Here is a 56,090-nt window from a genome sequence, read left to right as displayed (position 1 = left end):
AATTTTTTTGGTTTTGAATACCATATATCCCGTGGCCCCCAACTAGATTATGATTGTGGGTGGGTAAGGTGTATAGGTCGGATTTTTTTATTAATTTGGTATTTAAAATTGGTCAAGGTTTAATTAAACGACGTGGACCTCTAATTGGAGGCCACTGTCATATTCCATTATAAAACCTACGTTAATGAAAAATGGCATGGATGAGTCATTTTAACCTGCGATGACATAAACAAGTCAAACTATTGATGAGTGGCATAAATGAGCCATTTCCTATAGTTTGATGGCATAAATGAGCCATTTCCTATAGTTTGATAGCAGCATAACGCCCATTTCTATAACATTAAAAGATAAATGAGCTAAACTATTGACGAGTGACATAAATGAGCCATTTCCGATAGTTGGATGGCATATTTGAGCCTTTTCCGTCCATAAAATGGACTCTTTCTCTGGCAAAAATGTAAAGAGAGAAGTAAACAGAAAATAACTTTTTAAAGATTACTTGAGATTTATGTGTAATGCTAACTGAAAAAAAATGACATTTTGTGGTACATTTTGCTACCTCTGGGAGACCAAACACCTATGACCTTGCTGCACACATCCACTGAATCATTTTGACTGCGCATTAACTGTTTCTCTATTTTTTCCTTTATCAAACCAACCCAACCAAGATAAAGTTTACGCCTTCAAACTAAAACTTAATGCAAGTGGTAGTCATTAGACTTCCATATTCTTGTTACAATCTAGCTAATAGTAAAAAATGCTTAAGCAGTTTGAGAGAAACATATTTTTGGAAAGATAAAATAAGCATAATAAATAAGGAGCATAGCCCAATAAGTAGAATGCATCACCAGTCTCATTAGATCTACAGGTTCATTGTGGTTCAAAAACAAGAAGCTAGAAGCTAGCTTTAAATACTCGTTTATTGGGTGAAAATCATTTACACCCCCCAACTTTTATCAAACTCCCCCCTCAACTTTGAACAATAGTCATTCTCCCCCCTTTATTCTAATTGAATTTTTTAAATTCCTATTTTACCCTTACATTATCAACTTTTGACTTCTTTTTTTTACTTTTTAAAATCAAGATATTCTTCATTTTTTTTAATCTATGTAACAAATTTCCTATAAAAAATAAATTTTATCTTAAGAGAAATATTAATTGAGTATATAAGATAATAATGTCTTTTAATGAAATAAATTAAGCGAATAAAAACAATAAATTTTATTAATAACAATCAAAGCACTAATATCTAGTTATACAACTAAAAATAACGCAGCTTTATAAATATATTTTAATGCAACTAATAAAATATATATATATATATATATATATATATATATATATATAAATAGAGACAAATTCTTAAAAATTGTTTATTTATATTTTAAATTATAATTTAAGAAATATTCCATTAATTACAACAAAAACTTGTTTATTTTTATGGACTATAGAGAATAAGAGAGACGTTAAATTTAATTATACATAGACATGCTTGTACATACATATATTTAATGCATATGTAGAAATAATTTATAAATATTACTACTATCTTGTGGTAATAAAATTTCCGTATATTGAGATAACAATTATAAAAAATAGCATTAGATTTCGTGAGAAATTCATAAAAGTATTATTCCACTTACTATGTTAATGAACTTAAATAAATTTATAAATACCTAAGTTAAAAAAAAAATATATATTACATATAATATATAAATGGAGGATCGAAAATAACAAGGACGAAATAGTCATTGCATATGATAAAAGGGAGAGAATGACTATTGTTCAAAGTTGAGGGGGGAGTTTGATTTTTAAAACAAAGTTGGGGGGTGAAAACATTTTCACCCCTTTTTTATTAAAAAAAAAGAAAGAAGAAGCTGTAAATACTCTTTTACTAATAATAATGTTCAGAGAGCATACCTCGGGAGCAGGGCGACCATAATCTACGGGATCTCTTCCAGTGATGGCTTCCAGAAGCACAACGCCAAAGCTGTACACATCGCTCTTTTCATTCAGGAGACCACTATTTGCATACTCGGGAGCGACGTATCTGTTATGAGGAAATGGGCCAAACAAAAGAGATGAGTACAGTGATGACTAAAAAGGGTACTGCCTCTGTCCCAATTTATGTGTTGATGTTTGACTGTGCACGGAATTTAAGAATGAAAAGAAGACTTTTAAAGCTTGTGGTCTAAGACAAACCATAAACATTTGTGAGGCTATAAATATTCTCATTAAGGGCAACATGGGAAATTTAAAATCAAATTGCAACTAAATATAGAAAGGTGTCTTTTTTTATGACAAGAAAACCCGCAGCCGCTACTCTTCGGCTGCGCACAAGGCAAACCCCTCTCCTGTGCAATAGCCCGCAAACCACACAAGAGAGATAACCCGCACTAGGCAAGCCCCTGTGCGACGAGCTCGACCCAGAGCGAGTATTAGACTAACCATTGTTACCTTTCTGTAGACAGAACACGGGGTGTAAAAAGAAGATAGCTCATCCAAGATAGCTCTATAAATGCACTTACCCGAAGGTGCCCATAACTCTGGTCGTAATGTGACTTTTCCCTGCACCGAGCAACTTGGCCAGGCCAAAATCAGAAATTTTTGCATTAAAGTCATCATCTATCAATATGTTGCTTGACTTGATATCACGATGCACCACTTTGGGCTCAATTGCCTCGTGTAAATATGCAAGACTACAAGTATAAAAAGCATATATAAGAGAACAGAAAAAAAGGTATGAGACAAGTAAATGAAAAGTTGAAAATAGGAGAAAACTCACGCTTTGGCAGTTCCAAGGAGAATCTTCATTCGGGCTTCCCATGTAAGGTACCCATGCTGTTGCATAGCTCCATGTAGCCATTGCTCTAAATTTCCATTGTTTACACACTCATAAACCAGTAACCTAAATATAACAAGGATCAGTATACAAAGTAGCGTCTGAAGTAAGTTTTGACGTTGCAGAAAGCAGATTCTTATTTATTTTACTTTTTTATTTTATTTATGATCCAACTGATAATATTGAAAAATTATCTCCATTTATTCTTAGCAACGTGAAGAGAAGTGTACCAGAAGCCTTTCTCCTTTCAGTTTGTACTAAAGAAGAGTAAACCTAACTAGCAAATGCCAAATCTGGCATATTTGCCAAAACAAAAGAATATAATCCGACATCAGCAGCGAGAGAGGATGGCGGAATATCGGTTTTCCTTTTCCATAATATCACATGAAAAACTGATCCCTTTTTTATTTCCTAAACTAGGAGATGAGTGAATATCACGTTTCAACCAAAAAGTGTAGTTACACTGCTAAATAGTACTCCCTCCTTCCCAATTTATGTGAAGGTGTTTGACTGGGCATGGAGTTAAAGAAATAAAGGAAGACTTTTGAAACTTGTGGTCTAAAATAAGCCATAGATATTTGTGTGAGATTGTTACTAAATATAGAAATGTGTCATTCTTTTTGGGACTGACTAAAAGGAAAAGTGTGTCACATGAATGGGGACGGAGGGAGTAAGTTATTGCTGCCTATCTGATGTAATGAAGAGAAACAAAAGAGATTAAAAAATGTGTACCTGTGGGTTCCTTCAATACAGTAGCCCAAAAGTCTAACCAAATTCTTATGTCGGACATGACCAATGGCGTCAACTTCCACTTGAAATTCTTTTTCTGCTTGTCCTCTATATACGGAAGACCCCATATGTCAAATAATATATATATATATATATAGAAACTGACATAAATAGCCGCCCACCAAAGTAATAGCCAGCAAATGTACAATACACATAAAATTTACAGTTTTGGTACAAAATAGTTTATATTTTTTGTATATTTGGCTAGCGAATGAAATTGTCTTTGGCAAACTCGCCAAATGTGTAACTTCCCTTATATATATATATATATACACACATACGTGTGTGTGTATATATATATATATATATACACACACATATATACATACATACATATGCAAGTGAGACCACTAACTAATGAAGGAATAAGATAAGCCTATCGAAACTTACAAATTATTAAATAGTTTTTAACAGCAACTTCAGTTCTGTTGATCAGCTGTCCCGATAAACAATGCCATAACCACCCTCTCCAATGATATTATCCTTAGAAAACTTGTTTGTTGCAGTTTCAAGGTCCCTCAGAGTAAACCAATGGCCCCACCCAAGGTGAGAAAACTCAGGCAGACCAGAGAGAGGGGACGGGACATTTGTTCCGGCGACTCTCTTTTCCCCCGAATCAAATGTTCCGTCTTTGTCTAAATAAGTAAATGAGTCTGATTGACTGTTAATGTCGAAATCTTTCATCTTGTCAATATTTGAATGCGACAAAAGCTTATCCGAATCTTTCTCACAGTACGTGTCCTGATATGCAAGGGGATTTTTATACTGGCTCCCATAGTTGCTTGCCGAATTTTGATCAACTCTTATTTCTTTGCACACAGAAGGAATTTTGCTTATGATAGGTAGTGTATTATCGTGAGACCTTCTCGATTTTTTACGAGAAAAACAAAATGGCAGCAGCAAAAGAATTACCACAATGAAAAGTCCAACAAAGATGGCTAATAAAACCCACACCTTGAGATGAAATATATGGGTTTTCTTAGACAGTTGGAAATTAAGGTCAGATGCCATTATTAATGAAACCTGCAAAATAGAAGATATGAAAATCAGAAAAGATAAGAAAAACATACAAACAAACAGCTCCAAAATGATCTAGCAATCATGTATTTTATATATCAACCAACCAATCAACAATGCCTCAATATCATGCATAGTTGGGATTTACTATATGAATCCTCTATATTAATTCTGCTCTATTCATTTATTCTAATACTAGAAAGCATTTCTTTTAAGGAAAATTGGGTTTTCCAAAACTAGAGGTTCTATTTTTTCAAAACTAGAGGTTCTATAAATATCATACTTATTCCTACACCAACAACCAAACTTATACCTGGACCTATTTAAAGTGTAACAACAACAACAACCAGTCCTTACTCACAACTAGTTTGCATTGACTTTCATGTATTTTACATAATACATTATAATATTTTTCATTTACAAATTTATTCGCCTAATGTATTTCTAGAATATCATTAAAGGCAGTAAAGCAGGGGATCACTCAATTTTTCACACACACTTGCAGAGGAAAAGGTTAAAAAAGATTTTCAACCTAACCCTTCTAATTATCCAATAACCATCAAACTTGTATAAAGTAAATGAGAGGAGGGAAAAAGATATCAATTAATCAACTATGTCTCAATCCCAAATTAGTTGAATCTTACGTGTATCCTCTGTATCTATTCCAGTATTAGAGAATTCATCATAGTTAGAGTATTTTTACATGTGAAAAAGAAAAAGAAAGATCCTCTTTACACTACCATCAATATTCCACAAAGGGTATGTAAGGATTATTATCATTGAAAAGCCAATAGACAGAATGCAGGCAAATTATATAGTTTTTTAAAATAGAAGGAATCAAAGGCAAAGATTCAAACTTTCAATACTAAATCAAGTGTTCAAGCTCAAAGAAACACATAAAATGTACAAAGATCCAATCTTTCAATGATAAAAAACAAAAAATGTTCAAAGTTTCAATCTTTACCTATATTTAGACTACCATGAATATACCACAAAGGGTATGTAAGAATTATTATAATTAAAAATCCAATAGACTAAATGCAGGCAAACTATATAACTAGTTCTTTAATATAGAAGGTATCAAACGCAAAGATTCAATCTTTCAATGCTAAAGCAAGTTTTCAAGCTCACAGAAACACATTAAATGTACAAAAGATTCAATCTTTCAAGTGTTCAAACTCACAGAAACACAAAGATTCAATCTGTCAATGCTAAATCAAGTGTTCAAACTCACAGAAACACACAAAACGTACAAAATATTCAATCTTTCAATGCTAAATAAGTGTTCAAACTCACAGAAACACACAAAATGTACAAAAGATTCAATCTTTCAATACTAAATCAAGTGTTCAAACTCACAGGAAACACATAAAATGTATAAAAGATTCAATCTTTCAATGCTAAATCAAGTGTTCAAACTCACATAAACACACAAAATATAAAAAAGATTCAATCTTTCAATGCTAAATCAAGTGTTCAAGATCACAGAGACACACAAAATATAAAACAGATTCAATCTTTCAATGCTAAATCAAGTGTTCAAGCTTACAGAAAGACAAAATCTGTACAAAAGATTCAATCTTTCAATCCCAAATCAAGAGTTCAAGCTCATAGAAACATATTAAATGTACAAAAGATTCAATCTTTCAATGCTAAATCAAGTGTTCAAGCTCACAGAAACACAAAAAATGTACAAAAGATTCAATCTTTCAATGCTAAATCAAGTGTTCAAGCTCACAGAAACACAAAAAATGTACAAAAGATTCAATCTTTCAATGCTAAATCAAGTGTTCAATCTCACATAATGATAAACATGCAAAAATTTACAAAAGATTCAATTTTTCAATGCTAAATCAAGTCTTCAAGCTCACATAAACACATAGCATGTACAAAATGCTAAATCAAGTGTTCAATCTCACAGAAACACATAAAATGTACAAAAGATTCAATCTTGCAATCCTAAATCAGTGTTCAATCTCACAAAAACACATAAAATGTACAAAAGATTCAATCTTTCAATCCTAAATCAAGTGTTGAATCTCACATATACACACAAAAATGTACAAAAGATTCAATTTTCAATGCTAAATTAAGTCTCCAAGCTCACATAAATACACAAAACATAAAAAAGATTCAATCTTTCAATGCTAAATAAGTGTTCAAACTCACAGAAACACACAAAATGTACAAAAGCTTCAATCTTTCAATACTAAATCAAGTGTTCAAACTCACAGGAAACACACAAAAAATGTACAAATTTCAATACTAAATCAAGTGTTCAAACACATAAACACACAAAGTATAAAAAAGATTCAATCTTTCAATGCTAAATCAAGTGTTCAAGCTCACAGGAAACACAAAAAAATGCACAAAAGACTCAATCTTTCAATGCTAAATCATGTGTTCAAGCTCACAGAAACACACAAAACATAAAAAGATTCAATCTTTCAATGCTAAATCAAGTGTTCAAGCTTACAGAAACACATAAAAATGTATAAAGATTCAATCTTTACCTATTTGCAATGAGATCCCAGAAGTAGAAATAAGCCACCAACAACACTACACACAAACAATGAAGAAAAATCCAAACCCCAGATCTCTTATACACCTAAAATACCCAAACCCCATTTAGAAAATAAAGCCATTTCAAATCAAATCATACCCAAGAATCCAAATTTCTAAAATTGAGATTGATGTACACAAATACAAAGAAAAAAGAGGGACACCCTTTTTAGAAATAGGAAAAATAGACCTTCCTTAATTAAAACATATGCCAAAAGGAAACCTTCCTTTGAAGTAAAATTTTCAAAGAAACATTGAAATCTTGAGAAGCAAAATGTGTGGGGTTATTATCAGTGTTTGGTAGTGCTTTGCAATACAGTAAAAATGAAGCATGAAAAAAAGAAAAGAAAATAAAAAAAATAAAAAGGTGAGTTTGGCTCAAATGATTTTGAAATTGAGTCTACTAATGAATGTGATTGATTATCAAGAATCTCTTTCAAATTAATAGTAGTACTACTGGAAGTAATTGTACCAGACTTGCAGTGTTCTGCAAATGCAGCTTCCTGTCTGTTGGGGATATATATTATTTTAATTATTATAATTATTATTATTATTTTAATGAATAATTGGCTAGTCAGTCAAACATAAGATATTATTTACAAAATAATTAAAGAAAGGGATAATTGCACTTTTGATCCCTTGTTTATTGAAAAACTCTGATTTCAGTCCTGGTAATAATTGGCTAAGCACATCTAAACTTTACTCTATCTATGATATTTTAGGTCATTTTTATTCTTTTCACGTCCGTTAAAAACAATAAGGCAATGATAGTTTGCACTAAGTTGTTCCTATTTATTAAATGTTTTATGGAAACAATTGACGACTTTAGTCCTGGATTCCTAAAATAACAATGATTTTGTAACAATTTTTTTGAGCTAAAGTGATTGTTAATTTTGTGCATTTAAAGAAGTAATTAGATAAAATGTGTATTTTTGGTCCCTTTATAAAACTATATTATAGATATGGACTAACAATATAAAAAGTAATTATAACATATCCATAATCAGAATGATTTAACACTTAAGGGATCAAAAGTGCAATCAATTAATTGAAAATTAAATATGCTTTAACCAAAATAATAAGGACCAAAATCAGTATTTACCGGTATTTGAGGGGCTCAAAGTGATGATTTCTCTATAAGGAAAGCAGGTTAGGTTAGTGGGTAATATAATTATAATTAGAGGTAATGAAGAGTGGGAGGGGACAGGCAATGATGCAATTTGAATGAAATTTATTGAGACAAATTATTATTAATTCTTAATATAGTAGCACACTGTCGACTGCATTATTAAAATTATTAATCAACTGTCAGTCTCTTTGATTTCTGTAAATTCATGAAAATTATGAATTTCCAGATTTGCATTTATTAAATGAAAAGATTGATTTAAAGGTGGGTTAGCAAGTCAAAAAGAAAAATAAGACTTTGGACGGTTTGTTGCATGTCTTTTTTATGTTTTCAAAATTATATGTTGACCAAATTAAGCTTGCCGGTGGCACTGGCAATCTATTGTATGTAAGTTTTCTTTACTCTCTCCAATCCTCTCTTTATATGTTGTTTACAAAGTTTTGACACGCTCTTTAAGCAAATAATTTATAGCATTATTTATAAGTGATAGTGAATTAAATTAATTTTATCATTTAAATGAGTAACTAATAACTATATCAATAAGCAGAGTGGTTAGAAAAAAGATTAATGCCTTCTCAGTTTTCTGTGGTGACAAATTTCTTGGAAACATTTTTGTTTTGCTAAAATGAGAAATAAAAAGATGGTAGGGAGTAATATATCGATACAAGTTTAAACTGATGAACATGCGCTCAAAACCACGGCTGGAATGCTCATATCTGATTAATTGATTTTAATCTGAATCTGATATAGAAGTTACTCTTGCTCTCGATTGACTTGAAAGAAAGAAATGATTTTGCCGACTCTGGAGCTTACCTTAATTAGCTTATACCTCTTTGCCAAATTGATTTCAAGGAAAGAAAGGATTCCGTTGATCCTAAAATTTACCCTATTATTAAGGAAAATAGGTTTTGGTATAGATATTAAGGTGAGTTATGACATAGCTAAGGCTTCTCAAGCGCATGAATATGTAATGAACCCTCCAAAAACTTGAACGAATTTGCAATTACTATCCCAATAAAATCTCATATTCACAAATGAATAATGAGTATTGTAGTGGTTGTTAATAGTACCCCGACCACACTAGCATAGAATCTGATATGCCTAATGGTCTATCTCTAATGAAAGATGCCAATGCCATAATCGTTGTGAAGATAAGCTTTTAGGTATTGATTCGGTAGGTGGGAGTCAGCAATTAAATGTACCATTCGTGCTGTGGGTCACCAATGTACATTCCTATGAACGTTGCAATATGCAACTATTATTAGTTTTCAGACAGAAACTAAATATTATTAGTATTAGAAGAGTTTATTACTACATTACTACATATCTTCGTTTGTTTAGTATACATGGTAGTTAGATAATCATTCTCAAATGAAGATAAAGTAAAACGAAGGATAGTCATATAGCGTTAACAAAGACGCGACGAATTTAGAATTTGAAGTTTATGATAGTTCTGGCGATTTCTCATTTGTCGTTTAGAGCCCACAACTTATTTATGTTATTGCATTCACACTTTATTAATATTTAATATTACGTAAAATTTTCAATATATGTCACGAGTTTTACCGAACTCGTATCATTTGCTCTGCATCCGTCCCTGAGCCTTAAGCTCTCAAAATCTTCTAATTTGCTTCGATATTTAGCTAGACTTGATTATCTGCCGCCTTGTTTCCTTTCTCTAATGATGCAATTATTTGAAAAATAAGGCAGTTGATAAAAGATGGCATTATCCCTAGTATATGTGTTGGAGAGAATTTTAAGAAGCAACAGATGTACTACCACATCCTGTTTTTCAAAGATGTACTATTTCTACAGTGTAAAATTGAGAATTTTCTTGCCAATAAGTCTTTCATGTGTTATTGTGTCTGTTTCATTACCGACAATGCAGGCAAATTAAAGTAGCCGCAAAAGTTGAACACCAATAACTATATGCGTTTGGTAGAGGCAAATAATTTTTAAGTAGCCTTATACCAAACCCTAGCTTACCCCCTTAAAATTATTTTATACTATCTTTTAGTTAAAATAATCTCAATAGAACAAATTATAATCCAATAACTATATGTTTAATGTCAAACAAGTTAGGAGTCCGATGTACAGATTATCACTCTAAATGTCGCTTCATTTGAGCATGTCACTACGCAATATTATAAAAAAGAAATTGTCTAAAACAATTTTGTTCTTTACTTTGTGTATTATATTGCCGTATAAGTCTCGAACAAGATTAAAAGTCTTTTAGAGATTATTGGTCATAAAGTAAACATGTTAACCTGAACAAAACTAAATCCTTGCTAATTTGTATTGCCTATATATTAGATTTTTTTTCCTTTCATAGTGATCCTTAAGTCTGCATGGAATTCAAGAGATTATAAATTTTTCGAGACAGTTTATGACACTTTTAGCACCTTCAATCATTATGGTTTCACACTTACAAATTGGTGCATCTGGAGTTCGATGAAGCACATGATTGAATCATCAAAATTGACTGTAATTTTCTCATCTAAATGTGCTTCTATTTAATATAACCGTTCTATCCTTGTAGTCTCATATAACCGCAATACATGTACCTCTTAACATATTATGTGTATTTTAATATTAAAATTTTCTATAATATATATTCTGAAATCGTGAATAAAACATACACCTTCTGTTTAGGTGTTGCATTCATCACCTATTATTCATGTGTAAAATATTCTTCATCAAGTCTCAAAGGAGGAGGGGAGAGGTGGATTTTGTTGACTAATGAAAGACAAGGGACCCAACAACTGAGCTATCAATAAACCTTATTTGATACATACCATTAGCATTGTTAATTTATAGTGTTAGCGTTATTAATTTGATTCTGTCCTGTTTCATTAGGAGCAGACCACATTTAAATACATAGACATAATTAAATAAACAATCATGTGCTCTTGCTACTTTCAAGATAGAACTATTAAGAACATAAGGAATCTTCAAATTCTCAAACTTACAACAATTGAATTTTGTTCTTTGTACCAGCAATTTTGAGTTCCCTCCAACATTTTGAATTTTGAAAGCAAAAGCATATGAGTAAAATAAACGTCACATAATCATGTGATTATATAATCAAAAGTCAAAACCATAATGAAAAAGATGAAATGATTAAGAGAATATCTTTCTACTTCGACCAAATCCAGATTGATCAAGATATTAATCTTCTTGGTTGGGACAATATTTATAGAACTAGAATGTGATATCCCTTTAATAGGATTTCTTCTTTCTTAGTATTTAATAGTATTAGTAGGCGTTTGGCCAACCCATGGTTTCAAACCAGCGTTTGAAAATACGTTTGGAACCATGGTTTGAAACCATGGTTTCAACTTTTTAAAATATAAAATTTAATCCATAAGTTTATATTGTAAAAAAAAACTCATAAGTTGGTAGATATTTTTAACAATTACCCCCATCAATCATTTACCAATCTCATTAACTTCCACTAACCTTTATTTATGTCTACCAACCTTTAATTTATGTGGGAAGATTATATTAAAGAATAGTTACATTACTATTCATGTTAAATTTTCGTTTTTATTGAACTAAAGTTTGATTAATTGATGTTGCATTTTTAGAAAAGGCCTTCTAATAAGTGTACTTAATTTTGTTATAAACTATGATTTGCTCATTTGGTAAGATTATATAAGAATTGAGAATGTTTTGATAGTTTTCACCATTTGTGGGGTTTTTATGTCTATAAGAAAAAATACAACTTAAAATGTTCAAATTGTATGTCCAAACAGGACCTTAGTATCCGAGTCAAACTTTGTGCACTTCAACTAGTCCACTCTATTTGTTATCTCCCCACCAAAGACGAGTACTAGATAATTCTTCCCCACTAAAACTTAGATAGAGAGACGGGAATGAGTAACTTGGGAACTTAGCATTTCTCTGTTGGAATTTAAATCTTGATTTCCCATGATTTTCAGCCACTTAGGCAGACCCAGAACTTTTAAGTTGTGGGTGCTCGATTGTCTTTAATTAATACTCATAATTACTACCTAAGAAAGAGTGCTCAGTCAATATAATTAAATGTTATTACTAATTTTCAGTATAAAAATATTATGCTTAAGTAAAAAACTATGTGCCTTGAGCATCCAGTGACCTTAAAGTAGGTCCACCTTTGACTTCATTGACCATTAGACTACACCCTTAAAGTAATATTTCAAGCAGTTTGAGAAGAGTAACCTTTTATCTAATTTATCTTGTTATTTGGTTGTTTCTTCCTTTATTATTGATTTATATACTTAAACATTATCCTGCTTGATCCCGAAGTGTGTTTTCTCTTTAATTTATGTAGAGACAGTTGAAGAACGAGAAAAGACACAAGTCTCAGAATATAATATGAAAAAATGGAGAGAAAAAAATACAAAACAAGAAACTTAGCAGAAGATTATTAGATTCACTTTTTTTTTTTTCTCGATGGGAATGCCGCCTTATTAATGGGGTCCCCTCAAGTCCAATAGCTCCTTCACGGGGAGAGATAACCCGCGCCCTAGACAAGTCCCGTGGTTGAGCTTCGACCAGCCAAATCCCTCTTTGTTGCAATAGCTCGCAAACCACACAGAGAACCCGAATTTTTTGCCGAGATGTTCAGTTAATATATGCACATAAATACGAAAATTTACCCTATATTTGCGAATTTTTGTCGAGGGTGTTCGGGTGAAATCCCTCGGTCACAGTAGGCCTGGGTGATTATTAGATTCACTTTATACTTTAAATTTTTTGGATTATGAATTTGTCAGTGAGGCAAAGATTTCCTTGTCTGATATAACTTGTTGGAATTATTCTTTTCGCTATGGAAATATCATTGGTATAATTAATTCAAGTTGTTTGTTGCTATCTAAATTAATGAGTTGGAATTTGGCATATCCTGTTGGAAGTTTGGAAAGCAAAATAACCAAAAATAGAAATTAAACAATTTCAATATAATAAACAACACATTAAATATAATAGGAGATCAGAGTGCATACCCATATAGGGGTCCCAGTGATCAGGCCGAGCGACTGTTTAACAAAAACACAAGTCTCCGTAAAGCCTGTAAGACCATGTATAGGAACTAACACATGAAGGACAAGAAAATTGGTAACCTAATGACAAAAAACCTAGTGATGAAATCCCGAGAGAAATTCCTTAGCAGGTAAGTTCTGACCCCCACGAAAGGCATTACAATCTGGACACTGTCTCGAAGAGGGGCTCGGTGAAGTGGACATGTTTGTCAAGATTTCAGAGATAAAAACTGCTTTGTTATTTCCTCCTTTCCGCTTTGTTATTTCCTCCTTTCTGCTTAACATTGATATACGAAATTACCCGATATTTAGTGCAACTTGAAGTAACAAGTACCCCACAAAATAGTCAACGTGCGCGTAAGCTGACTTAGGATACCTGCCATCATAGAAAAAAAACACATGCACACACTCATTAAGTTTGAACTCATTGCCATAAAAGAATAGCGAGTGCAACACACTTATAAGTCCTAAATTCGTAGCAGTTTCAACTGCAAACCAAATTTTACATCATAATCCCTGCATTATCTGCACATTTTAGTTATCACTGCCAATTTAAACTCTGGTCATTCTAAAGAACTGTCCAAATCGCACACAGAATGAACAAGTTCTCAACTTAGGATATTTGTCTAAGTTCTTGTGTTTTAGCAGTTTCAATTCCAGCAGTTTCATGTCACCAAAGGGGGAAAATGAGCAGAGGAACAACAAAAAAGAAAAAAAGGAACCACCATTGGCTCCAGAATAGGGATTTACCACTAAAAAGATTAACGCAATAACCGAAATTCGTTCACATGATCGTGTAATTCGACCTCAAAACAGCATAGTTGGACATACATACATGATGAAATAGCATATCAATAGTACTTCTTTGTCTCCATGCAACTAGTCTACACTCGAGAGTTTATAAATGAATCCAATGCACCATAAAATGCAAAAAAAAAGTGAATACAAGACAAATATAGTGTATAATTTACATGATAGAAAAAGGAAAAGGAAAGAAAAGAAATGCACAACAGAACAAATACGGTATGCACAACTCAGGCAAGGAGATCACAGTAAACGAACAGCTCTCCATGAATAGCATTCCTCTGATACTTCTTTACAGTGGCACCATATAGAAAATTGGATGGATCCGTCGACCTTACAGATTTACATGAAATCTTGTCCAGGCTTTAGATATAGCAATCTCCTTGACGGCGCTGGAGGAGCCAGTCCAGGGATATCCCTTATATCCTTGTTGTTAGGATGCACAACCTGAAAACACAAGAAAAGGAAAATTCATCTGTTAAACACAATATCTAGACGTACTCAAGCAAACATTCTGCTCATTTATCACCCGATATAAAAATTAAAGGAGTTGCAGTTTTGCTTAGAGTGGTAGATGTGTAGGTCACTTTTGGGAAAAGGCTGTATGAGTCTCTCTGCTCTATAAGCATAGTATTGTATCCCCATATTTGAGATTCGTGTAGATGAGGTTTTACTTATGGTGATGCTTTAGTGTCTGTTGCATGTAGGAGTGTCAAATGGGCAGGCTGCGCTGAATTTGGGCGGGTCAAAATGGACTGAGTTAATAAATTAGCAGGTCAAAACTAACTTCCGCTGAAATGCGCTAAAAAGCGGGTCAAAACCCAACCTGCTCAATTCTTACTAAGTTTTAATATCTCTGTTTATTCTTTTATAATTCTTTAAGTACCTAATAAAACTATTTATTTCTTTATTATGGCTATATATAACATATCAAACAAAGAATGGGCTACATATTTCGACAAGGTTTCTCATAGGTCAATTTGGGCTAACATATAGCAATTTTTAGATGAGCTAACAAATTAGACGGGTCAATTACCTACCCCCCCCCCCCCCCCAAAACCAAGGTCATGTTTTCATGGACTAATTTTGCCACACCTAGTCGCATGGATGCATAAAAGAGCTATTATCTACTATGCAAGTGTTGCTTGTAGGTGGCGATATCTTCAGGCTCTTAGTATGTTTTAGCCATTTTCTGCCTAAACTAATCCATGGTGTGAGAATACCTTGACAACAATTATGGCAATTACACCACAGACAATGAGGAAGAGGAAAAGCATGATGCATTTATCCGTGGCAACCTGAAAAAATTGGGAGCTAGATTAATTAACAAACAAGAAGATGAAATGAATACAAAACACTTTATGGCGTAAATATGGGGATTTTACAACATACCTGCCGTCCAATTTCCTTGACAAGCTGCGATGCTTTTTTGATGGAGAATTGTATAGTGTCGAGCTCATTGACAACACGACCCATTTGATCAGTCTACATAACAAAGAGACTACAAAAGATTAGATGGATGTTCTCTAAGAACAACCAAACAAAGGGGATGAATAATTGCAATGATACTCACTTGGCCTTTCAAGGTAGTAGCAGTTTGTGTTCCCACTTCAAGTGTTTGATGGACAACCTACAGATTAGAAATAAGCTTAAGATACGGATGGTAGATATGCTGAAACAGCGTCAAAATGAAATATGAACCTGTTTGGAGCGTTCAATGGCTTGATCAGTTTCATCCATTGTCTTATTTCCAGCACTGATTAGCTCCTGATTTGACATTGCTGCAAGAAAATCAAAATGAATGAGAAGACCAATACAACGAGTCCACAAGTTGCTTGGATGCATTCAATAGTATAAACTTCCACCTGAACAATGATCATCTATACAATCTAGGTAAATAAAAATGAATATACGACCCTTCCCTTCACTAAAGGCACTTAAGTGCCCCAAAAAGCACATAAACTTAATAGTATTTGCTTAATTGTAAGGACATGCTTTAAATTCGTTGACCATAATAATAATATATAATACTCCTTCCATCCCAATTTATGTGTAAGGCACGGAGTTTAAGAAGAAGAAAAGAAGACTTTTGAAACTTGTGGTCTAAAATAAGCCATAGATACTTGTATGGCTATAGATCATCTCATTAAGGGTAAAATAGGCATTTTGAAGTTAAATTGCTACTCCCTCCGTTGCAATTTGTTTGTCTTACTTTCCCGTTTAGTCTGATTAAAAAAGAATGTCACTTTCTATATTAGTAACTCTTTACACCCAACATTCTACATGGCATATTTAAGACCACAAGATTTAAAGGGCACTTTGGGACATCACACACATCTTTAGTTTAAGACAAAGTCTTCTTTATTTTCTTAAATTTCGTGGCGAGTCAACCTAAGACAAACAAATTGAAACAGAGGGAGTACTAACTATAAAAAGGCGTCTTTCTTTTTGTGACTGACTAAAAAGGAAAGAATGTCACGTAAATTAGGACAGAGGGAATACCAACTAAAGAATGATTTAGTATAAGACCAGATTATTGGCACTGTGGGTAACCATAAGCACTCTAGCAAATATTTGCATCATCTACTTTCAAACAAAATCAACATACTTATTACAAGTTAAATTTAATGAGTTATTGTTCCAACCTGATGCCATTTGGACATTTTCCTCTGCCGTTGGTTCACTTCCACCTGCTCCCATATCAAATAGTTCAACCCTCTTATTGCCTAGACTGCTCATATACCTGCATCCCAGAAAATTGAAAGAATGAGGTAACAAAAGATCACCCGTCAATTGTATCAAAGAATCTGAGCAAATTAGATAATGAAGGAGCCACATCAGGTTCTTAGGAACTCTTTTCTTGAGATTTATTTAACTTTTCATTGGCCACAATTTCTTTAAAATGTGGATTTATAGTACTTTCTGTATAATTTCAGTTGAGTTCTCCCACATCGATGGGATAAGTGGTCCTTGGTCTCCTCATATGGACTTGCGCAATCCTCCCCTCATGAGCTAGCTTTTGGGGTTGACTTAGGCCCACGATCCATTTCTTTGCATGGTATCAGAGCTAGGCCCATCCCAATTCATTGTTTCCGATGTTGGGCCCCCGTCTTATGTTGTCAAACTCCAGTTGGAAGAAATTTTCTTGGAGTCAATCCAATTGATGTCAAAAACAAAATCGAAAATTAGAAGGTTTTATTTATGTAGAAAAACCATACCATTCAATTTTTGTAGAGGGAGTAACTATATTGACTAGTAAAAGCTTATTGATGTATACTGGGATTCACATTGTGTAATTAACAGACAAAGCCATGCAAATCCAAAAATTCATTTCCAGCTTTGTGGACATATCCAACTTCCAAACATTCTAAGCGATATGTGAAACAGCACCGGAGTTGAGACCAGAGAGAGGAAAATTTTCTGGGAGCAGAAACCAGAGTAGAGAAAGAATAAATTGAAGGAAAGAACTCACGTTTTTCTCAAGGCCACATATGAGTTTAGCTCCTTGATCTGCAAAGTTAAGCAAATTTAGAGCAGTATTCCACAGAACTTGAGTGTGTAATATTAGTGCAGTGAATGGACCAAAGTGCCCAAAGTTATCCACATGTCTTGATCCCTTCGTAACAACCTTTTTATGGATATCCAACGTGGACTAGAGCAGTTTGTAATTAATAGAAAAACCACACAGAAAGACAATAACATGGTGGTTTTTGAAGAATGTGCTTATGTGCCTAAGGATCCGTTGGCTTTGTTTTATCCGGATCACAGACAGCTTGATGGTATACATGGAAGCAAAACATGAAAAGAAGGGAGTGAAAATGAAACTAAAGTTGCAATGCCTGTACAGGAAGTAGGAACTGTGCAAATCATCAAAGTCTCAATTCAATTTCATTAAGAAATGTAACATTGGATAAAGAAGAAAGAAAATTATGCCGATTAGAGACTTATTTCTCATCCAATAGCCTTAAATTAAACTAAACCATTGGGGTGCATGTGTTGCTTACCACTGCAGGCCCAAATGGGATTCCGATAAACCCCTTTTCTTAATAGTAAGAGATTCCAACTTACCATTGATTGCTTCTCATCGTTGAGTTGTTTGTTGACCTCAGGAGGGTTTCTAGTCTCCTCGTCTTTAATTTCACGATCAAACTCTTTAATTAACCTATAAGAAGAATGGGAAAGTAAAAGTATTAACAATCACCCCAACTGGAAAACTAGTTACCTACACGAGAGACAATTCATGAGTAATAACACAGTTATTTCTGATAAAAGTAAGCACTCTAACAACAATTAAAATAGAAATAAGAACTCGTAAACAGCAGTTTAAAATCAATGTAAATACTACTATTAATTCTTTTAGGTAGGTATTGAGGTCTTTTATTCGGCTTAGACATAAACCCAGTATTCTAATTGCTTGAATTCCTGATATACATTTGAAAGTATCAAACAGAAACACTCAAAGAATTTGAAAGGACCAAATATTTCATCATTAAAGGTGGGTAATTCCATCTATACAAGTATGAAGTTAGGTAAAAGATAAAAAGTGCTACCTTTTACACTCTCTCATCTTCCCAGTAAGTTCTTCCAACTGTTTACTCTGTCTGTTGGAATCTTTGATCTTATCCAGCTTTTGAAATCCATTTCTGAGGAAACACAGAAAAGGATATGCAAATAAGTGTACATGTCATGAAAAAGAAATTGTCAACGACCTGCATATGCATTGCCTGTTAGGAACAGAAATTTTGTAGGAAAGAGAACAACGCCATAAAACACTTCCTATTATAGAGACAGGAAGGAAGTTTCGATATAAATACTGAATTATATGCTGCAAAAGTACAACAACTATTACTACACCTTGTCATGCTAGTTGGGTCGACATCATGATTAAAACAAATGAGTTAACTGTTACTAAAATAAATATTTGCTGACGGGCAAAAAGAACAATCTTGCTAAGTTGATGTAGCACTATGAGCATTTATATAGATAGACAGACAGATGGAGAGGGAGAGATGAATACTACATCAAGTACGGAATGGACGTAATATTACAAATCTTATTCCAATCTCTCTCAATCTATTAGACTAAAGTATTTGTTTCAAGTACATCCACACACAAGGGTGTGGATTAGTGGTCGAACCGCCAAGGTCTCATATTCAAATCTAGGTGGAGTCGAAAAACACAAGGTGATCCAACATGCCTGAGCCTTGGTGGCAGTGTTACCCGGTACCTATACTGGTGGGAGATAGCAGGTACTTGGTCGAATAGATGAGAAAGCACAAGTTAGCCCAAACATCGTTATAAAAAAGTACATCCTTTTTTTTTAAGATGAAGGCGCTTTCCGCTCCGGGGGTAATTACCCGGCACGCACATAAGCACGTGTTGGGACAAGTAATTACCCGGCACGCACATAAGCACGTGTTGGGACAAAAAATTACATCCTTTAGTGCATTAAATAATGATCTAGAAAGTTTCAATTAGGCATGTATTCGTAGCCAAATAAATCTTTCAATATTTTACCATGTTTACCATAATGACATATCATCCTTCAATATTTTACTATTTTACCCATAAAGTTATGACAAGCACTACAATGGACATAGAAGAAAATAACACTTATGGGCAACACGGATGACATATGAAAGCGTTCAATTTGTGAATCATAATATCCTATAATGCGTTATTGGTCCAAAGTACAACACTTAGTAAACGGCCTAGTTTATCTATTAAGATGGTTCATTTAGAAATAGCCATCAAAGAACATATGATTATTTGACTAGCTAAAAACGGAAAAAGGGGCTCCGAAAGCAAGAGCAATAACTTGATAGTCATTGGTCAGCAAAAAGAGTTTAGGCTACTATAACCACTTAGCCGATTCGCTAACCAATAAAACTAATGACTCAGCAGATATCGAAATCATGATCAAAATTCATGACATGTTACAAGACATCTCCCCGAGGAGCTCCAACAACTACTAACTTAAATCTCTAATAGAAGCCCCGGTCTCATCCCAACGCCAAATCAATCAATTGACTAACCCTCACTGCCAAACTAGTCGGAATAAGATACACAAGATCCTCTATATCGTTATTAGACTATTTGTTTAGTGTAATCGTCAATTTATCTCGACACTTCTACTTTATCGAAGCCCTATGCTTTTGCACATACACGCAGGCAGAGTTCCACGCGCAACACCAAATCAATCAATTCACTAACCCTCAGTACCGAACTAGTCGGAATGACTTCTAATCATTATTAGACTATTTTTGTAGTGTAATCGTCAATTTATTGCAACACTTTTACTTTATCCAAGCTCTATGCTTTTGCATATGCACGTGGCGGAGTTCCACCCGCAACTTCAAATCAACCGCCAACCAAACCTCAATCACAAATTAGCTAGGTCGGCAATATAAATTCTCTATATCATAATTAGACTATTTTTTAGTCTAACCATTAACCTAACACAACCATCTTCCTTTATCCAGGTTATATGCGTTTGCATGTGCACATAGGTAGAGACCAAAATCGGGGAAGGAAAAAAAAATAACTATCCGTGTTTTTTGCAATGGCTGTTCCGCATATTAGACTATAAAGCAATAAAACTCAGAGCTTTTCCCACAAAGGAAGACAACCATATTTCTTATATTCAATAATATCTCAATTAACTGCTCTATACTACAGTACAAACCTTAAAAGATACCATTTTTATCTCTAATAAAAAATATAAAAAATAAAAACAGGTATAATAACTATGCCTCAATCCCAAACTTATCAAAATATGTCATATGTATCCTCTTTTTGATGAATTCATATGTATCCTCTATATCCTTTCCACTTCATCTGGGCCATTTTTATTCCAATTCTTATATCTAAACATATACATAATGCACGTCAACAAGGGAAAGCATCTGCAATTATTCATTATACTCAATAATATCTAAATTAACTGCTCTATACTACACTACAAACCCAAAAGATACAATTTTTATCTCTAAAACACGAATCAACAACTATAATAACTACGACTCAATCCCAAACTTATCAATATGTGCTATGTAAATACTCTATATCCAATTCATTTGCGGTCCTTTTTATTCCAATTCTTATATCTAAAACATACATAATGCACGCCGACAAGCAAAAAAAAAAACAGCAGATTATTCATTATATTGGAACGAGAAAGACGAGAGATACAAAAAAACTCAATTATATCTCAGCTAACTGCTCTACACTACAGTACAAACCTGAAAGATACAATTTTTTAATCTCTAGAACGAGAAACAACAGCTATAATAACGAAACTTATCACAATAGGCTATGTAAATGCTCTATATCCTTCCCGCTTCATTTGGTCCCTTTTTATTCCAATTTATATATCTAAACATACACAATGCGCATCAACAAGGTAAAAAAAATCCGCAATTATTCATTATATTGGAACGAAAAAAGACGAGAGAATTTACCTAGGTCTCGCAAATTGTCCCGAGTCTCTACTTATATTCAATAATATCTCATTAACTGCTCTATACTATAGTACAAAACCTGAAAGATACAATTTTCATCTCTAAAACAAGAAACAACAACTATAATAACTACGCCTCAATCCTAAACTAATCTGCTTCATTTGGGCACTTCTTATTCCAATTTTTATAGCTAAACATACATAATGCACATCAACAAGGTAAAAAAAACTGCAATTATTCATTATACTGGAGCAAAAAAAGACGAGAAAATTTACTCTAAGGCTCGGAAATTATCCCGAATCTCTAATTATATTCGATAATATCTCATTAACTGCTCTATAGTACAGTACAAACCTTAAAGATACAATTTTTATTCTCTAAAACAAGAAACAACAACTACAATAAGCTATATGAGTGCTCTCTATCCTTCCCGCTTCATTCGGGCCCTTTTTATTCCAATTCTTACATCTAAACATACATAATGCACATCAACAAGGTAAAAAAAACTGCAATTATTCATTATATCATAACGAAAAAGACGAGAAAATTTACGCTAAGGCTCGAAAATTGTCCCGAATCTCTCCATGGATCTGTTCCATTTGTGGATTCATTTGCAAGTCCAAATTAGCCATTTTTTCCCAATCAAAATTCCCTTTTGAGGAATTTGTCAACACCCAAACAAATTCCTCACTAGTAAATCAAAAAAGAAAAAATACCCAAGTCTCAAAATTGAATCTTTATCAAGAATTCACACCATTTTTCTCCAAAATAGAGAAAAACAAGAAAAGGGGTTGTTTTTAGAAAGAATTGAAAATGGAATTAGAAACTGAGGGGTGTAAAGTTGGTAAGGTTAAGATTTGATGGGGTGTTTTTAACATTTAGGGGAAAAGAATTTTGGATTTGGGATGGTTTAGGCTTTAGGGTTCTTGATGAAGAGAAAAAGGGAAAAGAGAGAGAAGGGAAAAAGGGGTTATTTTATGTTTGTGTTTGGTTAATGAGGAAAATAATGATGATGGGAATACAGGCTGCCAATGGCCACTTTTTTCTGTTCTTTTTCTTGTTAATGAACACATGACACCCTTGCATTAGTTTACAACATTTCTTTTCTTTCATTTCAGGTGCGGTTTGGTACACGGAGTAGTTTATTCCGGAATTGACTAATTTATCTCATTTAGAAGTGGGGTAAAATAATTCTAAGGTTAATGGGATAAGATGAATATTTCATCTTTAAGTTTGAGCTTTATTTTATACTTTGTTTGGTACCTTCTACCAAATATAATATAAAATTAATTCAAAATTTAGTGTTGGGATATTTCACCTTGTACCGTGTACCTAACGACCTTTATAATTATGGTGTTCGGGTTAGTAGACATTTTTGTGGTTTCGCACCTGGTGTTCGGTATTCACATTGGAGCCCGACTATATTCGGATGCGCGCCGCGTAGGGCCGCATTCGGGGGAAGCCTCCCTACTTAGGATTTTTTTCATACCCGAAATTCGAATCCAAGACGTCTGGTTAAGAGGGATCAGTCACATCCGTTGAACCATATCCTTTGGTGGTGGGCTATTAGACTTTTATTAATCTTACGGTGTTTATTAACTTTCATCAGCAAATTTATTATTTAAACTAGGAAAACTTTCATATACACCCTTCGATCATCTAGTTTAACATGGTCGAAGTATACACTATCTATAAACTTCGATTTTATAGATAGTGTATAGGTATGTATATTATATGTGTAGGTATGTATATTAATATGTATAGAGTATGTATAGCATATGTATATTTAGTATAAATTATACACTATCTATACATTGTATACATATTTTGTAAACTAGATGGCCAAATAGTATTTAGCTGTAATTTTTCTAAAAATATTCAATAATGTTATTTCTAGCAGCGAGAGCTGTGGTGAAGTATCTTCGTCCTTAATTAAGTCTCAGATTCAAACTTTAAGTATGAAGTTGCCTTAGTTCGAGAATGTATTACCCCCTATGAAATATCTCAGCGCGAATTCGATTCTCTCGCTGTCAGATTTTTTGGCATGAATTCAAATTTAATGTGTCCTAACATCAATGCCGAACCCCCCAATCAATCAAAAATATTTAAAAAGAGAGATAGAAATTAATAACTCCATATGGTGCCAAATAATATTATTTTCTTATTACTGGTAGTGCTTACAGCTAAATTGACAAGCATACCTACTCCTGTGGGCTTTTGGCCCGATTTTCGCAACTCTAGTACTCTCAGCTCAAATATCAAAATTTTATTCAAATTTGAACTCGTATTGTGCGTTTACAAGTTTTTATTATTATTATTGTTACATAAGAGTAGGGGAAGAAAATTACAAGTAGAAATTTAAATCTTCACTAATAAGATGAAAATTCAGGTAACTAACCAACTGAGCTATTAGGTCCGTGCATTTACTAGTGAAATATATGCAGCCTATACTTATTGGTTACAATTAAATTCAATATCTTATGTACAAAATATAAATACCAATATAAAATAATATACTTAAATTTTAATAAGTGTTAAATTTCAAATCCATAAATATGTTCAAAATCTATCAAATTTAAATGCACACATCACGTATTGTGTCTTATCACATAAACTACTTACCTACAGTAGTTGGTTTATTAGTCCAAAGTGGTGTAACAAAGAAATGAATTAACATTATATTAACTCCTACCTATCGCTTTCAAGAGACAAGAATCATTAGTCATTACCGTTAACAAATCCGCTATTGAAATATTTTTCTAACGATCACTTTCTTTTTAAAATTATTATTTCTTCCTTTCAAACTCTTCTAGTTCATTCTTTGGAATAACTTACCATAATCAAATAATGGTTACTACTTTTGTCAGAATTTGATATAACATGCTAAATAATAAAAGCAAAACAATGTGTATCATACTATATCAGAAAGGAAGCACGAGTTTTACATAAAAGGCATTGCTTACCATATAAAGGTTGACATGTACATATATGATTATTTTACTAGTTCAATTAACGATAAGCAATAAACACTAAAAATAATAAAGTGACATGCTATACTATTAATGGTCCTGATTCTTGAATTGCATATAATTAGGGGCGGCTCAATAAAATTGGTGGCCTAAAGCTAAATCTTAACAAGAGGTCTCAAGCATATTCAATCAAACTAACTCACGCACGTGCATCTCGTGCGCTACACGAGCATTTCGTGCACCGCACGTGCATCTTGTGTGCCGCATAGAGCATTCATCGTCGTGTAAGAAATCATGATTTCCTCGACCTTAGGAAACACTAGATATAAAGAAACAATACACGAGCTAGCCGTCCCGAGAGTTTAAAGGGATCTATTTTTTATCAGATGAGCGGTTGGTACTATGATCGTCCTGAAGACATCCCCCCACCCCCCACCCACCGACACACACACACACACACACACACACATATATATATATATATATATTCCAACTACAAAAATTAAATAAAGGTAAATCGAATGTGTTATTTCTTTTTTTTACTTTTGATGTTCAATCATCAAGCGAAAGAGGCCTTTATTCGTTCTTATCCACAAGATCAATCACTTAAACAATAAATAATTCCTACTAAAAGAAAATTAAATAAAAGGCAAATCGAATATTTTATTTATCTTTTAACTTTTGATATTCAATCAACGGGCCAACGAGACTTTTCTTTATTCTTATCGACGAGATCAGTCAAATGAACGATAAATATCATCAAATTTCAATTAAAAGAAAATTAAATAAAAAGTTAATCGAATGTGTTATTTCTTTTTTATTTTTGATATTGAATCGTAAAGCGAACCAAACTTCTCTTTATTTTTATCGACGAGATCAATCAAATAAACAATAAATAACATCAAATTCCAACTAAAAGAAAATTAAATAAAAGGTAAATCAAATGTGTCATTTCTTTTTTTCCTTGTGCTAATCAATCATCAAGCGAAAGAGGTTTTTCTTTGTTCTTATCGACGAGATCAATCGACTAAACAATAAATAACATCAATTTTCAACTAAAAGAAAATTAAATAAAAATCAATCGAATGCTTCATTTTTTTTTTTTACTTTTGATAATTAATCATCAAGCAAATGAGACTTTTCTTTATTCTTATCGACGAGATCAATCTAATAAACAATAAATAACATCAAATTACAGCTTAAGAAATTAAATAAAAGGTAAATCAAACGTGTTCTTTCATTTTTACTTTTGATAGTCAATCATCGAGCGGAAGAAACTTTTGCTTATTCCTATCGATGAGATCAATCAGTGTTTCTATGTGTAACACACTTATTTTAAAGAGCTCAACTATTATAATCTCATTCGTAGTTGACTTCTAAGCTACAATCAGTGACTATTGAATGATCTTACCTAATAAATCAAAAATGTATTTTATTTATGAGAAGAGTTTTAGTAGCGACCGGAATTTCCATCTCTAGAAGTCTAAAGAATTTGACAAATGTGGAGCTCATGAAATCCAGCATTGGTTCACCTTAATTTCTTCTTTTTGTCATTTTTGTTCCCGTTTTCAATCCTCTGATTTATTTGACGTCAAGGAAATATGAAGAATGTCACTCAATCAACAAATAAGAAATAGGTATATGACACTACTACTTACCGAAATCGTCCAGGAAGAAAATCGTCATCCGTTTTAGCACCGGAAAATGCATCCATTTCAGTGCCGAAAATGCAATTTGATCGAGAACTTGAGAGAATACTAAAGAAATGGTTCGGATAATACAAGACTCTGATATTTATAGTCGGAAGATAAACGGTTGGATGATAATTAAAGATGTTGTGGGGATAAATTTTAGAGATTGAGTTTGATTTCGTTTTATAAAGTATTAACCTCTTAACATTTCGTTTATTTTTTGTAATATTTAAGTAACTTTAACTTCATTTATTTTTAAATTCATAAATAAGATCACCTTGAATTTTGAATTTCGAATTTCAAATATACGATATTTTACTTTTGATTTATGAGTTTTTAAGAAGAAGTAAAAAGAACAAGAAATTGTCGTAGTAGTTAGCATTCATCTGTAACAAGTGTTCCCCTTACTTGAGTGACATGTTTAGCATGCACAAATTATTTTTATTTGTAACAATAACACCAAAAATGTGAATAATTGTGGCATCATCTTACCTAATAAATCAAAAGTGTATTTGATTTTTTATTTTTGAGAAGAGTTTTAATGGCGACAGGAATTTCCTTCTCTGGAAGTCTAATGGTTTGAAGAATGTGGAGTTCATGAAATCAGGCATTAATTTAGCTTGGCCAAACATGAAATAACTCTTCTAATCCATTATTTGGAATAACTTACCTAAGGCTTAATCAAATAATGGTTATTGCTTTTGTCAGAATTTGACATAACATGCTAAATAATAATAATAGCAAAACAACGTGTATCATACTATATCAGAAAGGAAGCACGAGACTTACATAAAAGGCATTGCTTACCATATAAATGTTGACGTGTACATTTATGATTATCTTACTAGTTCAATTAATGATAAGCAATAAACACTAAAAATAATAAAGTGACATGTTGTACTATTAATGGTCCTGATTCCTGAATTGCATACAATTAGGGGCCGCTCAATAAAATTGATGGCCTAAACCTAAATCTTAACAAGAGGTCTCAAGGATATTCAATAAAACTAACTCACGCACGTGCATCTCGTGCGTTTCACGTGCATTTCGTGCATCGCCCGTGCATCTTGTGTGCCGCAGAAAACATACAAGTTTCCTGATCGAGCATTCATCGTCGTGTATGAAATTGTCTAGTAAGATTTCCTCGACCATAGAAAACGCTAGATATAAAGAAACAAGACACGAGCTAGCCGTCCCGAGAGTTTAAAGGTATCTATTTTTTGTCAGATGAGTGGTTGGTACTTTGATCGTCCTGAAGACATGCCTATATATATATATATGTATTCCAACTACAAAAATTAAATAAAGGTAAATCGATTGTGTTATTTCTTTTTTACTTTTGAAGTTCAATCATCGAGCGAAAGAGGTTTTTCTTTAATCTCATCCATGAGATCAATCTAATAAACAATAAATAGCATCAAATTCCAGCTTAAAAATTAAATAAAAGGTAAATCAAACGTGTTCTTTCCTTTTTTACTTTTGATATTCAATCATCGAGCGGAAGAGACTTATCCTTATTCCTATCGACGAGATCAATCAGTGTTTCTATGTGTAACACACTTATTTTAAAGAGCTCGACTATTTTAATCTCATTCGTAGTTGACTTCTTCGCTACAATCAGTGACTATTGAATGGTCTTACCTAATAAACCAAAAATGTATTTTATTTACGAGAAGAGTTTTAGTAGCGACCGGAATTTCCATCTCTAGAAGTCTAAAGAATTTGAAGAACGTGGAGCTCATGAAATCCAGCATTGGTTCAACTTAATTTCTTCTTTTTTGTTATTTTTGTTCCCATTTTCAATCCTCTGGTTTACTTGACGTCAAGGACAAATGAAAAATGTCACTCAATCAACAAATAAGAAATAAGTATGACACTACTACTTACCGAAATCATACAGGAAGAAAATCGTCGTCCGTTTTAGCACTGGAAAATGCATCCATTTCAGTACCAAAAACGCGATTTGATCGAGAACTTGAGAGAATACTAAAGAAATGGTTCGGATAATACAAGACTCTGATATTTATAGTCGGAAGATAAACGGTTGGACGAGAATTAAAGATGTTGTGGGGATATATTTAAGAGATTGAGTTTGATTTCGTTTTATAAAGTATTAACCTCTTAACATTTAGTTTATTTTTTTTAATATTTAAGTAACTTTAACTTCATTTATTTTTAAATTCATAAATAAGATCACCTTGAATTTTGAATTTCGAATATACGATATTTTACTTTTGATTTACGAGTTTTTAAGAAGAAATAAAAAGAACAAGAAATTGTCGTAGTAGTTAACATTCATCTGTAACAAGTGTTCCCATTACTTGATTGACGTGTTTAGCATGCACAAGTTATTTTTATTTGTAACAATAACACATAAAATGAGAATAAATGTGGCATCATGTTACCTAATAAATCAACAATGTATTTGATTTTTTATTTTTGAGAAGAGTTTTAATGGTGACATAATTTTCTTCTCTGGAAGTCTAATAGTTTGAAGAACGTGGAGTTCATGAAATCAAGCATTAATTTAGCTTGGCCAAACAGGCTATAACTCATCTAATCCATTATTTGGAATAACTTACCTAAGGCTTAATCAAATAATGGTTACTGCTTTTGTCAGAATTTGACATAACATGCTAAATAATAATAGTAAAACAACGTGCATCATACTATATCAGAAATGAAGCACGGGTCTTACCTAAAAGGCATTGCTTACCATATAAGGTTGACGTGTACATATGTGATTATTTTAATAGTTCAATCAATTGATAATCAATAAATGCTAAAAATAATAAAGTGACATGCTCTACTATTAATGGTCCTGATTCCTGAATTGCATATAATTAGGGGCGGCTCAATAAAATTGGTGGCCTAAAGCTAAATCTTAACAAGAGGTCTCAAGGATATTCAATAAAACTAACTCACGCACGCGCATCTCGTGCGCTACACATGCATTTCGTGCACCGCACGTGCATCTTGTGTGCCACAGAAAACATACAAGTTTCCTGATCGAGCATTCATCGTCGTGTAAGAAATTATCTAGTGAGATTTCCTCGACCTTAGGAAATGCTAGATATATAGAAACAAGACATGAGCTAGCCGTCCCGAGAGTTTAAAGGTATCTATTTTTTATCAGATGAGCGGTTGGTACTATGATCGTCCTGAAGACATGCCCCCCCCCCCCACCTCCCCCCACACACGCGCGCGCGCGCGCGCGCGCGCGCGCACACACACACATATATATATATATATTCCAACTACAAAAATTAAATAAAGGTAAATCGAATGTGTTATTTCTTTTTTAAATTTTGATGTTCAATCATCGAGCGAAAGAGGCTTTTCTTCATTCCTATCCACGAGATCAATCAATTAAACAATAAATAATTCTAATTAAAAGAAAATTAAATAAAAGGTAAATTGAATATTTTATTTATCTTTTAACTTTTGACATTCAATCAACGGGCCAATGAGACTTTTCTTTATTCTTATCGACGAGATCAGTCAAATGAACGACAAATATCATCAAATTTCAATTAAAAGAAAATTAAATAAAAAGTTAATCGAATGTGTTATTTCTTTTTTATTTTTGATATTCAATCGTAAAGCGAACCAGACTTCTCTTTAATTTTATTGATGAGATCAATAGAATAAACAATAAATAACATCAAATTCCAACTAAAAGAAAATTAAATAAAAGGTAAATCAAATGTGTCATTTTTTTTTTTTTTTCTTGTCCTAATCAATCATCAAGCGAAAGAGGTTTTTCTTTGTTCTTATCGACGAGATCAATCAACTAAACAATAAATAACATCAATTTCCAACTAAAAGAAAATTAAATCGAATGCTTCATTTTTTTTATTTTTTTTTACTTTTGATAATTAATTATCAAGCAAATGAGGCTTTTCTTTATTCTTATAGACGAGATCAATCTAATAAACAATAAATAACATCAAATTCTAGCTTGAGAAATTAAATGAAAGGTAAATCAAACGTGTTCTTTCATTTTTTACTTTTGATATTCAATCATCGAGGGGAAGAGACTTTTGCTTATTCCTATCGACGAGATCAATCAGTATATGACACTACTACTTACCGAAATCGTACAAGAAGAAAATCGTCGTCCGTTTTAGCACTGAAAAATGCATCCATTTCAGTACCGAAAATGCAATTTGATCGAGAACTTGAGAGAATACTAAAGAAATGGTTCGGTAGTCGGAAGATAAACGGTTGGACGAGAATTAAAGATGTTGTGGGGATATATTTAAGAGATTGAGTTTGATTTAGTTCTATAAAGTATTAACCTCTTAACATTTAGTTTATTTTTTTAAATATTTTAGTAACTTTAACTTCATTTATTTTTAAATTCATAAATAAGATCACCTTGAATTTTGAATTTCGAATATACGATATTTTACTTTTGATTTATGAGTTTTTAAGAAGAAATAAAAAGGACAAAAAAATTATCATAGCAGTTAACATTCATCTGTAACAAGTGTTCCCCTTACTTGAGTGACGTGTTTAGCATGCACAAGTTATTTTTATTTGTAACAATAACACATAAAATGTGAATAAATGTGGCATCATGTTACCTAATAAATCAAAAATGTATTTGATTTTTTATTTCTGAGAAGAGTTTTAATGGCGACAGAATTTCCTTCTCTGGACGTCTAATGGTTTAAAGAACGTGGAGTTCATGAAATCAAGCATTAATTTAGCTTGGCCAAATAGGCTATAACTCTTCTAATCCATTATTTGGAATAACTTACCTAAGGCTTAATCAAATAATGGTTACTGCTTTTGTCAGAATTTGACATAACATGCTAAATAAAAATAGCAAAACAACATGTATCATACTATATCAGAAAGGAAGCATGAGTCTTACATAAAATGCATTGCTTACCATATAAAGGTTGATGTGTACATATGTGATTATTTTGATAGTTCAATCAATTGATAAGCAATAAACACTAAAAATAATAAAGTGACATGCTGTATTATTAATGGTCCCGATTCCTGAATTGCACATAACCAGGGATGGCTCAATAAAATTGGCGGCCTAAAGCTAAATCTTAACAAGAGGTCTCAACAATATTCGACAAAACTAACTCACACACATGCATCTCGTGCGCCGCAAGTGCATCTCGTGCGCTGCACGTGCATCTTGTGCACCGCAGGAAACATACAAGTTTCCAGATTGAGCATTCATCATCGTGTAAGAGATCATCTAGTGAGATTTTCCTCGAACCTGAGAAAACGTTAGATATAGAGAGACAAGACACGAGCTAGTCGTCCCGTGAGTTTAAAGTTATCTTATCATGTGCATTCGTTTTGTATGTATCAGGGGTTGATTTTTTATTAGATGAGCGGTCGGTACTATGATCATCTTGAAGACATGGGCCCACACGCTATACACAAGTTATGCGGTTGGTAAACTCTTTTCTTTTGCGATGGACTATCAATCAGATCAGTATTTTTTAATATGTTGTTACATCGTGTACATACACTCCTGTTTTTGTTTTTGTGTGTTACAAATGCTCATGTCTTTGTAAAATTTCAAAAGTGTACTCTGTTCCCTGATTGTATGCAAATACAAATCTAAAATTTTGGGAATTCTCCTTTGTTGTCAGTCCAACATAAGTGGAGGAGCTTGCATGATCAGACATTGTAGTATAGTTTAAAGTAATATATACACACACACAGACACACACACATTTGCTGGATTCAGTGTAGAGTGACAGTAGTAGCACTCTTTTGGGAATTCTCCTTTGTTGTTAGTCCAGCATAAGTGGAGGAGCTTGCATGATCAGACATTGTAGTATAGTTTATAGTAATATACATATATATATATATACACATTTGTTGGATTCAGTGTAGAGTGGCAGTAGTAGCACTCTTTTGGGAGTTCTCCTTTGTTGTCAGTCCAGCATAAGTGGAGGAGCTTGCATGATCAGACATTGTAGTATAGTTTAAAGTAATAATTTAATGTAGAGTAGTGTTGGAAGTGAAGTAAGGGAGTGAGCTAGTAGTTATAGGGGGTGGAGTGTGGGGGGTAGGCTCTACTGCATGTAACAGTCAAAGGAGTTTATACAAGAAGGTGTAAATGCAAGTGAAAATTTCAACAATGTTCACACTACTGTTTTTATTTATTCAGTTTAAAGTTAAACATACAATTAGATGGTTGAGATGGTTCAACCAGTTTAAGAAACGGAATATCTGAATTTTGATTCTACAAGTTTCTTGGACAAAAGCACAAAAGTTGAGCTGCTTTTTGATATTGTGTCTTTGCTCCAGACTCCTGCATTTGTACATTGATATCTCAACTAAAATCACACCAATGAAAAAAGATAAATAAGATCATACCTCCTCCAGTATAAAAAATAAAAGCATCTGAACTTTAAAGTCTAACAAATGATTTCAGATTTTGCAAGATTCTTTCTTCTTTATCTCTACTCTCATTAATAAGAAGGTCGTACTGGTTTTTTTAAGATTATCCCCTACTATTTTTTTTTCAAGATTTTCCCATAAAAATGCATTTTGTTTTTTTTTAATAAAATGACTTTTATTACCAGAACTTGGAATCTCACTAGCCCCTGATACACACAAAACGAATGCACATGATAAGATAAAATCAAACTATTGATAGCTTTGAAGCCTGAGGTAATATCTTCTCATTCTTTCATAAACTTAACCTATTTTTGTTCATTATATGTAGTAACCCTGAAAAAAAAAATTGTCTAAAAGAGCAGTACTTAACCTACCAATTGTAGAAGTAGGATGTTTGATAAGCAATAAACACTAAAAATAATAAAGTGACAAAGATACTATTAAGTATTAATGGTCTTGATTCCTGAATTGCATATAACCAGGCGCGGTTCAATAAAATTGGTGGCGTAAAACTAAATCTTAGCAAGCGGTCTCAAGCATATTCAATAAAATTAACTCACGCTCGTGCATCTCGTGCACCGCACGTGCATTTCGTGCACCATACATGCATTTCGTGCACCACACATGCATTTCATGCGTCACACGTGCATCTTGTGTGTTGCAGAAAACATACAAGTTTCCTGATTAAACACTACTCTACATTAAATTATTACTTTAAACTATACTACAATGTCTGATCATGCAAGCTCCTCCACTTACGCTGGACTGACAACAAAGAGAGAATTCCCAAAAGAGTGCTACTACTGTCACTCTACACTAAATCCAGAAAATGATATGTGTGTGTGTGTACATGTACTTTTTTTTGTTGTTTTGTTTTTATCTATGATTTTTTCTGTTTTGTTTCTATATCTGATTTGTGCTAATCTAGTGCCTAATTCATGCAAATCACTTGCATTCTGCAAGGTTGAATGCCGCAATAATCAGATCGAAGAGGATAAAGCAAACAAAAGACCCCAGTAGGAACTTGTTGGAGATGGATTAGGGTATCTTTAGCTTAGTAGTTGTGTTATCTTTACAAACCATTAAGCTACATATTGAATCCATACAGTTAAAACCACAATTAAAGGATTGTCTCTACCAATCGTGATTAATCTATCTCTTAATTTTCTTGGTTTATATAACTCTTAGGGTCGTTATTAATCGCGGTAAGTTATTTCTGCCATATGGTGGAATAATAGTACCATGATTAGTGTGGAGGGCAATTTTGTAAACTATAAATAAGGTGGAGGATAATTTTGTAAACAAACAAATTCTTTTTAGAAATTATGCAATACATGTTATTTTTAATACAACAAACAAACAGTCAATCAGAAATAATATCATGACAACTAATCCCAGCATAAGATGATCGCAGTATAACTAATTTCACTAAATTCCAGCATAATTAATCCCAGTACAACTTGTCTTCAAACCAAACGACCCCTTAAAGTCTTAAAGACGTATATGTTTAAGGATCTGTTTGGCCATGAGAATTATTCACTTTTTTCCAAAAAAAAAAATTTCACTTGATTTGAAAATCAGCATTTGGCCATGAAAATTCCAAATACAAGAATTTGTAAAACACCTAAAATCCCTGTTTTCACTTTCAGTACATTCAAACAACCAAATATTCTTTGCAAAAACTATAACCAAATACAACTCCATTTCCAACTCCAACTTCAAAATTCCTAATAAAGTGAAAAAATATTTGATTTTAATAACCAAAAGCCTACTAAGTTCGGTCCAATTTACGAAAAGATTGATACCTATTAAATGACGGGCAATTCGCAGGAATGCCCTTATTTTGGGGTGATCTTTAATTTTTGCCCTTCGTAGAACCCCTTGGTTTCGGGTTCGAACCCCCGCTCAATTAAAAATAAAAAATAAAATAAAATCGCAAGGCATAGTTTTGTATGCCAAACTCTGCCTGAAGCATGATTCAGGCAGAGTTTCAAACTCTACTTTAAGGTAGAGTTTTGGGCAAAACTCCTCCTTAAGACAGTGTTTTGAAGGTAAAATTCTGCCTTGCCAATTTTTTTTTTTTTTAACTAAGCTGGGTTCGAACCCAGAACCTCGGAGTATTAGGCGAAGGGCAAACATTAAAGACCACCAATTTGAGGGGAAAAAATTAAAGACCACCCCAGAAGAAGGACAATCCGCGCAAAAAAATGTTAAATGACCGGGTCTTGGCCCAACCCCAAATTAATATTTGCAGGCCTAACTGAGTAACAAATGTGAGGTCCAAATTGGAACCATAAATTCTTCACAAATTGAATCCACATACAATTAAAAATTACAATCTAAAAGCTTTCTCTAACAACTACAATTAATCTCTCTCATTAAATTTTGCTTTATATAAACTCTTTAAGTGTATTGTTTAGATCCAATCCAATTTACCAAAAGATTGAGTAGTAATAACACGAGCTAGCCACTTTTCAGCTTTGTCATTAAAAAAGAGTCACTGTTATAGAGTTTCAAATTTCACAGATAAAACTCCGCGACAGTTTTCACTAGTGAAATTTTTAAAAATTTCATGACAGTCATGATAGTGTCAAATTTTCAACTACACAAAACTAAAAAGTGGCTATTTCTGAAATTTATTCCAAGATTGATACCTATTAAATGAACCGGGTCTTGGTCCAAGCCCAAATTAATATTTGGGCCTAATGTGAGGCCCAAAATAGTTACCATAAATCTCTCACAAACCCTCAGTTTGCTGCTATCTTTCAACTCTTTTGTGTAGCCGCACTCTTCACCTTCAATTCGTAAGTTCCCATTTATCTTGTTCTTGTTATCCTTTAATTAATTTTTACAAAATTTTTTAATTAGTAAAACACCAAAAAAAATTTAGTTATAATGTTATGGTTGCTTATATTGCTGATTATTTGCTGTTCTTTGTGAGTTTAGTTAGTTATTAAGTGTTGTTTGTTACAGAAAATTCATGTAGCTGACACCCATTTTCATATTTTTTTTGGTTTGTGATTTTTACATGTTAATATATGTTTCTTGTTTAATTTGAGCTGTAATGGACCTAAATGAAACTTTCTTGATTAATGCTGTGTTTGCTTATACTTGTTATTATTCAGTGTTCCTTGTGTATATAGCTAGTTAAATATGTGTTGTTTGTTACAGATAATTCATATAGCTGACACCCATTTTCATATTTAATTTTTTTTTTTTTGTGATTTTTACATGTTTAATATATGTTTCTTGTTTAATTTGAGCTATAATGGACCTAAATGAAATTTTCTTGATTAATGCTGTGTTTGCTTATTCTTGTTATTATTCAGTGTTCCTTGTGTATTTAGCTAGTTAAATGTGTTGTTTGTTACAGATAATTCATAAAGCTGATACCCATTTTCACATTTTATTTTTTTCTTGTGATTTTTACATGTTTATATATGTTTCTTGTTTAATTTGAGCTATAATGGACCTAAATGAAATTTTCTTGATTATTGCTATGTTTGCTTATACTTGTTATTATTCAGTGTTCCTTGTGTATATAGCTAGTTAAATGTGTTGTTTGTTACAGATAATTCATAAAGCTGATACCCATTTTTCATATTTCATTGTTTTGTTGTGATTTTTACATGTTTAATATATGTTTCTTGTTTATTTTGAGCTATAATGGACCTAAATGGTTACATAGGAACTGAAATTTTCTTAAATCTGTATAGAGGATTCAATTAATATGTGTTGTTTGGTTGATTTGAGCTCAAGTGGAATGGAATAGTTACGGAGAATTTATATAGCTGACCCCATTTTCACATTTCATTGTTTGCTTGTGATTTTTGTATGTTAATTTATGTTTGTCGTTTAATTTGGGCTATAATGGACTTAATGGTTGCACAGGAACTTTAATTTTCTTAATTGGATTAGTGAAAGATTTGTTCTTTGTTTGATTTTGCCTGAATAAAGCTATATGGTATTGAGGGTTTATATAGTCAACTTCAAATTCGTTTCTAATCGAGGTGTATTGTATTGATTTGGTTAAAATAGAATTGTATGGTTATGGAGAATTCATATAGCTGACCTCATTTTTCACATATCATTGTTTTCTTGTGTTTTGTTCATGTTAATATATGTTTCTCGTATACTTTGAGCTAGAATAGACCAAGGTAGTTTTCATTGGAACAGAGGCCTAGTTGATTTATTGATGAAAGATTTGTTAATTGTTTGATTTGGCCTTAATAGAGTGAAATGTGTATAGAGGATTTATATAGTCGTTGGTTTTACTCAGATAGAACTGTATATTTACAGAGAATTCATATAGCTGATGTCATTTCTCACATATCATTGCTTTCTTGTGATTTTCACATGTTAATATATGTTGCTCGTTTAGTTATTAGAGAGCCAGGTGATTGTTTGATGAAAGATTTGTTCTTTGTTTGATTTGATCCGAATAGAGAAAAATGGGTATAGAAGGTTTATATGGTCATTGGTTTGGCTCAGACAGAAATGAATAGTTTTAGAGTACCCAAATTTTTAATATATCATTGTTTCTTGTGACTTTTACAAGTTAAAAATATCTTCATCGTCTAATTTGGGCACAAATAGACCTAATGGTTACAGAGGAATATAAGTGCAGTTCCATTGATTGATGAAATGGTTGTTCTTTTATGATTTGACCCGAATAGAGCAAAATATGTACTTAAGTTTTATATAGTCCAGTTCAGTTTTGCTTGTAATCTAGGTGTAGTCATTGGTTTGGTTATGAGAGAATTGAATAGCTACATAGAATTCATATAGCTGACTCCATTTCTCACATATCATCGTTTCTTGTGATTTTGACAAGTTATACATGTTCTTCATTTTTAATGTGGTCATAGAGGAACTCCTATAATTTCATTGCAATAGAGGTCTAGTTCATTGGTTAATGAAATATTTGTATTTATACAGTCAACTCCAGTTTTGTTTGTACGCTAGTGATTCGGCTCAAATAGAACTGAATAGCTTCAGATTTTAATTAAAAAAAAAAAGAATTGAATAGGTGCAGAGAAGTAATATAATTGACCCCATTTTCAGCATTTCTATGTTTCTTGTTATATTACAAATTAATACATGTTCTTCGTGTAGTTTGGGCCTGAATAGACCTAAATAGATACAGAATAACTCATTAACTTTTCCATTGAACAGAGGCATAGTTGATTGATTGATTAAATATGCTTTGTTTGTTTGATTTGATGCAAAATGGATACAGCAGGGTTGATATTGTCAACGCCAGTTTTGCTTGTTATCAATGTGCAGTCATTGGTTTGGCTCAGATAGAAATGAATAGTTACAGAGAATATATAGCTGCCCCGATTTTTACGTATGGTCTTGTGATCTTTACAAGTTATTATGTATGTCCTTTTGTTTAATTTGGTCCAGAATAGACAATGGGGACAGCGGACTCCAATCTTTTTGTTGGAATAGAGGGTTAGTTCATTAATTGACAAAACATTTGTTCTTTGTTTGATTTGGTCTGAATAGAGCAAAATATGGTACAAATGATTTGTTATGTTCGACTCTAGTTTTGTTTGGCATCAAGGCGTAGTCATTGATTACGCTCTTTGTTGATTTGTGCAGTGGGTGGACCAAGACGTGAAAATGCAGATCTTTGTGAAGACCCTGACGGGCAAGACTATTACCTTAGAGGTAGAGTCATCAGACACCATCGACAATGTTAAGGCTAAGATTCAGGACAAGGAAGGGATTCCACCAGACCAACAGAGGTTGATTTTCGCAGGCAAGCAGCTTGAAGATGGCCGAACACTAGCCGACTACAACATCCAGAAGGAGTCGACCCTCCACCTTGTCCTTCGTCTTCGTGGTGGTGCCAAGAAGCGTAAGAAGAAGACTTACACTAAGCCAAAGAAGATCAAGCACAAGAAGAAGAAGGTTAAGCTCGCTGTCCTCCAGTTTTACAAGGTCGATGATTCTGGCAAGGTTCAAAGGCTCCGGAAGGAGTGCCCAAACGCTGAGTGTGGTGCCGGGACTTTCATGGCTAACCACTTTGATAGGCACTATTGTGGTAAATGTGGCCTTACCTATGTTTACCAGAAGGCTGGTGGTGATTAGATGAGTGTTACTTTGTTTATTGCTTTATCTTAGTTACTCTTTTGCCAACAGTAGACAAGATGTAATGAATTTGAAGTATGGGATTATGTTTGCAGTTTATAACAAGTTGAGGATTTTTGTCAGCTAAAATATGTTCTTCTCTCTTGTTTTTTGCACTTGCTTGTGAGTTGTGTGATGATCCTGCTTGGCCTGGCTAACCATGGTTTTTCGGTTGTTTGAGCTGTTTTTGGTTTAATGTTTTATCTACTATGCAGCAGAATTAAACTTTTGATGTTGGTCTTCATTCCTTTGAGTCAAATCCAGCAATAGAAGAGGAAGGAAAATTCATGGACGAACTGCATCATCTCCACCTCGTAAGAATTACAAGACTCACCCGAAGGACGCCTTTGGTGTCTAGCGGTCATAGACCGATCACAGTCCGCAATTGGGTTGGACAGTTAGGGTCGGTGAAGATTAGTTGTCCGCTCAGGTTGGACAGTTGGGGTCGGAGACGTTTCTTAGTTAGATAAAGATGCCTAGTAGTGTGAAAAATTCTTACGCTATCGGTGTACATAACTAAATTCTAAAAATATGCTTCCTGTAATTATAGGTGACGTTAATTTGACAAATTCGCGGTGTTTGTGTCAATGATCTTCAACATATGGTTGCATATTACCATTTATACATTTCATGCAAAATTTCTGCAAGTTTTAACAAATAATATAAAAGTAACAATAGCGAAAGTTACTTGTATAGTCAAATCACAAAGATATAAACAAAAATGAAAGCTGAAAGGAACTTTCTGAAATTCTTTATAAACTAAAAATAAATAATTTTATAACTCTCCTCAAGAAACATTACAAGTATGGTGGTGTAGTGGAATAAATGACAGAGATCACATCGAATTTTGTTTGAATTATAAGTTGGTGAAGAATCCAAATCTAAGATGCTCACTCATGAAGAATCCAAATCTAAAATGCTCACACATGACATGTTAAACCGAATCTTTTTCATTGAAATAAACCGTGCAAATGAGGTAAAATAAATGATCCATCGCCTATATTCCTATGACAAATCCCCTATATTCCTATGACAAAATTATGGCAATAATGTTTGATATATGCTGGTAACAGACACCATACGATATTTCCGAATTCACATGCATTTTTGGAATAAACGTGCTTTAAAAAAAAAGTAATAAAAGTGGTGTTCTCTTTAGAGGATTCCTAGGAATTTTTTTCACCTTTTACCATGGAGACATGCAGTTCTCTCCAACCACGTTGTTGCAGTTACAACCATTAATCATCTGCTATTCAGTATTACTTGTCAAATAATTCAATTGCCCGCTACATAGCACATAAGGTTCATTAAAGGAGAAATCGCACCCTATCAGCAAAGGTGAATATAACATGTAACCAGGACCGTATTAGCTTTTACTCAATATTTATAAATATTTGACATTAAATCGAGTTATTTTGTATATTAATTTGAGATCTGGAATCCATAAAATTCAAATTTTGATTTTGCCTCTTGCCCTCTGCCACTCGAGATTTCTCCATTCTCTGAGCTTAAACACGAGAACTCTGATTAAGAGTAGAATAATTCTATATTCCACCGTACCCCTTGATGGTGATGTTTGCTTCTCACTTTCAATGCCACACAGCCTAAACCACTAAGAAAGATGCTTCGAATAAATTAATGATAATAGTCTTATAACTATTGTCTTAAATTGTTTGACATAATTTAAGTGGACATGTAGTAGGCTAAAAGATCAGTTCATAACACAATGATTCTTATACAAAGAAATTGTTTCTATCTAGTAGGTTTTACAACAAGTTAGGTTAAAAGCATGATGAAAATGTAAAAATTACTAACAATACTAATTAATTATGCCTCGGACCTCAAACATATTGGGATCGCCTAATATCCTAGATTGTATCTCTAATAATAGAAGCTCTATTTGGGATTGGAAAAAATAACAAACAAACTAGTGGATTATCAACATTTTAACTAGAGATCTCATGTTCGAACTTTAAAAAAAAAATCAGTAATAAACGCTCTATATTCTTCTTAGTAGGCGTATCTAGATCTAATCTAAATTAATGGAAACATTAATTTTCATATATTAAATGCCTAAAGCAAAAAAAAAAAAAAAAAAAAAAAAAAAAAAAAAAAGAAGAAGAAGAAGAAGAAGAAGAAAAAGGTCTGCACCTATACACAAAATACTTATCCACCCTTATGTTTACGTCAATTATTTAATCTTCACATTTACAAATTAAAGTGAGAATGTGTATGTATTATATTTAGGGTCGTTTGGTTGCTGGTTAGGAAGGAAATTACTCATGTATTAAAACTAGCATTGATTACTTTTTAATTATTTATATAAAATTCAGCACATCAAGTACGGTATTTGATTATCATTTTATAATCCCACATAACTAAAATATGCACGCGTTATGCTTCAATTCATTTATTATTTAGTAATGCAAAAAACTAACACAGAAATACCAAAATCATGCATAACCTAATTGTACATATATAATTAATTCCTACATTACTAACCAAAAACCCACTAAACTAATTTAGAGCCTGTTTGGCCTAGCGGTTAAAAACTGTTTATTTTGAGAAGTGCTTTTCAAAAAAGTATTTTTGGTGAGAAGCAATTTGTGTTTGGCTAATTCATTTGAAAAGTGCTTTTACACTTTTAATAAAGCGATTGTGTTTTTAGCTAATCTTCTTAAAAAAGTGATCTTTGAGTGTCAAATTATAGAAAAGGACAAGTATCAATGAACGTTTACTATCAAGATTATTTTATAGAGAGTTATTTTAAATATCTATTATGAAAGACTTCAATTAAATTTTTACTTTTATTTAATTAAAATTTTAAAGTACATATTAAATTTTTTAATTAATAAAATACATAGATGAATAAATAAAATATTGATATAATATCAACACGATGATCTAAATAGACTAAAAAACTACAACCAAAATAAAATTCAAAATCATCACAAATTAAAATTCAACACAAGAATTATTAATAGAAATTAATGGATTAATGAGGGATATACTTGAAAAATATGTATTTATGGTAGGGATATTTTGTCTTGAAAGAAATAATTTTCTGCTTCTGCTTTTTTCATTTTCTGCTTCTTCCCAATCGCAGAAAAACTACTTCTGCTTTACTTAAAAACAATTTTACTAATTGACCAAACACTTCAAATATCTAAAAAAAGTTCTTTTTTTTAAAATAAAATAAAAAAGCGCTTTTGGCCTCAAAACCGGTATGAGGCTCTTAATGTGAACACGGATGTAAACAAATCATTTGAACTCCCATATTCTATTGCTTTGCATTAAGTATAGGACAAGAGAGATAAACAAGAAAACAAAAGTGTGTCAAACTGGCAATAGCCATTAAAGCAACATGCCACTTTCTACGCTTTGTAACTATCGTAACCACCTTCCCCATTTGTCATTCCTATATTCACATGCTAATAACTTCGGTTGATTAAAATCTCCCTTTATATCCCCATTTTATCAATAAAAAAAATAATTATAAAACTTTAATCACCTTTAAATGTACTGTTAGATCATCACCATTCTTGAATTGCCAAATGTGTTACGTTATAGGGTGAAATATTCGAGGTTCTTATATTCACATGTTATGTGTTGATTAAATTTAATCACTTTCATCTAGATAGATTCCATTTAAATGCTCTTTTTGATCACCCCATTCTTGAATTGTCAAATGTGTTGCGTTATAAGGTGAAAAATTCGAGATTTTCAAGATTGTGAATTATTTTTTACGTTCTTTAATGGCTGCAAAGAAGATTTATGATACCCTTTCTAAAGAATTGGCTGAAGAGGTGCAAAAATGTGGTTGCATGAAGCAAACTGGTGTTAGTTTAAGACATATGATGAATTTTGGGTGTACATCTTCACCAAGAAATTTGTTGATATCTGCTCAATTTCTTCATAAAGAGTTGCCTATTAGGATTGCTCGTAGAGCTATTGAGCTTGAAAATCTTCCTTATGGATTGTCATCAAAGCCTGCTGTTTTAAAGGTATAACATTTTTACACTTTCTTGTTTATTTATTTTTAGCCCCTTCCACCCCCCGTCTTGGTTTGTTCGAAAAAAGAATGATCAATGAAGAACAGTTCTCAAATTAGTTGTAGGTGGTTATAAAAATCATCTATGTCCTTGGAGGATTCATTGAACTTTTGAAAAATGGTGTTTTTCAAGCTAGCTTGTCCGCACCTCGACTATTCCAACGAGTATATGCTACCTCTCACCAAAGACAACCACTGAGTAGTTTTGGAGAAATCACCATGTTGTTTGTGCTTAGATTTGAACCTGGGGTGTGGTTGGTATGAAAGAAAATGTTTTCTTGGAAAATGTTCAAAATTAAGTGGTTTTCTTACTTATTTTCAGGTGTTTGGAAAATGTTCAAAATTAAGTGGTTTTCTTACTTATTTTCAGGTGTTTGGTAAGTAAACGTAAAAATATTGTCCAAGAATATTATGGGGGTGGGGTAGGGTGTGGGTGTGGTGGAGGTGGAGGCCATGGGGGTGGGGTGGGATTAAGTGTGTTGGAGGATGGGGAGGGGTGGAATGCCACTTGTGGAATTTGTTTTCCTTGTTTCCACGAAGGAAGTCATTGTCCTCATTTTTAAGAACTTGTCAAAAAGTTTCTCAGAGAAAATGTTGTAAGATTTTTGGCTAACCAAACATGAGAAAATTGGAAAACATTTTATGGGAAATGTTTTTCACCAAATACCCTTCGTCTCCGATGATTTTCACCTATTTTGTTTATCATTAGGTTACACCCTTGAGTGCTGCAAGATTGTATTTATTGATAAGTCTATTGCAACTCTTTCTTCTCGTTGGATTTGGATTGGGTTGTGTTTGGGAAAGCTCATGTAGAGGTGCAAAGCTAGGAAAATGGACAAATGGTGGATTCAATTAAATTAATGCAAGTATGTAGGGTAAGAAGGTTTTTTTTGTTTTTTTGTTTTTTTGTTTTTTTGTTTCAGTGTAGTTTATGTTTCTGATTGTCTTGATGCAGGATAAAGTATTTGGTTAAAGGACAATTCTTCAATATTTTATGCAGGATAAAGTATTGGGTTTACTATTCTTTTTAGTAGTTTTGACAATGAGAGGAATCATTCTCTTTTATTCTTATCATTTCCTGCTACTAACACTTGAACTTTCTTATTCTTGCTTCTGTTAATGGTTCATTCATTTCCATGTAGTTAGTGGTTCTGCTGTTTCTTAAGAGTTCATAAACACATATTCATCCTTTTTGGCATGAAACAATAGTCTGCTAGCTGATTTTTGTCCCCTGGAGTTTGATAATTATACTAAATTGGTCATATCCCTTCATATTGTACATTATAAGTATTTTATGTTGTGCTGTTTTTCTCTTTTAGGTCCGAGATTGGTATTTGGATTCTTTCCGTGACCTTCGATCATATCCAGAAATAAAGGATAAAAATGATGAGTTGGGATTTACAAAAATGGTTAAAATGATTAAGGTCAGGCACAATAACGTCGTTCCTGTGATGGCTTTGGGAATCCAACAACTCAAGAAAGAACGGCCTAGATTTGACTACGAGGATTTGAGAGAAATACACCAATTTCTTGATCGATTTTACATGTCTAGAATTGGGATCCGCATGCTTATCGGTTAGCTCCGTACTTTTCCTGGCTTAATTCTTCTAATGCTGATCTAACAAATAACAAATGTGTTAAATTTCTGTTAAACTCAGGGCAGCATGTGGCCTTACATGATCCTAATCCGCCTCCCAATTATTTGGGCTATATACATACAAAAATGTCTCCCCTGGAGGTTGCACGCACTGCCAGTGAGGATGCTCGGGGAATTTGCTTACGTGAATATGGCAGCGCACCTGATGTTAACATTTACGGAGATCCTGATTTTACATTCCCGTATGTTTTGGTCTTAATTGATGGGCACCATTTGTTACACAAGAACCTCTTTTCGTTTACGGTCCACCTCTTTCTTTAGGGTGTGTTTGGTATGAAGGAACATATTTTCCACAAAGATGTTTGCATTTATATATAATTTATGCTAACACTAGGGGGCGGGGGTGAGGGTGGGGTGTGTTGGAGGGTGGGGAGGTAGACAATCAGTATAGAATGTGTCACTTATGGAACTTCTTTTTCCTCCTTTACTAGAAAAGACATTTTCCTCATTGTTAAGAAACTTGTTTTCCTAGAGGAAATGTTTTCCAAAAATTCTAACCAATCAAACATGGGAAAATTGAAAACATTTTTTGGAAAATGTTTTCCTCCATACCAAAGAGACCCTTACTGTCATGTACATTTCTCTTGTTCTGCTAAGGTTCCGAAAGAGCTATTGATAGCTACATGCTAGAAGATGATATAGAATGGAAGTGTTCTCCTGTTTCTTTGTTTTATGTTTCCATCTTTCGTGCAGTTATGTTCCAACACATCTGCATATGATGGTCTTTGAGTTGGTAAAGAATTCTGTCCGTGCTGTACAAGAGCGGTTTATGGACTCGGACAAAGTTGCCCCTCCTATTCGTATAATAGTTGCTGATGGTTTAGAGGATGTCACCATTAAGGCATGACCTCTTTTCAATCTTCAGTTTTCCTCCCTAATCATTGTCTAGTTAGGGACTTGGTTCCTCTTTATTGTGTGTTCAATTTGATTCGGAAAGTCTTCCTGCCTGTATTGATATAGGTTTCTGATGAAGGAGGTGGAATACCAAGAAGTGGCCTTCCCAAAATATTTACTTATCTGTACAGTACTGCTAGGAATCCGCTGGACGAGCACTTTACGACAACTGATGTGGCTACTGCATGCACGATGGCTGGTTATGGATATGGAATTCCAATAAGTCGTTTATATGCTCGCTACTTTGGAGGGGATTTGCAGATTATCTCCATGGAAGGCTATGGTATGCTATTTAAATCTCTCAACCTTGTTCCCACCAGTACCGTTTTCATTGGTAGATAAACTAACCACATTATCTGATACTATAGCAAGTCAGTGTGGGGTTTGTGGTAAATAGCATCATGTAGTTACTGAACGAAGGAAGAGTCTGTAGGCAGGTTTGAGTAAGCATGCCTATACAATATTGAGATGTTAAATCACAGCGCAAGAGTAAATAAAGTGATACTACTTTGATATGATAAACAGATCCGTTCTTGTTGCTTATGTCTTATAAAATTTCAATTTCTGCTGATGTGAGGGTTTATTTGATGAGGATGGTGGTATATGTTATCTCAATCTTGTGATTGCAAAGATTGTATAAACTTGTTAGATATCCGTCTCCTTCTCCATTGAGGAGTACATGGTGATTTACCAAAAGGGCGAGCGCCACCTTTGGTGCACAAAGCTTCAAGCATGTATGATCGAATTATATTAGCCTATCATGCACGCATGGCCTTACAATGAATGTTAAATTGAACTTAGGGTCTGTTTGGTATGGAGTTTGATTGTTCAGAACTTTTGGAGAACATTTTCTCTAAGAAAATAAGTTCCTTAATAATGAAATGACTTTCCTGGTAAAGTAGGAAAAACAAGTTCCATAAGTGACAGTCCACACTGATTGTTTCCCTCCCCACCCTCCAACACACCCCACCCTATATTGTTAGCATAGACTATTTATAATGCTTTTGGGACAATATTTGCTGCTTACTTATCAAACATCAAATAATAAGTAAGAAAATCACTTATTTTCATGAAAAATATTTTCCTTCGTACGAACACACCCTTATTCCAGGGAAAAAAAGGGGAAATTTTATGAGTTTAGTATTGCACGGTCACCCCTATATTGGAAATGTCTAATGTGCACATGTATATCTTGACCTCTTTTGCAGGTACAGATGCTTACCTTCATTTGTCGAGGTTGGGAGATTCAGAGGAGCCCTTAACTTGATGTATGACATTGGGAGATCAATCTTGTTTAGAAAATTTGCCCTAGCTACTTCAAGGGGAGAAATTTGAATCCTCATTTTAGGAAAGTAAATGATGTAATTGGCAGAGCTACTTTGTTCAATACTTTAGGCTTAGTACATAAAAAATTGCCAGTTAAACTTGGGCACTTTGCAATTTACAAACTTGAACTATGTTGTGTTCCTATTACCTCCATGAACTACATGTTTTTTGTTTTTCATTACCTCCTCGAGCAAATTTTGGCGGGAGGTGTTTTTCATTAGTTGTTTATTATGTACTTTAAAAGTATTTTTTTGAGACATTATTGGTAAGGTATCGTTAATGTACATATTCTATTCAAAATTCATTTCCCCATAAGTTTGGATAAGGTTAGATATGAGGAATTTCTAGTGTAAACGAGGCCTGAATGGAGAGTGAAGTCATCCAACTAGAGCTCCATACGGAAAGAGGACAGTAAAATTGTAATGCATCAGATGTTTATACCAAATCATATTAAATTATCATATAATTCGGTAATTTAACGATGAAAAATATAGTGTTAATTAATTCTAATTAAGTGAGGAAAATGTATATACAACACGTGTCATACACCTATCAGTGCAAGAAAGTCTTAATCGGTACTGCTTATACTGATTTTGGGAGAAGACCATCGCGGTGAGAGTTTTGGTAACTTAATAGCCTAGGATAATCACGCAGGGGCGTAGCCACATAGGGACGAGGGTTAATAACCTTTTTACCAAAAAAAAAATCTTATTTATACGTAAAAAAAATTATTTTATATATATATATATATATATATATATATATATATAGTAGTAGATGTTGAATCACCTTTTAGACTTCTCAGATATATTTTTTTTTTTTATATTTTAAACCTCCTTAATAAATATCCTGGCTTCGCCATTGGCATCACGTATCCGAATCAAGTCGAATCCAATATAAATATACCTGGATAAAGGTTAAAAAAGAAATCCGCGACTTTTGTAGCTCAAAAAAAAAAAAAAAGTTGAACCAAACTAGCACAAAAAAAAAATATTAGTAAGTTTCACGCATTAAATTAGTGCGTGAAAGGACCAAACTGCAAAAATGCAACTTGGGCCTTTCACGCACGAATTTCATGCGTGAAGGAGGCCTTTTGTTTTTTTTTTTTCTTTTTTTTTTGTGTTACCTTTCAAATCACGTTTTTTTTTCATACTTTGGGCAAAGATTAGTCATATTTCAAAACCCCAAAATATCAATATTTTATATAAAACTTAATATTTTTTTTACAATAATGTCGACTCATTACATCAAGTCCAACTAAACGTTTGGATCGTCGTTTTGGGGTTCTAAAGTGCCCCGAAGTAAGTTTTGAAACTTGTCATATTTATAGGGTTTTGATTTAAGTGTTTTATTATATTTGAATGTACAAATATAAATATTTGATTTAATAATAATTCATCTAATACGAGAGGTTTATACTAATTAAAAATAATTCATTCCATTTAATTACAATACTAATTCAAAGTAATACAATAATAAATTACAATAACAATACAATCTTCAAGTTCTAGAACTCTTTATTACTTCGAGACGTGCTTGTACTACCACAGCCTTATTGCCCACACGAACGCTTGTCATGGCCATATTGCTTACGTGTAGAGCACTTGCGAGAGTAAGTTCTTTCACTAACATCCATTTAAATGGGTCTACGACTTCGTGAGTTAATGCCCAATTTCCTGATGTAATCCTTGTTAGCAACCATCGAAAACGGCTCGTTTGGCCAATAAGCTTCATTACCAAGTGGGTGGAATTGGCCGGAATATGCTCTAAGGTAACTGTGGACCTTGTATTCCCCCGCCACATAATTTGTTATCGTTTTTCTCATTCTCTCGAAGCACTTGATAGCATAAGAACACGGCATGTGATACGTTTGCCACTTACCACAAGTGCATGTTCTTGTTCCCTCATAAACGGTATGCACGTTTCCACCCTTACCGTTGTAATAATCCGTCCTAACTTCATACACATGTTGAATTGGGTCATACTAGGTCATTTGGTGATGCTCACATTTTTTTATATAATGCTCTATATTTTTGAAGGGCTTTGGCATCCATGTCCCGCCGTCGGCTAATATCGCTCGCTCCGCCTTGTCCTAACCACAAATCGCTCCACAACTCCGCTTGAAAAGTCATTCTCGCCATTGCGGTGACGAAGTCCTCGAGCGAGATTTCGACCAAGCCATTGAAAGACTCCGAGTCGTTTGTTGTGAGCATGCCCCATCTTTTGCCTCCATCGGCATTTAAGCGTCCATTTTTCAACTTCGAGCTTCATCAACCAAACGTATGCGGGTTCACTCACTGCTTTCGATCGATCCATTTTTTGCAGCCCATTTTCGTTGTTGATGCTCCATCGGCCCCACAAAGAATTTGTTTAGAGTGCCATTGTGAAACTTTGATTAAAAATTTGCCTTGAGTGCCTTAAACAATAGCGATGGTAAACAAAGGGAGGCCGCCACCTTAGAGATTATCCATATTGTGCAATATGCCTTTATGACGATCGGACAACACGCGTATGCGGCATGCGATCCTTAATAACATGAGTTTTCAAATGGGTCAAAAAAATCCCCATGTGTCGTTGCTCTCGTTAGCGGCAATTGCGAAAGCAAGAGGAAATATTGACCTATTGGCATCCATTCCTATTGCAATTAGGAGCTTGATGTTGTAGGCACCATATACATGTGTACCATCTATAGATATCCTTTGGTCGGCGAAAGCAAAACCATCAATGCATGGTTTGAATGTCCAAAATACGAAGTCAAGATTTTACCCTCTGTATAAGCCGCCACTCTACAACAGTACCATGATTAAAATGTTGTGAGCCGCCATATACCTTGGTCACGATTGAAAAGAAGTATGCCAATTTCCAAAGACCATCTCAAAAGCGCATCTACGCCGAGAAATCCCTTCTCGTTGCTTATAGTTTTACTATATACGGTTTGAACGTTTCAAATACAATCTTTGATGGGGAACCTGCACAAGTTTAAACAAACAACATTTAGTAATGATATTTCAATTGATATAAGACATATAATGTACTAGGTAGGATAAGTTACCTTGGCGTTTTGGCAATGTCTTTAAGTAACACTTGAGCAATCATGTTTGTATCTAAATTATAATGATCTCGCTCGATTTTCTTCCATATCATAAGTGTGTCTTTCGCGGAATTTTGTGATAGCTCACATACCATCAGGCTTAATAATTCCCCAAGCAACCACTCACAGCCTTGATACCATCGTCTGCAAACTAGCCTCCATATCTTTGTGTTTGACTGATCAACCTTAAACTCCCTCATGTCCTTAAAACAATAAATTTTGTCAGCTCGTTGCAACGCCTTTTTGATGCGAACAACATTCCCTTTGCAAGGTGGCATCGATCTTTGTTGAGATCCTTTGTTCAATCCGGTTTTTAGGCGACTATCATAATCTTCTCTTGTGAAGACAAATGCATCATCACGACCTGCAGTCAAAGATAAGGGATATTATTGGAATGTCACCAATTGGGCTTTCGAAGTTGGGGTTTCAGCCATTGGTGGTGGTACGTGGTGGTGCATTGATTAACATTGGTTTTGGCTTTGAGGAATATTGTTGGTCATACCAACTTGAACATCATCATCATCTTCATCATTGGTTACCTCTGCATTATTAGCTATTTCATCGTCATCACTTGATAATGACTCATAATATATATATATATATATATATACACATATAATTTAATATCAAGGTGATGAACTTACTGTTGTTCATAAGCACTGTCATGGTGTGGAGAATGATCAACTGCGAACCGAGAGGATTGACCAACATCCATATTTGGTACCATCAAGTAGTTTTGAGAATAGTTCCTATAAAGATTTGAAAATCGGTTATTACCAATTCATACAACAAACACGTGCTACACTACACATAATAATAATATGAAAAATCCATATTTACCAATTTTCATTGTAAGCTTGATTAAATTGTCGCTTAGATTTTCCAAAATACACTTGACCACTCAAAATGTCTCCATAAGAACTAAAGTCCCCATAAGTGTTATCATGAATAGGTTGGACATGAGGGACTTCTTCTTGAGGTATCTTTTCAACATACATCTCAAGAACATTAATGAATACTAAATCACGATATTCTTCCGGCTATCCCAAATAATCACTCAAAGATTCATCATCGTTGATATTGTGCATGCCATAACACACTACACCGTTTGATATTGTTTGTGGATATACACGGTTATTGAGATTCCAAACTCAAATGGGTGTAGTTTTCATTCTTTTGTGCATGTAATCCGACTAGTGTTTCATAATTTAAAGTTATTGAAAATTTAACATGGGATTTTGGTTTGATACTATAACGAATGGATTAATTGTCCTCGACGATATCTCCATCCCAAAATAGTGAAACCTTAACAGTTGAAGCGTTTTGAGACATTTTTTCTATGAAGTTTGATTTTTTTTGAATGACTTGTAAGACTTAGACTTATGAAATTGATGAGTTTTTCACTCGTCAAGCCTTCAAGTTAAATAGATTCTTGAAATTGTCATGCGTGGTGTGTTGTCAAATCAACACTTACATTGTGCATTAAAATGGTGTGCAATAAAGTCGTATTAAAATAGTCAAATAATGCAGCAATGTATTGTCAAATCAAGTCTTTATGTGTCATAGATTCCTGAAATTGTCATGCGTGGTGTGTTGTCAAATCAATACTTACAGTGCGCATTAAAATAATGCGCAATACAAGTCGTATTAAAACGGTCAAATAATGCAACAATGTATTGTCAAATCAAGCCTTTATGATGCAAGCCCACTTGCCTCGAGGGCCATTCTGAAGGAGCCAAGCCCGGAACTACAACACTTGCAAAGCTTATTCATGGCCGGGAGGCTCTTGAGTATACTTTTGATGAGCACCTTGATCCCAAGTCCATTTGTTGATGAAGATTGCTTGGGGAGAAGAAGAGGAAATGGGAAGTTACCACAAGGGCTAAAAGATGAAGAGTTGGCTATTCTTGCAAAGGAGATTTCAAGATATTGAAGAAAGAAGAATAGCCAAACAAGGCCCTTGTCTCATTAAGGGTGTTTATGTCATTTTGCTTTCTTTTATTTCTAGCATAGTATAATTAGCTCTCTTCTTCTTCATGGAAGACTTAGACTATTTTGAATATTGATAATTTTGATAATTGTAACTCTTTTGAGAGTGTGAGCTTGTTTTAGCTTTGGATTGATTGTTTGTTGAGAGGATCGGTTATTAGGGAATCACAAATCCCTCTTGGTCATCCTAAGAGTTTGGTGTTTCTTTTGTTCTTAATTTAGAGGTCTTAGTTTCCTATAACTTTGGTTGCTAAATTAGGTCTTAAGTTGTGTCAAATTATCTATCCTTTAATTTCTTGCATTGTCTTGTTGTTTTCGATTCCAATATTGTATCAATTGGTATCGAGCTTAGCTTAGGTTTGTTCCATCAAATCTAGTCTTGGGTTTTGATTCAAAAAAAAAAAAAAAAAAAAAAAATCGAAAATCGAATTTTCTTGTTAATTTTTGTTGAATCTGGTGTTAGATTAGAGTTTCTTAGTGTCTAGAGTCTAAATCTTCAATTTCGAATCAATTTGGAGTTGGAATTGTGTTCCACCATTGTTGAGCCTTGAAGCTTTGAAAATTCAAAAAGTGGGTTTGGTGATTGAGTTGAAATTGGGGTTAATTGATTAGTGGGCTTTGTTCTCCATATCAAAGGGAATCTCAATCTGAAAATTGGTGGAAAAATAAGTTGATTTGGAGGTGTATTGAATTTTGAATGTTCTTCATGTTCTTGAGCAACTTCATATCTTCATAGTGAAGAAGAAGAGTAAAACAAAATAGAGTTTGATCCAAAAGTATTTTCCCAAAGTGGTCAAAAGTTGTTTTTCCACCCCAAAAAGGAAAGATCCTAGATTGAGTAGGCCCAATATATCAGCCAAAACTCAGAAAAAGAGGCATCCAAACGAATCCCAAGAGAAGATTAACGTCACAAAAGTTGGATTGAAAACAACACATGCGAGTCGCATGTTGACTCGCAGATAGGACGTGCGAGTCGCACTTAGTATCGCATGTTGTGACAGAGAGGTGAAAATTCGTCGCATCACCTGCGAGTCGCATAACTCCAACGCAGGCAGTACCTGCGAGTCGCACCTTGTGTCGCACTTGTTGACAGAAAGTTGAGATTTCGGTGGCAGCATATGCGACTCGCATATGATCCTCGCATGTTGAACATGCGAGTCGCATGTGACGCACAGGTGTAGCATGTTGCGCATTTCAGGTTTTTCAACTCCAATCCTTTTTCAACTTCACTCCTTAATCATTTCCTTGATTCTTATAACTAATTAACACCTAGTAATTGATCCTTACGTGGTTGTTAACTAGTTCGAGTCCGAATTTCTTTTCAGTGCCAATTTCTTTCAAGCTTTTTTCGTTTTTTACCTCGTCGATAATTCTTGGTTCAAGTGCGTTTGTTTTTAATTGAGGTCCTCGTTCTTTCTTAGTCTAACAAAAATCTATTCCGACGAGTAGAATTTGAACCCTTCGTGACTAGTCGACATTAACAAGCACACATCTTTAGCGGAAGCAATTTGTGAGGCAATTCAAGGTGCGCATACTTGAGCGATTGTGAGTTGTTTTAACTAATCTAACGTGTTTGCTTGCTTTGTTGAGTGTCTTAATAGGTACCATGCTACGGAGAATGAAACACAAGTTCCCACCGGGAACTCACATTATATGTAATGAGGGCCTTGCAAGCCTTGAACGATAAGGTGGGTAGTATGGATGGTCGGATGGAAAACGTGGGTAGTCGAATGGAAAAATTTGGGAAGTAGGGTGGAAGCGATTGAAGGAGGTAGTAGGGAAGTCTCTATACTCGCCCCGAGTGCAATACCAGGGCACAAGCCGAGCTACTCGAGGCATTCACTTACAATCTCACGTGCCTTTCCACCATCTATATAACCCCGCTCCCCAAAACACTCCCAAACACAACCATCACTCACTCCGAACAACATTCCCATAGGCCAACGAACAACCCACTCTACGAGAACAAACTCAAATGATCCACGTCCAAATGATCCACCCCAATGATCCACGCCTAAATGCACCAATGTCACCCCAAAACCGTCCAAACATCCAACAACCAAATGACGACGAGATAGAAGAGGCTATACTTGAGCACGAGCCATATGGTGACCCGGGGTGGAGGCCACGAGGGCAACGAGGTTATCGAGGGGAGGGTGGAAGCGTGGTCCTAACCACCTCATGGGTAGGCAAAGAGGGTACCAAGCTCGTGAAGGGTACCAAGGTCGTGACCATCGAGGTTATGATGATGATGGAGATTTGAATGAAAATCATGGTTATGGAGGAGGGCGAGACACGAGTCTCGATTCTATCAAGGTTACCCTTCCAATCTTCAAAGGAGGAAGTGATCCCGACGCATTTTTGATTGGGTGATGCATTGTGATAGAATATTCTTGACGAATGACATGTCCGAGGTGAAAAAGGCATCTTACGCCATTGCTCAATTCGAGGGCTATGCCTCCACATGGTGGGAAACTCAAGTGAAGGCGAGAAGAATTATTGGGCTTCCTCCACACCTACTGGGATGAATTGAAGGACGCCGTACGGCGTAAGTATGTCACCGAACGCTACAAGCAAGAACAACTCAAGAAGGTGTATACTTTAAGGCAAAGCAAAAAGAGTGTGGAAGAATACTATGATGAGTTCCAAATTGTCAAGATGAGGATCGACTTTGACGAGGATGAGCTAAATGCTATGACTCGGTTCCGAGTCAAATGGTGAGATTGTCTCTCACAAATGAGACTCACAACTATGGGAGCATTGAAGAGACCCTTCAAGCGGCTATTGAAATAGAGGAGGGTCTCAAGGAAGACAAAATCAATAAGTCACGGGGCTATGTGAGTTCATGGAACAATAACAAAGAACGAGAGCTTCCTCCAACCGGCAAAAAAGAATAAGGGTCCCAAGGCGTACCAAGAAAACCATTTTAGAAGAATACCAGGCTTGAGAAGCAAGTTGACAAACAACCTCCGAAGTTTGCTTCAAAAGAAGGAGGTACGAAAACTCCTATTCAATGCTTTAAATGTCATGGCTTCGGTCATAGAGCAAGTGAATGCCCTAATCGTAGAGCATTTATTTTGAGAGACACTTATAGTGAGGATGAGGAAAAAGATGATGAGGGCTATCATGAGAATGAACAACATGATAGTGAAGGGGATGGTGTTGAAGGTGATGATGAGCCTATTGTACCTCTCTACGTGGTGCGAAGAACTATGATAAGCAAAGCAATGGATGACCCAAGTCAACGGAAAAATCTTTTCCATTCCAAGTGCATCATTAACCAAAACACTAGCATCATGATCATTGATAGTGGGAGTTGTGTCAATGTTGCTAGTACCACCCTTGTTGATTTCTTGAAACTTCCCACCACCCGCCATGAAAACCCTTACAAACTTCAATGGCTCAATGAATGTGGTGAATTGAAGGTGACTAGACAAGCTATCATCAAATTCGCGGTTGGGAAGTATCACGATGAGGTTTTATGTGATGTTGTTCCCGTGCAAGCGTGTCATCTTCTCTACTTGGCCGACCATGGCAATATGATAGGTCCGTCAACCATAATGGGAGAACTAATCAATACACTCTTGTCCACAATGGTGTCAAGCATGTCTTGAATCCCATGACCCCTCCCAGTGGTGAGATCTATAACAAAATGAGGAGTTGAAGGAGAAGGGTCATAGTGCTTTGCAAAGAAGAATGTGGGCATAGAAGGAGTAGAGGAGAGTAGTTCTCAAGAGGTGAGGGAAAGAAAGGAGAGTTTAGAGGAAAAACCAAAGTTTCTCTTTTGGCGAATTGTGGGGAAATCGGGGAGGAATTGGGGGGAGCGTCAACCGGTGATTCTTCTCGTACAGGACTATGCGTTGCACACTAGTGAACTAACCCTTCTTTTCCTAGTTCTATTTCTTCCCTTTTGCGGAATTTGATGATGTGTTCCCAACGGAACTCCCAAAGGGTTACCGCCTTGGAGGGGAATCGAGCACCAAATCGATTTTATCCCGGGTCTCACCGCTAAACAAACCGGCTTATAGAGCCAACCCGGATGACACCGAGGGCTTTGAAAGGCAAATAGATGAACTCCTTGAAAAGGGAGTTGTGCGGGAAAGTATGAGCCCATGTGCCGTGCCCGTGATTTTGGTGCCAAAAAGATGGATCATGGCGTACGTGTGTTGATTGTCGTGCCATCAACAAGATAACGGTAAAGTATCGCCACCCCATACCTCGTCTTGATGACATGCTTGATGAGTTGAATGGTTCATGCATATTCTCTAAGATAGATCTT

The 56,090-nt window shown here is 34.1% G+C and overlaps 3 protein-coding genes, 1 long non-coding RNA gene and 1 pseudogene across 4 annotated transcripts in view; 3 read left to right on the top strand and 2 right to left on the bottom strand.

Moving 5' to 3' along the window:
• LOC132040357 (uncharacterized) overlaps positions 1-933 on the top strand; it is a 17,986-nt gene extending 17,053 nt beyond the window's left edge. Inside the window, exon 2 of the long non-coding RNA XR_009410678.1 lies at positions 869-933. This is a non-coding gene — a long non-coding RNA (uncharacterized LOC132040357). The remainder of the gene's footprint in view (positions 1-868) is intronic.
• LOC132040353 (probable receptor-like protein kinase At5g18500) overlaps positions 1-7,725 on the bottom strand; it is a 26,328-nt pseudogene extending 18,603 nt beyond the window's left edge.
• A 6,387-nt stretch (positions 7,726-14,112) lies between these two features.
• On the bottom strand, positions 14,113-22,691 carry LOC132039680 (novel plant SNARE 13). The gene is made up of 10 exons (XM_059430180.1): positions 22,174-22,691; positions 18,712-18,804; positions 18,230-18,323; positions 17,634-17,671; positions 16,807-16,904; positions 15,863-15,942; positions 15,735-15,791; positions 15,554-15,646; positions 15,385-15,459; positions 14,113-14,608 (listed from the first exon to the last, which is right to left on the bottom strand). Exons 1-10 carry the CDS (start codon positions 22,251-22,253, stop codon positions 14,504-14,506), a joined length of 813 nt encoding a protein of 270 aa, XP_059286163.1. The 5' UTR covers positions 22,254-22,691; the 3' UTR covers positions 14,113-14,503.
• Positions 22,692-35,369: 12,678 nt separating this feature from the next.
• Positions 35,370-38,893, top strand: LOC132039607 (ubiquitin-ribosomal protein eS31 fusion protein-like). The gene is made up of 2 exons (XM_059430106.1): positions 35,370-35,469; positions 38,273-38,893. The coding sequence occupies exon 2, from the start codon at positions 38,294-38,296 to the stop codon at positions 38,762-38,764; it is 471 nt and encodes a 156-aa protein (XP_059286089.1). The 5' UTR covers positions 35,370-35,469; positions 38,273-38,293; the 3' UTR covers positions 38,765-38,893.
• A 3,246-nt stretch (positions 38,894-42,139) lies between these two features.
• Positions 42,140-46,862, top strand: LOC132039794 (pyruvate dehydrogenase (acetyl-transferring) kinase, mitochondrial-like). Its single transcript, XM_059430317.1, has 6 exons — positions 42,140-42,807; positions 44,174-44,429; positions 44,513-44,693; positions 45,205-45,352; positions 45,472-45,688; positions 46,614-46,862. Exons 1-6 carry the CDS (start codon positions 42,559-42,561, stop codon positions 46,670-46,672), a joined length of 1,110 nt encoding a protein of 369 aa, XP_059286300.1. The 5' UTR covers positions 42,140-42,558; the 3' UTR covers positions 46,673-46,862.
• Positions 46,863-56,090: the final 9,228 nt, after the last annotated feature.

This window comes from Lycium ferocissimum, chromosome 12 (genome assembly GCF_029784015.1).
Source record: "Lycium ferocissimum isolate CSIRO_LF1 chromosome 12, AGI_CSIRO_Lferr_CH_V1, whole genome shotgun sequence".
In the NCBI taxonomy this organism is placed as follows: Eukaryota; Viridiplantae; Streptophyta; class Magnoliopsida; order Solanales; family Solanaceae; genus Lycium; species Lycium ferocissimum.
This window is presented reverse-complemented; position numbering and strand designations above follow the sequence as displayed.

Coding starts and splice junctions, on each gene's coding strand:
- LOC132039680 (XM_059430180.1), bottom strand. CDS start 22,253: ATGGCTAATTTGGACTTGCAAATGAATCCACAAATGGAACAGATCCAT. Junction 18,324..18,711: donor AAGATGAGAGAGTGTAAAAG/GTAGCACTTTTT, acceptor TTCTTCTTATAG/GTTAATTAAAGAGTTTGATC. Junction 17,672..18,229: donor ACGATGAGAAGCAATCAATG/GTAAGTTGGAAT, acceptor TTAACTTTGCAG/ATCAAGGAGCTAAACTCATA.
- LOC132039607 (XM_059430106.1), top strand. CDS start 38,294: ATGCAGATCTTTGTGAAGACCCTGACGGGCAAGACTATTACCTTAGAG.
- LOC132039794 (XM_059430317.1), top strand. CDS start 42,559: ATGGCTGCAAAGAAGATTTATGATACCCTTTCTAAAGAATTGGCTGAA. Junction 42,808..44,173: donor CAAAGCCTGCTGTTTTAAAG/GTATAACATTTT, acceptor TTTCTCTTTTAG/GTCCGAGATTGGTATTTGGA. Junction 44,694..45,204: donor GATCCTGATTTTACATTCCC/GTATGTTTTGGT, acceptor TCTTTCGTGCAG/TTATGTTCCAACACATCTGC.